Genomic DNA, 53641 nt, shown 5'->3' with positions numbered 1-53641 from the left:
GTGTGGTGTTTGCTGCGCTTTGTTCAAGTATTATATGAAGGTGCATTTTACAGAGCGCCACGATGCAGGTGGATCACAACACCATCTGTGGATTCCCACAGTTTACAAAACTTGATGCCTTTTTTAGAGTCCTGTGCCATTGGCAAAAGCCTAGCACAATCTGCATACCTCTGCTGCTTCCAGGGCCCCATAACGTTCACAGAGCCCTGTGTCTCATGCTAAGCCTGATGCTGTTCATAAAACCCTGGGCTGTTTGCCGAACTCAAGCCCTTACCTTCTTCAAGCCAACCCACTTAGGAAAATGCCTTTTGGTAAACCAGGAAAAATAGGAGACTTTTCATTTTATAGAACTATCTGCTTTGGGGTACAAAGGAAGAGTGCTGGGCCCAGATTAAAGACCTCAAGGCTGGTCTCAGCTCTGTCATAATCCTGCTGTAGGACTTTGGGCTGATCCTTTGTCCTCTCTGGGTCTCTGTCTTCCCATCTGTTAAATGGAGATCCTGACATCCAACCATCCACCTCAGGCCTGTCCTGAGGATCACTGTGAGATTGCCCAGAAGACGGCATGTGGGCGGGGTGAAAAGGGGAAGAGTGCCCAGAGGCTTCTTCCCGAAAACAGCTCCAAACTGCCACCTCGGCATCTTTGTTCCCACTTCCCTTCTGGCCTGGCAGCCAGGAAGGGGATATCTAAAAATGAGCCATGGGCCAGGCAGACAAGGGAGGGCCTCAACCAGAGCCTCGGCCTTCCCTGCACCCCGGATGCTGCCTTGGAGTCAGACCCTTGCTGTGCAGACACACTACCATGTATGGCTCATTAACTCTGCTCAAGGAAGGCAATGTCCTCCTTATTTCACCCATGAGGACACTGCCACTCAAAGAGGCCTCATGTCTTGCCTGAGGCTACATGTCAAGTATACGGCAGGGGCTGGGATCTGAGCCAAGGACAGCAAGGATGGATGCCTGGTCCTCAGAGGTCGGAGTTGGAAGGAATGTGGAGCTCATTTAATTCAACCTTTCCTTTTTTCGGATTGGTAGACTGAGGCCAGGAGAGTGTGCAGACCACAGGGGAGTCACTGTTTATCTCTCCCTAGATAAGCAGGCTTCAGTTTCTCTAGCTGGTTGATGAGAAACAGGCCCCATCCTGCCAAGCATTCAGTCTTTGTTGGCACAACTTCTCCATCAGGACACAGCTCATCTCCTAACTGCGAGGAGAGGAGCAGGTGTGCAGGCCAGGTGGGTGTCCAGGTTGCACAGCCACCTAACCTCAACATAGCCCCTGGCTCTTCCAGTGCCCCACCCTTGTATAGCCCCTGCCGTGCTCCCTGTAGCAGCTTAAACCCCACCCGGAGTTTTCTCCCTACCTCCAACCACTCCTTTCGGAAGCTGCCTCCCCCAACCCCCACCTCCAGGCTCTTTTGCCCCACAGCAGCCTTCCCCTGGTTCCAGCTCCCTCCATCTCCCAGCAGTTTCTCCCTCCAGCCTATGAGAATACACACTGTGTTGGAAACTGCATCCCTCCCTGAAAGTGACAGCTCTGTGCCCCAGAAAGAGCATGAGCTTGGGTGTCAGTTCAACCCTGACCCAGTACAAAGCTCTCTGAGGCTGTTTCTTCATCTGTGAAATAGAGATGAAACGCGATAACTGAAAAATCATGAGATCTCTAAATTTGGAGAGAAGACTTTATTTCTTTTCTTTCTTCCTTTCTTTTTTTCTTTTTCTTTTTTAGAGACAATGTCTCACTCTGTCCCCCAGGCTGAAGTGCAGTGATGCAATCATGGCTTACTGCAGTCTCCATCACCTGAGCTCCAGTGATTCTCCTGCCTCAGGCACCCCAGTAGCTGGGACTACAGGTGCATGCCACCAAGGCTGGTTAATTTTGTAAATTTTTGTAGAGACGGGGTCTCACTATGTTGCCTAGGCTGGTCTCAAGCAGTCCTCCCACCTCGGCCCCCTGAAGTGCTGGGATTATAGGTATGAGACTTTATTTCTTATAAAGAGTTACAGCCTACAAGGTGGCCATTCTGATGGGCTGAGGAGCTCAGTCTTTGGCAGAGTCCAGAGACAGACACTTCAAGGGAGGAGGGGTTGGACAGAAATTTAAGCTGAACATGTTGACCAAATACACACATTCAACAGGTTATAGGAGGAGCTATGAATATTCATGAGGTGGTCCTAATGTATGTATATTGAACAAACATGCATGTTACATACGACCCATGTTCACCTTGGGTTGGAGACTTAACATTCAAATGCATATATACATCAAAAGGTGAAGCAAGGACATGAAGGGCTCAAGTGCGGTGTCTATAAACTGGCCAGAACCCATCCATGGTCGGTGGTCTCTTATCAGAAAAAATTCCTGAAATCAGTCTCTAGTCCAATCAGAGCTATAGTTATGGCTGGTGGAATGGGGATCAGTTAGTTAGTGTCTGGCGGTGGAGGAGCTGCAAATTGTTTTACCATTGCTTATCTCAAGACCAAGGCTTATTTAGCTGCTAGAGAAAAAGAGAAATGTTGTGGCAGTGAGAACATAGTTTATTCTTTAGTGTATGGGTGTGGGACTTAACCCTTGCCTGGCATGACCCTAAGTCATGTTTATAGTTTGGCATCTTATTGCCACAAAGAGTCCATTCTGTCAGTCTTACGATCTCTGTTTTAACATTAATGCTGCTCAGGTGTAGGGTCTAAGCCACAAAAGGGAGGGAGATAAACGAGGTGTGTCTCTTGTCCCTTCATGGCCAAGAACTCAGTTTTTAAAGGTTTCTCTGGGGTCCCCTTGGCCAAGAGGTGGGTTGTCCATTCAGTGAATTGAGGGGCTTAGGATTTTAGTTTTAGTTGACACAAGAAACCTCCTGGCAGGACTGTCCTAAACCCTGTTATCTTGCCTGATCTTCTCCTAAGTATGTGGTACAGCTTCTTCCTCCTGGGAGACTGCCCCCAGCCTCGCCCAGTGACCTGGGGCTGGTCACTTGCCCTCTCTGATCCTTAGTGCCATTGTCTGCAAAATGCCTTCCCAGAGCTGTCATATGGCTTGGATGAGCTGATGGATAGATTAGTGCTTCCAAAATTCTGAGAGCTGAGCAGACATGAGCCATTATTAATACGGCAGTGATGGTGATGGTGATGACTCTTATAATTCTGGAAGCAGAGGATGAGGAGGAAGTAAATCATGACTTGTATGTGCCAGGTCAGCCTGACCGCACTGACAACCCAGGAGAATAAATCAATAGGAAGGCCCTCTGAGGTAGGAGGAAGCTCAGGAGCAAAATGGGGACTCTGCAGGTGGGCGGGGGGACCACTGTTCACAGCTGTCGGTCTGCAGGTGCTGCAGGGCCTTCAGCCCCCAGCCTTGGCTCTGCCACTGACATGCTGGTCAGGTCTCATTCCCTGCCTGGTCCTCAGTTTCCTTATTATAAAATGGTGGAGGGTGGGTGGTGCAGGTGCAGTGGCTCATGACTATAATCCCAGTGCTTTGGGAGACCGAGGCAGGAAGATTACTTGAGGACAGGAGTTCGACGCAAGCCTGGGAAACATAGTGAGACCCTGTCTCTACCAAAAATTTAAAAATTAGCCAGGTGTGGTGGCACATGCCTGTGGTCCCAGCTACTGGGGAGGCTGAAGTGGGGAGGATCCCTTGAGCCCAGGAGTTGGAGGCTGCAGTGAGCTATGATTGCACCACTGTACTCCAGCCTGGGCAGCAGAGCGAGACCCTGTCTCTTAAAAAAAAAAAAAAAAAAATTTAATGGTGTTTGGGGATGGGGGTGGTGGGGGTTGGGGGAAGAGTCTCATTCTGCTCTGCCCCTGTCTTTTGGAGTCTCATTCTGCTCATGGCCTACATGAGCTAATGGCTGTGCCACTGTTTTCCTAAAGTGTCAAGTGTGGGATTACAGTTATTAATGTGTCTCCTTGGAGAGAGGACACGGGAGAGGGGTGGTGCAGCAAAGGCTGGGAGGGGTGCCGAGGGTGGGAGTTAGGGATGGGGTGAGGGCGGGTGGCAAACACGGGATGGGAGCAAGCCCGTGCCAGGCCGTGGATAATTTGGAAGAAGGGCCCTGCTCCCTAAAGACTTTGCAACACTGCCCCCTGGGGGCTGGAGAGGAAGCCTGTGCCCTGACTTTTCTTCTGAGACTTCAGTCAGGGAGGGGACCTTGAAGGACCACTGTCCAGAGGCTGAACTGGGTGAGCCAGAAGAAACCCAGCTAGGGCAGTCATTGCCTGCCCACGTTCCCCACCTGTCCATTCCACTTCATGAGCCTCTCAAATCTGCAGCCCTGTCCTGGCCTAGCCCACCACTGCTCTTGTCTGGGCCATGCCCCGGCCTCTTTCCCACCTCCCGTCTCACACCAGCCCATCTTCCTGCAAGCCAGAGGGAACTTTCTAACCCTTAAATCCCACCACGCCCCTTTCTGTGTAAAACCCTGACCCAGCTCCCAGTAACCCAGGAGAGACCATCCTTCTCAGCCTGACACTGAGTGGCCCCTGTCTCTCTGTCCAATCACATCTTCTGCAGGTCACTATCCTCACTCGCATATGAGACATTACAGGGGTGTTTAGAGCAAAGAAGGCGCTGGGGTAGGACTTCTCGGGTGTGACTGCTGGCTTCCCTCCTTAGTAGCTGTGTTACTTAATTCTTAGTTTGCATTTTTTTTTTTTTTTCTTGAGATGGAGTCTTGCTCTGTCACCCAGGCTGGAGTGCAGTGACATGATCTCGGCTCACTGCAACCTCTGCCTCCTGGGTTCAAGCAATTCTCCTGCTTCAGTCTCCTGAGTAGCTGGGACTACGGCTGCGCACCACCACACCTGGCTAATTTTTGTATTTTTAGTAGAGACAAGGTTTCACCATGTTGGCCAGGCTGGTCTCGAACTCCTGACCTCAGATGATCTGCCCATCATGGCCTCCCAAAGTGCTGGGATTATAGGCATGAGCCACAGCGCCCAGCATGCAGTACTTTTGTAAATTGTAAAGTATATATAACATAAAATGTTAACATAAAATTCAGTGGCATGAAGTACATCTACATTGTTGTGCAACCATCCTCACCATCCATCTCCAGACCTCCTTCATCTTTCCAAATGAGACTCAGATTCATGTGTTCTTCATTCCACCTCTGTTTTCTCATCTGACGGATGGAACTAATCACTGAGTGTGCTTTGCACGTGCTTACAGGTGGGTAATAGGTACTCAGGCAATGTTACGATTGTTTTCTTCTCTTGAGGAAGCTGCTCTGGAAAGTCAGTGCAGCAGCACCGCATGGAGTGATCTCTAGAAACCCACAGCCTACCGCTGCCCGGCTTCATTTCTGTGGCTCGGGCAGATTTTCTGAGAGCTGCTGGGGAAGCATGCCGCCCATCTCATCTGGGAAGATGAGTCACTTCCTCTGCTGATGGGTTATGAGCCTAGGGATGGGGAAGGCAGGAAGCAGAACACAAGCAGCTGCTTCTCAGCTGGGCGGGGCCTCCGCAGTGGCTCACATAAGAACCACGTGGCCAGGTGGATTCTCTCTGGTGTCTGGACCAGGGTAGGACACCCTAACTTGCCTGTGTGCCAACTCTCTCAGGAGGGGCTGGAGCAGGCTAACTTGCTTCCATCAGTGTTGCTTATTCAGAGTAGATCAGTTTGCGTTTTGCTTGATTCTCTCCTTTTCACATCATGCTCCCAACACATCATCCGCCCCCCATTCTGCGCACACTTCCAAGATTCACTCACTCCAACTGTTCCTGGCATGCGCGTCTAAAGTCATCTCACCTTCTAAGTGGCACTGTCCTTATTTAAATGCATGTCCTTTTTTTGTCCCCTACGTGGAACTAGGGGAGAGACCAGGCCTCACGCCTCCCTGATGGATCCTGGTTTCTGGCCTGCTCTCTGGCCAGGGGAGCAAGTGGATCTCTCCAGTAAACAAGCTGAATGGTGGTGTCAGAATCAGAGCTGGGTCCAGACAGGACGCTTAGAGGGCCGCAGAATCTCCTCCTAAGAGTCCTTCAGCTGGAGACTCTAGTCTCTTCAGTTAAAGACATCAACCATCCTCCAGAAAGAGCCAGCGGTGGCAAGCAGCTTAAGCAAACCAGTCAAGTCTTTGGAGTAGCTTAGGCTGGAACTCGGCCAACATTAGTTGTGTGGCATGGGGCAGATACTTCATTTTTCTAAGCCTCAGTTTCTTCTTCAAAATAGATGCAATGATTATGACTAACACTCATTATTTGCCAAGCACTGTTCTAAGCACTTGTATCAGCTCAGTTAATGCTCCAAACAACCCATTATAATCCCCAGTTTACAGATGAGGAAACTGAGGTACAGAGAGACCTGCCAAGGTCACACAGTTGGTAAGAGGCAGATCAGGATCTTAACCTAGACAATCTGGCCCCAGAGTCCAAGCCCCTAACCACGGCACTTAACCATCTCAAAGGGCAAATTTGAGGACTCAGTCATCATCCACTGGTCCCTAAGCCATGAAGTCGAATACAGAATGAGCCAAGTACTAAGCTGCTGCCTTTGACTGACCCTGGGCGTTTTACTTTCCTTGTCAAATCTCAGGTTTCCCTCCTACAACAGGAGGGGTTTGAACCCCAGCTCCGGCTCAGCAAAGAGCTCACCATTTGCCTGGAAACCTGCCCCTCCCTGGTCCCTGTTCTGAGCCCCTCACGTCTCCTCAGAGTCAGCCCCCATCCCCGCAGCCTGTGTGGCAACTCTGCCTTCATATTTCTCTGTCTCTCTTACTCCCTCTTCTCCCTAAATTCAAAGCCCACTCCTTGTTCCTGTAGAACCCTTGCACAGCCTCCTTAATCTTCTGTGACTCCCATCTCCCTAGTTCTAATCCATCCTCCACATTCTACTGGAGACATCTTTCCAAATGCTAATCTTTTTTTTTTTTTTAGACAGGATCTTGCTCTGTCATTCAGGCTGGAGTGCAGTGGTGCCATCCTAGCTCACTGTAGCCTCAAACAAGCAATCCTCCCACCTCAAGCTTTCCAAGTAGCCGGGACCACAGGCATGCACCACCATGCACAGCTAATTTTTTTAATTTTTATTTTTGTAGAGACAGAGTCTTGCTATGTTGCCCAGGCTGGTCTCAGACTCCTGGGCTCAAGTGATCCTCCCACCATGGCCTCCCAAAGTGCTGGGATTACAGGTGTGAGACACCTTGCCCAGCTCCCAACCCTAATCTTATTGTGCCCAGCCATTCTCCTCAGAGCAAAGCCTATTTCTTAGACTAACATTTGCTGCTCATCACCACACACCTATAACCTACCTTTCACACTTTCATCCCTGGCACCTGCATATGCACAGTTCCCTCAGCTCAAATGCCCTTCCTGCCTTTTACCACTGGATAAGCACAGATCCATCCTTCACCTGATACGGACGACCTCCTATCCCTCCCAGCACCACCCAAGTGTTCCCTGCTTCCTCCTGAAAGAATACACACGTGCCCACAGTCATACCCTAGTTCTCCACGTGTCCTTGGCTGACCAGCATCAAGCAGGCTGGCCATTCCCTCGGGGAGCTTCCCATCAACCAATTCCTCTGCCTGCAGCCATCCTCCTGTTCACTCATCTGAGCTGCTCCAATGCTCCAATGCAAATGGAGTTTTTCTTCCCCTTCTCAGACACTGGACTAAGAATGGGGGCAACCCAGGGTCACCTGTCACAGGACTGGCATAATCCCAAAGAGAAGCTGAGTGCGAGAGTCTCAGGCTTTGCAGGGTGAGAAGCCTCAGAGGGGAAGGCATCCAGGGGGTGGAATCTCTGTGGCTGTAGTGGCGATTGCACTGAGGCACTTGATGATTTGCAAAGCGCTCTCACATACAGTAGCTCACTAAACCACACTCGAGCCAATATTGCCATTATTATTACCCCCATTCACAAAGAGGAAACAGAGGCAGAGAGAAGTGAAGTCATGCGCACCCAAGGACACACAGGTGGTACGTGGAGTTGAGATTTGAGACCAGGTGCGTTTGGCCCCCAAAGCTGATGCCCTTGCGCTGGGGCCACACTGCCCCCTGGTGGCAGCGAGGATGGTAGCGATGATGAGTATGCCGGAGGCCCAGCATCGCGGACGCATTCTGGACTCTCCTACCCTGAGCTCCACGGCCTCCTCTGCATGGTCGGGAAGGTGGCCCAGGTTCTCTCTGGACATATTTGTAACCTCCCTTTGGCACTTTCCTTTTCCAGCCTCTCGCGTCTGTCGGAGCCTCCCACACCTGGGGGAGTGAGGGCGGTAGGGGCCAGACGCAGAGACAGAGCTCCACCGTTCCCAGTGTTTCCAGGGCAGAGCAGCGCCAGGACAGGGAGCAGGCAGCCAGCCTCTGGTTTAGGGGGAACTTCAAGGGTTGGGCTATTTTTTTTGTTCTGAGCTTAAAAGTATTCCTGAAATACACAGGCTCCTCCTGGAGACATTTCCATGCCTCTCCGATTTCTGTGGAGGGAGACAGTGGATGGACTGTGAGTGTCTGGACTTCCCCATGGTCCCAGGAGAGGGACAGTGGCTTGTGCAACCTGGATGAAATGTTTATGACGTCTGCTTGTGACTCTTACCTCTTCTCAACCTGCACCACACCAGCTCAGAGCTTGCACTTAAGAAATACCTGATGATGAAGCCGGGCACGGTGGCTCACGCCAACACTTTGGGAGGCCGAGGTGAGTGTATCATGAGGTCAGGAGTTCAAGATCAGCCTAGTCAAGATGGTAAAACCCCGTCTCTACTAAAAATACAAAAAAAAAAAAAAAAAAAAGAGCCAGGCATGGTGGCAGGTGCCTGTAATTCCAGCTACTCGGGATTCTGAGGCAGAGAATTGCTTGAACCTGGGAGGCGGAGGTTGCAGTGAGCAGAGATCGCGCTACTGCACCCCAGCCTGGGCGACAGAGCAAGACTCCATCTTAAATAAATAAATAGAAAAAGAAAAAAGAAATACCTGATGATCAATCCTCCATTTTGCAGAAGAGAAAACAGGTTCTCAGAGAGCTAAATGCCAGGCTTGAATCCAAATTAGTCTGGCACCAAGATCAGAGCATTTAACCACTATACTGCCTCCCAGTCCCATTCAATGGGGAACAAGCACTTCTACAGTCTCAGTATCTTCACAAAATTCCCCCACCACTCCAGTCTTAAGTGAGGATAGGCCCTCCCCCTCCAGCACCAAATCTGCACACTGACCTTTACTGCACTGTTTCTACTCTCTTGTCTCCCACTCCCACTGGGAGCCCAGACACTGGCTTCAGAAGCTCTCCTCCTCCTCCTCTATTGACCATCCTCTTCCTCTCCCATTCCTTCATCCTCTCACTCTCTACTGGCTGCTTCCTACCCACAAATTGTGGGAAATATGCTCAAATATCTCCAATTTTTAAAGTACAACAAAAGTCCCCCTGACTTCTTGCTATGGTCTGAATGTTTGTGACCCCTCAAAATCCATATGTTAAATCTTGGCCAGGTGTGGTGGCTCACACCTGTAACCCCAGCGTTTTAGGAGGCCATGGTGGGAGAATTGCTTGAGGCCCAGAATTCAAGACCAGCCTGTGCAACATAGTGAGACCCTGTCTCTACAAACATGGAAAACACTAGCCAGGCATAGTGGCATGTGCCTGTAATCCCAGCTATATGGGAGGCTGAGGTGGGAAGATCACTTAACCCCAGGAGTTTGAGGCAATGAGCTATGATGGTGCTACTGCACTCCAGCCAGTGCAACAGAGTGAGAACTTGTATCTAAAAAATTTAAAAAAAAAAATGAATGCATGAATGAATACATAAATTAAAATTTGAAAGGTCAGGCATGGTCTCAGCTCCCAGATACTTGGGCGGCTGAGGCAGGAGGATTGTTTGAGGCCAGGGGTTCAAGACAAGCCCGGGCAACATAGCAAGATCCTGTCTCTACAAAAAAAAATTTCTTTTTTTTAATAAAACAAACCTAACCTCTAGGGTGATGGTGTTTAATGGTGGGGCCTTTGGGAAGTGATTAGGCTGTAAGGGTAAAGCCCTCTTGAATGAGATTACATCCCTTATAAAAAAGGCCTGAGAGAGCTTGTTGGTCCCTTCCACCATGTGAGGACACAGCTAGAAAGTGCCATCTATGAAGCAGAGAGCAGCCTTCACCAGACACTGGATCCACTGGTACCTTGATCTTGGACTTCCTAGCCTCCAGAACTGTGAGCAATAAATTTCTGTTGTTTACAAATGACCCAGTTTAAGGTATTTTGTTATAAAAGCTTGAACTGCCTAGGACACATCTCATCAGCCTCCAACCATCCAAATCTCTTTTCAGCCAAACATCTTGAAGATGTTATCTATTCTCTCTCCATTTACTCACTCCCAACCTTCCACGCTCGCTGTTCCACTGGCCTGTTCACACCTAGGGCACCAGTGATCCCCTCATCACTGGACCCCACAGACACTTTTCATCCGGTTCTTGTCCTCTGGGGCACATCAGCAACATTTGATGCTGCTGACCACAGCTGCCGTAGGGAGCTTCTGTGATATTACATTCTCCTGGTTTTGCTTCACGCTCTCTGGCTGTTGTTTCTCAGTATCTTTTACAGACATTTCTTGTTCTGCCTCAGTCTCATGTTGTTTCCCCCCCACCCCATGGTTCTGTCCTTCTCACACTACACTCTCTCCCTAGGTGATCTTGTTCACTATCATAAGTATATGCCTCCCAAGTCTTTGCCTGCATCCACTCTCTCTCCTGAGCTCCAGACATCAGTCAACATCACCACCATCTGTCTCATCACCCAAGCCAGAATACTGGGCATCATCTTGGACCTTTCCATAATCAGTTGTCAAATTCTGACTATTCTACCTCTTGAAGATTCTCCAACTTTTTTTTCCTCACTCTGTTGCCCGGGCTGGAATGCAGTGGCTTGATCTTGGCTTACTGCAACCTCTGCCTCCCAGGTTCAAGAGATTCTTCTGCCTCAGCCTCCCAAGTAGTTGGGATTATAGGAATGTGCCACCACCCCTGGCTAATTTTTATGTTTTTAGTAGAGATGGGCTTTCACCATGTTGGCCAGGCTGATCTCGAACTCCTGACCTCAAGTGATCCACCTGCCTCAGCCTCCCAAAGTGGGAATACAGATGTGAGGCACCATGCCCAGCCAGATTCTCTAAGCTTTGATAGTTAAGAGGAATGGCTTTGGAGATGGATTGGACTCTACACTAACTCACTATTTGTCCAGCAGAATGACCAAAGCAGGCTTAGTTACTTAACCCTCTGAGCTCCCTCATCCATAAAACAAGGGTAATGGAAATTGCTCCTTGGATTAAATGAAATGAAGTATGTGACTACCAGGGCACAGCCATTAGTACAAGTAAGCTCTCAATAAACGGCAGCCATCATCTCCTATCATTGTTGTTAATACTCCTCTCTATTCCTCTCCTCACCACCAAGCTTCCTGGCTGGTTGCCCTGCCTCTGGTCTCTCTCTCCCACTCTAAGACATTCTCCATGCCACAGTGGGTATGAGCTTTCTCAAACATGTAGCTGACTATATTAGTCCTCTGTCTGAGGCCTGGTTCTGGCTTTCCAATGTCCTCATGCTGAGGGTTTAGTCCTTGGCTTCAAGACTGTCCTCCCTCTGGCCCCTGCCAACCTCTTTAGCCTCATCTTTGGAGACTCCCAGTCTCTCCTTCTATATTGCAGCCCAAACCACCTTCTCTCTCCCCTCTAACACACCTCCTGCTTTTTCTACACTTCATGACTTTGTTTACCGCCTCCTTTGTGGCCTGAACTCTATTCATCTGCTTGAAATTTTTGATCCATTTAAGAGATGTCTTCCGTGATGAAAGTCGCTTTGTTTCCTCCTCTGGGCCCTTCAGCTCTGTGGTAGCACAGATCACAGTGGATATGATGGACAAGGTTTTGACTGGCTACCCCACTAGACTGTGTCAATTCCCTGTGACCACGCACCCAGTGCAAAGCCAGCCTTATTCAATGTGTAATGAAGAATGAACCTCAGTTATCCTAATCTTTAAAATGGCAGCATTGGCAGCCAGTCCTGGTCAATCCAGAGGAGAGAAAGAGCACTGGAGGCTGGAGGAAGATTAAGTCACAGAAGGCTCCCTGGAGGAGGTTGGGCTTAGAATTATAAGACCTCCGTATTAGTCCGTTTTCACACTGCTGATAAAGACATACTCAAGATTGGGCTTCTTCTGAGCCCTCCAGACTGTTCCAACCTGTGCCTGTTACCCAGTTCCAAAGTCGCTTCCACAGTTTTGGGTATCTTTTCAGCAATGCCACACTCTATTGGTACCAATTTACTGTATTAGTCCTTTTTCACGATGCTGACAAAGACATACCTGAGACTGGGCAATTTATAAAAGGAAGAGGTTTATTGGACTTACAGTTCCACTTGGCTGGGGAAGTCACACAATCATGGCAGAAGGCAAGGAAGAGCAAGTCTCATATTACATGGATGGTGGCAGGCAAAGAGAGAATGAGGAAGACGCAAAAGTGGAAACCCCTGATAAAATCATCAGATCTCATGAGACTTGTTCACTACCAAGAGAACAGTATGGGGGAAACTGCCTCCATGATTCAATTACCTCCCACTGGGTCCCTCCCAAAAAACGTGGGAATTATGGGAGTACAATTCAAGATGAGATTTGGGTGGGGACACAGAGCCAAACCATATCGGCCTCTAAGAACGGTCAAGAGTGAGCAAGAGAGAGCAAGAGAGTGAGGATTTGGGAGACTGAGTGGCTCTCTGTTCTGTCATGCTTGTTCCTTCAGCTTCAATACACTTGAAGGGTCCCACCAACCAATAGCACAGCATTTTACATTTTACACGGAAAATTTTCACAAACTTTTTCATTTGTGTCATTGGTTGGTGCAGAGGCTGGAGTGGGGGTTAGGAAATCTGAGACTTCCCATCCTGCCTTGTCTTTGGATTGCTGTGTGACTTTAGGCAATCCCTTTCACCTCTGAGCCTGTTTCCTCATCTGCCACATGTGGATACCAATGGTTGCTCCACACGTGGGCAAGTCCCCATAGACCATAAAGTTCTGTGTCCCACTGAGCACTATTAATCTTGTTGTTCTAATTATCAGCAAAGCTCATGGTAGCTGCTAACCAGCCACCTGGGGGTCCCCAGAAAATATTATTCGGGGTCTCAGTAAAAGGGAACCTCTGGGGGTCAAGGCCCCAGCAGGCCAGGAAGGGGTAGAGCTTGGGGGTTTAATGGAAATAGGCTCAGCTCCAACTTGGTTCTTCCCACTGAGGCAGCACTGGCTTGGGGAGAGGAAGGATCAGCTGGCATGGCCTGGGTTGGGCAGATGAGCTGGGCCGACTTGCAGAGGTCTTGGGCATGAAGGCTGAAAGTGAAGTGCCCAAAGTGCCATAGCCAAGGAGGGGCTAGGCTCTGGGAGGACAGCGTTTGGGGAGGTGGGCAGTTAGGGACCCTCATCCCGCTAGGAGAGGGGCTCTAAGAGAAGGGATCTGAGCCAAACTCTTTGTGCTCTGATTTAGAGCATTCCTGGCAGGCAGGCTATGCTGCTGGTTTGCCATCTGTGTGACTGTGGCCGGGTCAGAACCCCCTCTGGGCCTCCCCCTGCCTATCAGCAGCAATACAGGAGCTGGACTAGGAGCTCTCTATAGAGCCCAGGGTTGTCTGATTCTGCAGCAGCACTGGACAGAAAGCCCTGAGGTTGGCAGGACAGTCATGGTCCAGTCTGCCTGTGGAAAACTGGGAAACCAGGTGCCCAGATGCCACTGATATGTTGGTTTTGTAGAAGAGGGGTCAGAACACATTCCAGGCCCCAGGGAACCCCTAGTCTGGTGAGGGAAGCAGATGTGAACATGGATAGCTCCCAGCATTGTCTGGGCTGCCAGACAGGCAAGCTTCAGGGACCCTCCCACAGAGGACACCTGGGAGCCCTGAACAGGGAGCAGGCATCTGGCTTCTGGTGTGGCTCTGCCAGTAGCTCTCTGTGTAGCCTTGACCAAGGTCAGCTCCCCTCTCAGCTTTAAAAAATGTATTTTTAAATTATTTTTATTTTTTATAGAAACGGGGTCTCGCTATGTTGGCCAGGCTGGTCTTGAACTCTTGACCTCAGGTGATCCATCTGCCTCAGCCTTCCAAAGTGTTGGGATTACAGGCATGAGCCACCGCACCCAGCCCAGGTCTGCTTTATCTTAATAGGGAGTGAATTCATTTTCAACTTGGGTTCCATTCAGGAAATAACTCCTTCTATCAAAGGCACATACAATGTCTCTGCCCCCTGAGAGTGACCAACAGAGGAGTTTCACAGGACATGGGACTTTCAGTGCTGAAACCAGGACAGTTCTGGGCAAATCAATATGGTTGGTCACTGTATGATATGACAAAGAGAAAGGATACAAAGACAGGTCCCAGGGCACCCAGGCTAGACAGAGACAGACAGAGCAAGCCCCTGTACAGGCAAACAGAAGAGGAAGCTATTTCTGGGGTAAGCAGACAGCATTTTGAAATGCTTCTTGGAGGAAGCAGCTAAAGAGAAAGGTATCACAGAAAAGGAATTCTCACGTGAATGGAAATGGAGAGACTGAAACAAAGGGCACTGATTCAGACATAACATTCCGACCCAGATAGAGTGAGATGAGAATGGAGCGGGGTGTAGAAGAGGAATGGAATCCAGAGCACGACAGAAGCCATTGTTCTGGCTATCCCCAAAGAAGTTTTCCCAGAAGTTCCCTAGAGCTCATGAGCTAGGAGACTTTATCGGTGGCCCCTGACAATCCTCCAGGCTCAGAGGAACACAGTGTCAAGGGAACCTTAGAATAAATGACATAGTTTTCACTCCAGAGTTTAGCTTTACTCACTGTCAACCAGTGATTCTGCTGTCTTCACAAGGTCCCAAGATAAAGAACGCCATTCAGGAATCGTGCAGGCATAGCTAGACCGGATGGGCTTATGTCAAATGACTACAGTCAAGATCCTGGTGCTTAGAGTGGGCAAAACCTGGTAAGTGTATTCATCAACATTACCATACCTAGAAGATTACTTCACCTGTGCTAGTGGGAACTGGGCTAAAAACCAGACATCCTTAAAGAAGCTACTTGAACTAATAAAAGAGCTACTTGATTTTTTAATTGGCATTTGAACACAAGCAGATGCCTCTCAGATTTTTTCTCTCCAATAGGTTAAATTTGCCCACCAACACTGCAATCTTATTTTTTAATTTTTGTAAGATAAGATCTTGCTCTGCTGCCCAGCTTGGAGTGCAGTGGTGTGATCATGGCTCACTGCAGCCTCAAACTCCTAGGCTTACCTTAGCATCTGGAGTAGTTATGATTACAGGTGCATGTCACAATTCCTGACTAACTTTTTTGACTTTTTATAGAAAAGGGGTCTTTCTATGTTGCCTGGCTGGTCTCAAACTCCTGGCCTCAAGTGATCCTCTGGCCTTAGCCTCTAAAAGTGTTGGAATTACAGGTGTGAGCCACTGTGCCTGGCTACAATCTTATTCATGTGATTCATTTATGTCATTATTATTATTTTTAGAAGCAATGAATCTAGGGTTAGAAGGTCACTTAAAGGTTTTTAATCTAGCTGCTATCCAAGTACTACATCTCTGTAGCATTCCAGACAAAGACCTCAGCTTTGCAACCTCTAGTTACATGGACTACACTAATTATTAAGCCTGTTTTTGTATTATGGAGTTGTTCTTTCTTTTTCTTTTTCTTTTTTCTTTTGAGACAGGGTCTCACTCTGTTGCCCAGGCTGGAGTGCAGTGGTGCAATCTCAGCTCACCACAACCTCCACCTCCAGAGTTCAAGGTATTCTCCTGCCTCAGCCTCCTAAATAGCTGGGACTACAGGCATGTGCCACCACGCCTGGCTAATTTTTGTATTTTTAGTAGAGACAGGGTTTTACCATGTTGTCCAGGCTAGTTTTAAACTCCTGACCTCAGATGATCTGCCTGCCTTGGCCTCCCAAAGTGCTGAGATTACAGGCATGAGCCACCGCACCCAGCCTTCATTATGGGGTCGTTCTAATGGTAAGAAACTTCTTCCATATGTGGGATTGATCTCTGGGCCCCTGAAGCTGCTAACAGTGGCCCCAGTTCTTTGTAAGTGTTGCTCCTTCTCTTTGACGGTTCTTAGGTGTTTGTATCCACCTCTCTTCCCCCCAAAACAGGACCAGCTCTTTCTGCCATTGTTGTTAGACATCTTACCACTCTGAGAATCTTAATTGTGCAACACAATTCCTGACACAAAGACAGTGTTGGGACTGAGATCCATGGTTGGAAAGGAAAAAGATACATGTTCTAGTGAATGTTTCCTTGATTGCTCTGGTTTCCAGATGTTCCCAGTGTGTGTCTACAGACATCCAGCTCTGACCCACTGTGGAGGCCACAGCCTGTAATGGATCAGAGGACTCCTTGCCTGTCTTCTGCCTGGTCAGCATCCCCTCTCTGCCAGAGTCCCTCTTCCCCCAACCCCCGTCTTTGTGGTTTTCTTTCTTCTTTCCTTTTTTCTTTTCTTTCTCCCTTCTTTTCTCCCTTCCTTCTTTCTCCTTTCCTTTCCTTTCCTTTCCTTTCTCTCTCTCTCTCTCTTTCTTTCTTTCTTTTTTCTTTTTTGTTGGAGTTTCACTTTTGTTGCCCAGGCTGGAGTGCAATGGCACAATCTCGGCTCACTGCAAACTCTGCCTCCCGGGTTCAAGCAATCCTCCCACCTCAGCCTCTGGAGTAGCTGGGATTACAGGCATCTACCACCACGCCTGGCTAATTTTTATATTTTTAGTACAGGTGGGATTTTACAATGTTGGCCAGGCTGGTATTGAACTCCTGGCCTCAAAAGATCTGCCTGCCTTGGCCTCCCAAAGTTCTGGGATTACAGGTGTGAGCCACCATGCCTGGCCTTGATTTTCTTTTTAATCTATCTGCTTATCCTGGTGGGTAATGCCCTGATTCTGGTGGTTGTGATGGCAGAGCCCAGCCTCCACAAGCCCGTGTACTTCTTCCTGATAAACCTCTCAGCCCTAGACATCCTCTCCACTACAGTCACCGTCCCCAAGATGCTGCCCCTGTTCTTGCTTGGGGACAGCTTCCTCAGCTTCCCTGCCTGCTTCCTGCAGATGTACCTGTTCCACAGGTTCTCCTGCTCAGAAGCCTTCATCCTGGTGGTCATGGCCTATGACTGCTATGTGGCTATCTGCCGCCCACTGCACTACCCTGTCCTCATGACCCTTCAGACCAACCCTGTCTTGGCAACCAGTGCCTGGCTCACTGCCCTCCTCCTGCCCATTCCAGCAGTGGTACAGACCTCCCAGATGGCATTTGACAGCATTGCCCACATCTACCACTGCTTCTGTGATCATCTGGCCGTGGTCCAGACCTCCTGCTCTGACACCAACCCCCAGACCCTCATGGGCTTCTGCATCGCCATGGTGGTGTCCTTCCTCCCCCTTCTCCTGGTGCTTCTCTCCTATGCCCACATCTTGACCTTGGTGTTTCGCATCAACTCCCAAGAAGGACGCTCCAAAGCCTTCTCCACCTGCAGCTCCCACCTCCTGGTGGTGGGCACCTACTACTCATCCATTGCCATAGCCTATGTGGCCTACAGGGCTGACCTGCCCCTCGACTTCCACCTCATGGGCAATGTGGTACATGCCATTCTCCTCTTCTTCTTCTTCTTCTTTTTTTTTTTTAAATACGTCCTTCCCTCCCTGTATATGCCTTGCCATTCTCACACCTGTTCTCCACTCTGTCATCTGCATGCTGAGGGACAGGGATGTCAAAGCAGCCATCACCAAGATCATATGTCCCCAGGAGCCAGGGTGTTCTAGGGGCCCTAGATCCCTAGATCCAACTAATTCAGCTCCCAGGATACCAATGACAGCACCTAGCTCAGAAGAACAACTCAATAAATATTTTTAAATGAATTGTAGCAATCTAATTTGGTTTCGTTTAGTTGAGCAGACAGCTACAATCTGGTTCTCAAATACTGGATCAGGACGTTTTCCCAATAGTACTATAGAATAATTGCAGACTTCACTATTTTCTTTTCTTTTTTTCTTTCTTTCCTTTTTTTTTTTTTTTTTTTTTTTTTTTGAGACAGAGTCTCACTCTGTCGCCCAGGCTGGAGTGTAGCAGCACGATCTCAGCTCACTGCAAACTCTGCCTCTTGGGTTCAAGTGATTCTCCTGCCTCAGCCTCCTGAGTAGCTGGGATTACAGGCACCCGCCACTACACCCAGTTAATTTTTGTATTTTTAATTGAGATGGGGTTTCATCACGTTGGCCAGGCTGGTCTTGAACTCCTGACCTCAGGTGATCTGCCCACCTTGGCCTCCCAAAGTGTTGGGATTACATGCGTGAGCCACCACGCCTGGCTGACTTCACAATTTTCATCCGTCATTAATGTAATGAATAAAACTTTATCATTCAGTCATTCATAAAAATTCTTATTGGGTGCTAGAGACAGAAATGAACCAGACACAAATTGCTTCCCTGGAGGCATCTATAGTTGAGTGTAGGAGTCAGACCCAGAGAGAAAAAAGCATCTGGTGATAGGACAAAGAGAAGCAAAAGGGGTTGAAGGAGCTCAGAAGTTAGCATTTAATTCAATGTTAAAATTTTCTCCTGTAAGTTCTTATATTTTTGGCATTGAGTATCATTTATTTGTTAGCAAGTACTCATTTATCAGCAACACAGGCAGTGGAGGGTTGGGGAGCTTGGAAAGATTGGGTAAGAAAACCACTAGCTGCTCCAACCAGGGAGTGGTAACACTGTCCGTGTTCCTGCCCAGTTGGAAGGATTCATCTTTAGTTTGGATGACCATCAAGATGGGATGCTTATGACCAGGTGCGGTGGCTCACGCTTGTAATCTCAGCACTTTGGGAGGCCGAGGTGGGCAGATCACTTGAGGTCAGGAGTTTGAGACTAGCCTGGCCAACATGGTGAAACCCCATCTCTTGTAAAAATACAAAAATTAGCTGGGCGTGATGGCAGGCACCTGTAATCCCAGCTACTCAGGAGGCTGAGACAGGAGAATCACTTGAACCTGGGAGGTGGAGGTTGCAGTGAACTGAGATTGTGCCACCGCACTCCAGCCTGGGCAACATGAGTGAAACTCCATCTCAAAAAAAAAAAAAAAAAAAAAAAAAAATGGGCTGCTTCCTGCTAAGGAAGGACCACTACTACTCCTGCTGCCCTCCTCCCCTCCACCTTGCCTAGTTCACAAGACAGGAGGAAAGAGAGAAAGCAAAAAGTTGGAAAGAAACAAAAGTAAGATAAATAGCCAGACAACCTTGGCACCACAACCTGGCCCTAGGAGTTAAAAAAGTAATAATAATAACATCAACCCCTGACCTAAACTACTTGTGTTATCTTTAAATTCCAGACATTGTATGAAAAAGCATTGCAAAACTGTCTGTTCTGTTAGCTAATGCATATAGCCCCCAGTCACATTCCCCACGCTTGCTCGATTTATCACGACCTTTTCATGTGGGCCCCTTAGAGTTGTAAGCCCTTAAAAAGGCCAAGAATTTCTTTTTCAAGGAGCTCAGCTCTTAAGACGCAAGTCTGCTGATGCTCCCTGCCGCATAAACCTCTTCCTTCTTTAATCCAGTATCTAAGGAGTTTTGTCTGCGGCTCGTCCTGCTACACTGCTAAAGGAGTTTAAATCTCACTTCTCCTTAGAAATCACACAAGGATCAGAGCAAGGATGGACAGAGCTGCAGTGTGTCCCAATCAGGCAGAAAGGAACACCATTACCAGGAGAGCACACAGCAGGAAGCTGGCACTTTGTGGTGCATATTGTAGGGAAGTAAATCTGCAAGAAAGCCTCGGCACTTAGCTGGACACTGAATAAGTGGATAAGAAAAGATAATTTTTCACAAACTCCATTAATAAGGGTATTCATATGAGGAAATGACATCCTGCAGACCCATGAGCAACAAGCCCATAACATCTGTAGAACCAGACTCTGTGAGAGATGAGGAATACAGGCGAGTCTAAGATCAAAGACTTTCTTAGTTAGAGCCACGGATTCTTGGTAGTTCTTAGTCAGAGGAAATTGCAATTATCATTATTATTATTATTATTATTATTATTAGAGACATGGTCTCACTCTATCACCCAGGCTTGAGTACAGGGGTGTGATTATAGCTCATTGTAACCTCAAACTCCTGGGCTCAACTGACCTTCCCATCTCAGCCTCCCACATAGCTGGAACCACAGGCATGCACCACCATGACAGGCTAATTTTTTTATTTTTATTTTTGTAGAGATGGGGTCTCACTATGTTGCCCAGGCTGGTCTTGAACTCATGGCCTCAAGCCATCCTTCCACCTTGGCCTCCCAAAGTGCTAGGATTCCAGGCGCCTGGCTGTAAATTGCAATTAGTATTTCCTTTAGGTTTTGTGGTATGGTTTTATGTTTATGTCAATAGTATAATAAACTACATATAATTCTCGGTTCAGAGTATGGGTTCAATTACTCCCCAGCTAAACTTCAAATTAGCTTTTTAATATACCCGTTAAGGAATTAACCCCGGTATCATAAACAGATTTCTGCATTAAGTGGAAACATCTGACTGTCACTCTTAATAGTTTGATGCCCATGGTAGGACAGACCAAATAACCAGTCTCTTCATTTCCTTCCAGAACACTCTTAGCCAGAATTACATCTGTTAGGATATGCTATATAACATGTTAGTGGTGGAGATGAGGAATAAATAAATACCAAATATATATTAATTGGAAAATGTGGAAGAGGCCGAGATGGGTGGACCACCTGAGCTGAGGAGTTTGAGAGGAGCCTAAGCACATGGTGAAACCCTGTCTCTATAAAAAATACAAAAATTAGCCAGTCATGGCAGCACGTGCCTGTAGTCCCAGCTACTCAGGAGGCTGAGGTAGGAGAATTGCTTGAGCCCTGGAGGCAGAGGTTGCAGCGAGCCGAGATCATGCCACTGCACTCCAACCTGGGGGACAGAGTGAGACCCTGAAGAAAGAAAGAAAGAAAGAAGGAAAGGAAGAAAGAGAGAGAGAAAAGCAAGAAAGCAAGAAAGCAAGAAAGCAAGAAAGGAAGGAAGGAAGGAAGGAAGGGAGAGAGAAAGAAAGAGAAAGAAAGAAAGAAAATGTGGAAAGCCAATTATACTTAGTTAAAAATTTTCCTGTCCTTTTTTTTTGAGATGGAGTTTCTCTTGCCCAGGCTGGAATGCAGTGGTGCAATCTCAAATCACTGCAACTTCCACCTCCCAGATTCAAGCAATTCTCCTGCCTCAGCCTCCCTAGTAGCTGGGATTATAGGCATGCACCACCACTCCTGGCTAATTTTTGTATTTTTAGTAGAGACAGGGTTTCACCATGTTGGCCAGGCTGGTCTCGAACTCCTGACCTCAGGTGATCCACCCGCCTCAGCCTCCCAAAGTGCTGGGATTACAGGTGTGAGCCACCGAGCCCGACCAAATTTTTCTTTTCTTTTTTTAAAATTATTATCATACTTTAAGTTTTAGGGTACATGTGCACAATGTGCAGGTTAGTTACACATGTATACATGTGCCATGCTGGTGTGCTGCACCCATTAACTCATCATTTAGCATTAGGTATATCTCCTAATGCTATCCCTCCCCCCTACCCCCACCCCACAACAGTCCCCAGAGTGTGATGTTCCCCTTCCTGTGTCCATGTGTTCTCATTGTTCAATTCCCATCTATGAGTGAGAACATGCGGTGTTTGGTTTTTTGTCCTTGCGATAGTTTGCTGAGAATGATGATTTCCAATTTCATCCATGTCCCTACAAAGGACATGAACTCATCATCTTTTATGGCTGCATAGTATTCCATGGTGTATATATGCCACATTTTCTTAATCCAGTCTATCATTGTTGGACATTTGGGTTGGTTCCAAGTCTTTGCTATTGTGAATAGTGCCGCAATAAACATACATGTATATGTGTCTTTATAGCAGCATGATTTGTAGTCCTTTGGGTATATACCCAGTAATGGGATGGCTGAGTCAAATGGTATTTCTAGTTCTAGATCCCTGAGGAATCACCACACTGACTTCCACAATGGTTGAACTAGTTTACAGTCCCACCAACAGTATAAAAGTGTTCCTATTTCTCCACATCCTTTCCAGTACCTGTTGTTTCCTGACTTTTTAATGATCACCATTCTAACTGGTGTGAGATGGTATCTCATTGTGGTTTTGATTTGCATTTCTCTGATGGCCAGTGATGATAAGCATTTTTTCATGTCTTTTGGCTGCATAAATGTCTTCTTTTGAGAAGTGTCTGTTCATATCCTTTGCCCGCTTTTTGATGGGGTTGTTTGTTTGTTTCTTGTAAATTTGTTGGAGTTCATTGTAGATTCTGGATGTTAGCCCTTTGTCAGATGAGTAGGTTGCAAAAATTTTCTCCCGTTCTGCAGGTTGCCTGTTCACTCTGATGGCAGTTTCTTTTGCTGTGCAGAAGCTCTTTAGTTTAATTAGATCCCATTTGTCAATTTTGGCTTTTGTTGCCATTGCTTTTGTTGTTTTAGACATGAAGTCCTTGCCCATGCCTATGTCCTGAATGGTAATGCCTAGGTTTTCTTCTAGGGTTTTTATGGTTTTATGTCTAACGTTGAAGTATTTAATCCATCTTGAATTAATTTTTGTATAAGATGTAAGGAAGGGATCCAGTTTCAGCTTTCTACATATGGCTAGCCAGTTTTCTCAGCACCATTTATTAAATAGGGAATCCTTTCCCCATTGCTTGTTTTTCTCAGGTTTGTCAAAGATCAGATAGTTGTAGATATGTGGCGTTATTTCTGAGGGCTCTGTTCTGTTCCATTGATCTATATCTCTGTTTTGGTACCAGTACCATGCTGTTTTGGTTACTGTAGCCTTGTAGTATAGTTTGAAGTCAGGTAGCATGATGCCTCCAGCTTTGTTCTTTTGGCTTAGGATTGACTTGGCGATGCGGGCTCTTTTTTGGTTCCATATGAACTTTAAAGTAGTTTTTTCCAATTCTGTGAAGAAAGTCATTGTTAGCTTGATCGGGATGGCATTGAATCTATAAATTACCTTGGGCAGTATGGCCATTTTCATGATATTGATTCTTCCTACCCATGAGCATGTAATGTTCTTCCATTTGTTTGTATCCTCTTTTATTTCATTGAGCAGTGGTTTGTAGTTCTCCTTGAAGAGGTCCTTCATGTCCCTTGTAAGTTGGATTCCTAAGTATTTTATTCTCTTTGAAGCAATTGTGAATGGGAGTTCACTCATGATTTGGCTCTCTGTCTGTTATTGGTGTATAAGAATGCTTGTGATATTTGTACATTGATTTTGTATCCTGAGACTTTGCTGAAGTTGCTTATCAGCTTAAGGAGATTTTGGGCTGAGACGATGGGGTTTTCTAGATATACAATCATGTCATCTGCAAACAATTTGACTTCTTCTTTTCCTAATTGAATACCCTTTATTTCCTTCTCCTGCCTAATTGCCCTGGCCAGAACTTCCAACACTATGTTGAATAGGAGTGGTGAGAGAGGGCATCCCTGTCTTGTGCCAGTTTTCAAAGGGAATGCTTCCAGGTTTTGCCCATTCAGTATGATATTGGCTGTGGGTTTGTCATAGATAGCTCTTATTATTTTGAGATACGTCCAATCAATACCTAATTTATTGAGAGTTTTTAGCATGAAGGGTTGTTGAATTTTGTCAAAGGCCTTTTCTGCATCTATTGAGATAATCATGTGGTTTTTGTCTTTGGTTCTGTTTATATGCTGGATTACATTTATTGATTTGCGTGTATTGAACCAGCCTTGCATCCCAGGGATGAAGCCCACTTGATCGTGGTGGATAAGCTTTTTGATGTGCTGCTGGATTTGGTTTGCCAGTATTTTATTGAGGATTTTTGCATCAATGTTCATCAAGGATATTGGTCTAAAATTCTCTTTTTTGGTTGTGTCTCTGCCCAGCTTTGGTATCGGGATGATGCTGGCCTCATAAAATGAGTTAGAGAGGATTCCTTCTTTTTCTATTGATTGGAATAGTTTCAGAAGGAATGGTACCAGCTCCCCCTTGTACCTCTGGTAGAATTCGGCTGTGAATCCATCTGGTCCTGGACTCCTTTTGGTTGGTAAGCTATTGATTATTGCCACAATTTCAGATCCTGTTATTGGTCTATTCAGAGATTCAACTTCTTCCTGGTTTAGTCTTGGGAGGGTGTATGTGTCAAGGAATTTATCCATTTCTTCTAGATTTTCTAGTTTCTTTGCGTAGAGGTGTTCATAGTATTCTCTGATGGTAGTTTGTATTTCTGTGGGATCAGTGGTGATATCCCCTTTATCATTTGTTTATTGCATCTATTTGATTCTTCTCTCTCTTTTTCTTTATTAGTCTTGCTAGCGGTCTATCAATTTTGTTGATCCTTTCAAAAAACTAGCTCCTGGATTCATTAATTTTTGGAAGGGTTTTTTGTGTCTCTATTTCCTTCAGTTCTGCTCTGATCTTAGTTATTTCCTGCCTTCTGCTAGCTTTTGAATGTGTTTTCTCTTGCTTTTCTAGTTCTTTTAATTGTGATGTTAGGATGTCAATTTTAGATCTTTCCTGCTTTCTCTTGTGGGCATTCAGTGCTATAAATTTCCCTCTACTCAGTGGTTTGAATGTGTCCCAGAGATTCTGGTATGTTGTGTCTTTGTTCTCGTTGGTTTCAAAGAACATCTTTATTTCTGCCTTCATTTCATTATGTACCCAGTAGTCATTCAGGAGCAGGTTGTTCAGTTTCCATGTAGTTGAGCAGTTTTGAGTGAGTTTCTTAATCCTGAGTTCTAGTTTGATTGCACTGTGGTCTGAGAGACAGTTTGTTATAATTTCTGTTCTTTTACATTTGCTGAGGAGTGCTTTACTTCCAAGTATGTGGTCAATTTTGGAATAGGTGTGGTGTGGTGCTGAAAAAAATGTATATTCTGTTGATTTGGGGTGGAGAGTTCTGTAGATGTCTATTAGGTCCGCTTGTTGCAGAGCTGAGTTCAATTGGTGGATATCCTTTTTAACTTTCTGTCTTGTTGATCTGTCTAATGTTGACAGTGGGGTGTTAAAGTCTCCCATTATTATTGTGTGGGAGTCTAAGTCTCTTTGTAGGTCTCTAAGGACTTGCTTTATGAATCTGGGTGCGCCTGTATTGGGTGCATATATATTTAGGATAGTTAGCTCTTCTTGTTGAATTGATCCCTTTACCATTATATAATGGCCTTCTTTGTCTCTTCTGATCTTTGTTGGTTTAAAGTCTGTTTTATCAGAGACTAGGATTGCAACCCCTGCTTTTTTTTTGTTTTCCATTTGCTTGGTAGGTCTTCCTCCATCCCTTTATTTTCAGCCTATGTGTGTCTCTGCACGTGAGATGGGTCTCCTGAGTACTGCATACTGATGGGTCTTGACCCTTTATCCAATTTGCCAGTTATTGGAGAATTTAGCCCATTTACATTTAAAATTAATATTGTTATGTGTGAATTTGATCCTGTCATTATGATGTTAGCTGGTTATTTTGCTTCTTTGTTGATGCAGTTTCTTCCTAGCATCGAGGGTCTTTACAATTTGGCATGTTTTTGCAGTGGCTGGTACTGGTTGTTCCTTTCCATGTTTAGTGCTTTGTTCAGGAGCTTTTCTAGGGCAGGCCTGGTGGTGACAAAATCTCTCAGCATTTGCTTGTCTGTAAAGTATTTTATTTCTCCTTCACTTATGAAGCTCAGTTTGGCTGGATATGAAATTCTGGGTTGAAAATTCTTTTCTTTAAGAATGTTGAATATTGGCACCACTCTCTTCTGGCTTGTAGAGTTTCTGCCGAGAGATCCACTGTTAGTCTGATGGGCTTCCCTTTGTGGGTAATGCGACCCTTCTCTCTGGCTGCCCTTAACATTTTTTCCTTCATTTCAACTTTGGTGAATCTGACAGTTATGTGTCTTGGAGTTGCTCTTCTTGAGGAGTATCTTTGTGGCATTCTCTGTATTTCCTGTGTCTGAATGTTGACCTGCCTTGCTAGATTGGGGAAGTTCTCCTGGATAATATCCTGCAGAGTGTTTTCCAACTTGGTTCCATTCTCGCCGTCACTTTCAGGTACACCAATCAGACGCAGATTTGGTCTTTTCACATAGTCCCATATTTCTTGGAGGCTTTGTTCATTTCTTTTTATTCGTTTTTCTCTAAACTTCCCTTCTCACTTCATTTCATTCATTTCATCTTCCATCACTGATACTCTTTCTTCCAGTTGATCGCATCGGCTCCTGAGGCTTCTGCATTCTTTATGTAGTTCTCGAGCCTTGGCTTTCAGCTCCATCAGCTCCTTTAAGCACTTCTCTGTATTGATTATTCTAGTTATACATTCGTCTAAATTTTTTTCAAAGTTTTCAACTTTTTTGCCTTTGGTTTGAATTTCCTCCTGTAGCTCGGAGTAGTTTGATCGTCTGAAGCCTTCTTCTCTCAACTCGTCAAAGTCATTCTCTGTCCAGCTTTGTTCCGTTGCTGGTGAGGAACTGCATTCCTCAGATGGAAATGCAGAAATCACCCGTCTTCTGTGTCGTTCACACTGGGAGCTGTAGACCAGAGCTGTTCCTATTTGGCCATCTTGGCTCCTCCTCCAAATTTTCCTTTTCAATTACATATGTGTTCTTGGATGTAATTTTATATGTCCATGCACAATAAGATCCTGTACAAGGGAGCTTATGCCTCATGAGAATGACAGGGTGAAATGTTGGCCATATCATAGTGTTTCACAGGGAGCAGAATGGCTTTCACTCCCATCATCACTGGGAGACATTTGAGAACCTTTTGGTTAGAATGAGGAGTCCCAGAATATCAAGGCTGGAAAAAACAGATCATCTGGTTTTACCCTTCCCATTTTACAGTTATGAAAACTGAGGCTCATAACACTTTCCCAATGTCACACAGCAAGTCAATGCCAGAGCCAAGACTCAAACACAGATCTCTTGTCCTATAAAACAGTAGTCCTCCCAGAATATTACAATGACTAGGAGTAAACTTGGGCAAAACTGTAATCTTAGGTTTAATGACAGACTGTCTCAGACTTCAGAATTGTCTCTCTGTCTTGCTTGATAAGGTTGCCAAACTTCCTTTGCCATATTCTTTACTATGACCAAGAAGTACTCATTGAAACCCCCTCAAAATACTTGGCCATTAGGCAGTTATACATTGTCAGTTTCCCAATACGAAACACAGCCAGTTGCAAGGTTAGCTTTTTCTCCCAAAACAGAAAGAATGGGTTGAGGAACAAAATGGAACATTTGTTATGTATGCCTTGTCTGTGTATAATTAAATCTGTCCATATGTCAACAATGCTCCCAAGAAGAGATGATTTGAAATGTAAAACCCTTCTTTTACCCAGATAGTGATATTGTCTCTCCTATCGTAGCAACAAGTACCTGAAATAATTCAGTTGATTCCTCAATAGCACTGAGAACAGCTAAAATAAAAAACCCATTAGTCAACCAACAAGTTACTGCATCCCCTGTATACAAGTACTGAATAGCTCAAAAAGAAATGGCCAGCACTGAGGAAATGATTCTTCCTGATGTTTCTTCCATGTGGAGGGAATTCAGTTCATGGAATGCTTTTGACCTTTTCTTGTCCCATTGGCCACTGTATCCTGGGACATTTAGGATGACTTAATCTAAGTCTGCTTGGGAAGACTAATCTGAATATGCTTAGCATGACTTCTCTCTTCTCTCTCGCCTCTGCCCTTACATGCTCCTCTACTCCTCCATTTGGGCATTTTATAGAGGCTTTTTCTCATGCAGGGATATTTGGGGTGGTTCTACCATGCCTAGGGCTGGGCAGGAATCTCTCTAATTTTGGAGTTTCGTTTTAAGAAGTCCCATGCTCTCGGATATATGCCATGTCCTTCAACCTAGTGATATTACATGCCCTCTGCTTTTGTTCAGACCCACAATTCATTCAGAACTGAAGTGGGGAAAAGAGATACAGTAATTGGGCCCCCTTAATGACCCTCAACTGTTAACTTGACAACTAGTCACTGAATATACTTGATTCCAAAACCACACAGCCTGCCTGATTTGAAATGTCACTGGATTAGCTGAAAATGAACCAGCCTTCTTGGTCTTGGGCTAACCAAACCTAGGAGTCAAGACTTCACTGACCCGAGATAATATGATGATTGTACTAGCCATTAGGGTTTTCAAGTAGTTACCAGTCTAGAAAAGGTCATTTTTTAAAATTATATTTTAAGTTTTAGGGTACATGTGCACAATGTGCAGGTTTGTTACATATGTATACATGTGCCATGTTGGTGTGCTGCACCCATTAACTCCTCATTTAACATTAGGTATATCTCCTAATACTATCCCTTCCCCCTCCCCCCACCCCATAACAGGCCCTGGTGTGTGATGTTCCCCTTCCTGGGCCCATGTGTTCTCGTTGTTCAATTCCCACCTAGGAGTGAAAACATGCGGTGTTTGGTTTTTTGTCCTTGCGATAGTTTGCTGAGAATGATGGTTTCCAGCTTCATCCATATCCCTACAAAGGACATGAACTCATCATTTTTTATGGCTGCATAGTATTCCATGGTGTATATGTACCATATTTTCTTAATCCAGTCTATCATTGTTGGACATTTGGGTTGGTTCCAAGTCTTTGCTATTGTGAATAGTGCCGCAATAAACATACATGTGCATGTGTCTTTATAGCAGCATGATTTATAATCCTTTGGGTATATACCCAGTAATGGGATGGCTGGGTCAAATGATATTTCTAGTTCTAGATCCCTGAGGAATCGCCACACTGACTTCCACAATGGTTGAACTGGTTTACAGTCCCACCAACAGTGTAAAAGTGTTCCTATTTCTCCACATCCTCTCCAGTACCTGTTGTTTCCTGACTTTTTAATGATCACCATTCTAACTGGTGTGAGATGGTATCTCATTGTGGTTTTGATTTGCATTTCTCTGATGGCCAGTGATGATGAGCATTTTTTCATGTCTTTTGGCTGCATAAATGTCTTCTTTTGAGAAGTGTCTGTTCATATCCTTTGCCCGCTTTTTGATGGGGTTGTTTGTTTTTTTCTTGTAAATTTGTTGGAGTTCATTGTAGATTCTAGTTATTAGCCCTTTGTCAGATGAGTAGATTGCAAAACGTTTCTCCCATTTTGTAGGTTGCCTGTTCACTCTGATGGTAGTTCCTTTTGCTGTGCAGAAGCTCTTTAGTTTAATTAGATCCCATTTGTCAATTTTGGCTTTTGTTGCCATTGCTTTTGGTCTTTTAGACATGAAGTCCTTGCCCATGCCTATGTCCTGAATGGTATTGCCTAGGTTTTCTTCTAGGGTTTTTATGGTTTTAGGTCTAACATTTAAGTCTTGAATCCATCTTGAATTAATTTTTGTATAAGGTGTAAGGAAGGGATCCAGTTTCAGCTTTCTACATATGGCTAGCCAGTTTTCCCGGCACCATTTATTAAATAGGGAATCCTTTCCCCATTGCTTGTTTTTCTCAGGTTTGTCAAAGATCAGATAGTTTTAGATATGCGGCATTATTTCTGAGGGCTCTGTTCTTTTCCATTGGCCTATATCTCTGTTTTGGTACCAGTACCATGCTGTTTTGGTTACTGTAGCCTTATAGTATAGTTTGAAGTCAGGTAGCGTGATGCCTCCAGCTTTGTTCTTTTGGCTTAGGATTGACTTGGCGATGCGGGCTCTTTTTTGGTTCCATATGAACTTTAAAGTAGTTTTTTCCAATTCTGTGAAGAAAGTCATTGTTAGCTTGATGGGGATGGCAATGAATCTGTAAATTACCTTGGGCAATATGGCCATTTTCACGATATTGATTCTTCCTACCCATGAGCATGTAATGTTCTTCCATTTGTTTGTATCCTCTTTTATTTCATTGAGCAGTGGTTTGTAGTTCTCCTTGAAGAGGTCCTTCATGTCCGTTGTAAGTTGGATTCCTAAGTATTTTATTCTCTTTGAAGCAATTGTGAATGGGAGTTCACTCATGATTTGGCTCTCTGTTTGTCTGTTATTGGTGTATAAGAATGCTTGTGATTTTTGCACATTGATTTTGTATCCTGAGACTTTGCTGAAGTTGCTTATCAGCTTAAGGAGATTTTGGGCTGAGACGATGGGGTTTTCTAGATATACAATCATGTCATCTGCAAACAGGGACAATTTGACTTCCTCTTTTCCTAATTGAATACCCTTTATTTTCTTCTCCTGCCTGATTGCCCTGGCCAGAACTTCCAACACTATGTTGAATAGGAGTGGTGAGAGAGGGCATCCCTGTCTTGTGCCAGTTTTCAAAGGGAATGCTTCCAGGTTTTGCCCATTCAGTATGATATTGGCTGTGGGTTTGTCATAGATAGCTCTTATTATTTTGAGATACATCCAATCAATACCTAATTTATTGAGAGTTTTTAGCATGAAGTGTTGTTGAATTTTGTCAAAGGCCTTTTCTGCATCTATTGAGATAATTGTGTGGTTTTTGTCTTTGGTTCTGTTTATATGCTGTATTACGTTTATTGATTTGCATATGTTGAACCAGCCTTGCATCCCAGGGATGAAGCCCACTTGATCATGGTGGATAAGCTTTTTGATGTGCTGCTGGATTCGGTTTGCCAGTATTTTATTGAGGATTTTTGCATCAATGTTCATCAGGGATATTGGTCTAAAATTCTCTTTTTTTGTTGTGTCTCTGCCAGGCTTTGGTATCAGGATGATGCTGGCCTCATAAAATGAGTTAGGGAGGATTCCCTCTTTTTCTATTGATTGGAATAGTTTCAGAAGCAATGGTACCAGCTCCCCCTTGTACCTCTGGTAGAATTCGGCTGTGAATCCATCTGGTCCTGGACTTTTTTTGGTTGGTAAGCTATTAATGATTGCCTCAATTTCAGAGCCTGTTATTGGTCTATTCAGAGATTCAACTTCTTCCTGGTTTAGTCTTGGGAGGGTGTATGTGTTGAGGAATTTATCCCTTTCTTCTAGATTTTCTAGCTTATTTGCTTAGAGGTGTTTATAGTATTCTCTGATGGTAGTTTGTATTTCTGTGGGATCAGTGGTGATATCCCCTTTATCATTGTTTATTGCATCTATTTGATTCTTCTCTCTTTTCTTCTTATTAGTCTTGCTAGTGGTCTAGCAATTTTGTTGATCTTTTCAAAAAACTAGCTCCTGGATTCATTGATTTTTTGAAGGGTTTTTTGTGTCTCTATTTCCTTCAGTTCTGCTCTGATCTTAGTTATTTCTTGCCTTCTGCTAGCTTTTGAATGTGTTTGCTCTTGCTTCTCTAGTTCTTTTAATTGTGATGTTAGGGTGTCAATTTTAGATCTTTCCTGCTTTCTCTTGTGAGCATTTAGTGCTATAAATTTCCTTCTACGCACTGCTTTGAATGTGTCCCAGAGATTCTGGTATGTTGTGTCTTTGTTCTCATTGGTTTCAAAGAACATCTTTATTTCTGCCTTCATTTCGTTATGTACCCAGTAGTCATTCAGGAGCAGGTTGTTCAGTTTCCATGTAGTTGAGCAGTTTTGAGTGAGTTTCTTAATCCTGAGTTCTAGTTTGATTGCACTGTGGTCTGAGAGACAGTTTGTTATAATTTCTGTTCTTTTACATTTGCTGAGGAGTGCTTTACTTCCAAGTATGTGGTCAATTTTGGAATAGGTGTGGTGTGGTGCTGAAAAGAATGTATATTCTGTTGATTTGGGGTGGAGAGTTCTGTAGATGTCTATTAGGTCCACTTGGTGCAGAGCTGAGTTCAATTCCTGGATATCCTTGTTGACTTTCTGTCTCATTGATCTGTCTAATGTTGATTGTGGGATGTTAAAGTCTCCCATTATTATTGTGTGGGAGTCTAAGTCTCTTTGTAGGTCTCTAAGGACTTGCTTTATGAGTCTGGGTGCTCCTGTATTGGGTGCATATATATTTAGGATAGTTAGTTCTTGTTGAATTGATCCCTTTACCATTATGTAATGGCCTTCTTTGTCTCTTTTGATCTTTGTTGATTTAAAGTCTGTTTTATCAGAGACTAGGATTGCAACCCCTGCCTTTTTTTGTTTTCCATTTTCTTGGTAGATCTTCCTCCATTCCTTTATTTTCAGCCTATGTGTGTCTCTGCACGTGAGATGGGTTTCCTAAATACAGCACACTTATGGGTCTTGACTCTTTATCCAATTTGCCAGTCTGTGTCTTTTAATTGGAGCATTTGGCCCATTTACATTTATGGTTAATATTGTTATGTGTGAATTTGATCCTGTCATTATGATGTTAGCTGGTTATTTTGCTCGTTAGTTGATGCAGTTTCTTCCTAGCCTCGATGGTCTTTACAATTTGGCATGTTTTTGCAGTGGCTGGTACTGGTTGTTCCTTCCCATGATTAGTGCTTCCTTCAGGAGCTCTTTTAGGGCAGGCCTGGTGGTGACAAAATCTCTCAGCATTTGCTTGTCTGTAAAGTATTTTATTTCTCCTTCACTTATGAAGCTTAGTTTGGCTGGATATGAAATTCTGGGTTGAAAATTCTTTTCTTTAAGAATTTTTAACATTCTTTAATTTTTTTAATTTTAACATTCTTTAAGAATGTTGAATATTGGCCCCCACTCTCTTCTGGCTTGTAGAGTTTCTGCCAAGAGAGCCACTGTTAGTCTGATGGGCTTCCCTTTGTGGGTAACCCAACCTTTTTCTCTGGCTGCCCTTAACATTTTTTCCTTAATTTCAACCTTGGTGAATCTGACAATTATGTGTCTTGGGGTTGCTCTTCTCGAGGAGTATCTTTGTGGCATTCTCTGTATTTCCTGAGTTTGAATGTTGGCCTGCCTTGCTAGGTTGGGTAAGACCTCCTGGATAATATCCTGAAGAGTGTTTTCTAACTTGGTTTCATTCTCCCCGTCACTTTCATGTACACCAATCAGACGTAGATTTGGTCTTTTCACATAGTCCCATATTTCTTGGAGGCTTTGTTCATTTCTTTTTGCTCTTTTTTCTCTAAACTTCTCTTCTCACTTCATTTCATTAATTTGATCTTCCATTGCTTATGCCCTTTCTTCCAGTTGATCGAGTCGTCTACTGAAGCTTCTGCATTCGTCACATAGTTCTCATGCCATGGTTTTCAGCTCCATCAGGTCCTTTAAGGACTTCTCTGCATTGTTTATTCTAGTTAGCCATTCATCTAATCTTTTTTCAAGGTTTTTAACTTCTTTGCCATGAGTTCGAACTTCCTCCTTTAGCTCGGAGTAGTTTGATCGTCTGAAGCCTTCTTCTCTCAACTCATCAAAGTCATTCTCCATCCAGCTTTGTTCCATTGCTGGCGAGGAGCTGCATTCCTCTGGAGAAGGAGAGGTGCTCTGATTTTTAGAATTTTCTGTTTTTCTGCTCTGTTTTTTCCCCATATTTGTGGTTTTATCTACGTTTGGTCTTTGATGATGGTGATGTACAGATGGGGTTTTGGTGTGGATGTCCTTTCTATTCGTTAGTTTTCCTTCTAACAGTCAGGACCCTCAGCTGCAGGTCTGTTGGAGTTTGCTGGAGGTCCACTCCAGACCCTGTTTGCCTGGGTATCAGCAGCAGAGGCTGCAGAACAGTGGATATTGGTGAACAGCAAATGTTGCTGCCTGATTGTTCCTCTGGAAGTTTTGTCTCAGAGGAGTACCTGGCCGTATGAGGTGTCAGTCTGCCGGGTGCCTCCCAGTTAGGCTACTCGGGGGTCAGGGACCCACTTGAGGAGGCAGTCTGTCCGTTCTCAGATCTCAGGCTGCGTGCTGGGAGAACCACTACTCTCTTCAAAGCTGTCAGACAGGGACATTTAAGTCTGCAGAGGTTTCTGCTGCCTTTTGTTTGGCTATGCCCTGCCCCCAGGGGTGGAGTCTACAGAGGCAGGCAGGCCTCCTTGAGCTGTGGTAGGCTCCACCCAGTTCAAGCTTCCCAGCTGCTTTGTTTACCTAGTCAAGCCTCGGCAATGGTGGGCAACCCTCCCTCAGCCTCGCTGCTGCCTTGCAGTTTGATCTCAGACTGCTGTGCTAGCAATGAGCAAGGCTCCGTGGGCGTAGGACCCTCCGAGCCAGGCCCGGGATATAATCTCCTGGTGTGCCATTTGTGAAGACCATTGGAAAAGCGCAGTATTAGGGTGGGAGTGACTCGATTTTCCAGGTGCCATCTGTCACCCATTTCCTTGCCTAGGAAAGGGAATTCCCTGACCTCTTGTGCTTCCTGGGTGAGGTTATGCCTCGCCCTGCTTCAGCTCACGCTTGGTGCACTGCACCCACTGTCCTGCACCCACTGTCTGACAATCCCCAGTGAGATGAACCCGGTACCTCAGTTGGAAATGCAGAAATCATTTGTCTTCTGCGTTGCTCACGCTGGGAGCTGTAGACTGGAGCTGTTCCTATTCAACCATCTTGGCTCCCGACCCGAAAAGGTCATATTTTGAAACTTCAAGTCCTTAAAACCATAATCTAAAAAGGCTAACATAGAATTTGCGTTGCCCACCTCTAGAAGTATAATTTGGTAGAGGGGACAGGTGGACCATCAGGAATAATGCTGATTTTTCAGAGCTGTTCTTGGTCTACAGTGGAGAACTCCCAAGATTACTTTTACTTAGTGTCAACCCCCTTAACTAAACCCTTGCTCCTTCCATACCTGTTATCCTTTCCTTAGTGACTGAGCCTCAGGCCCTGATGCAGAATAGACTAATGTGCATAGGGGAACAAGATAATGGGGGAGCAGATCCCTGTCTTTCCTAATCTGCCATTGCATATTGCCACTTCCACTGCAAATGCTGGGATTTCAACATTAAACATTGGGCTGGCTTCATAATTAAAGGCACTGCCACCTTTATCAAGTGCGAAAATGTGGAGGATAGGGTAGGATGTGTTTCAGAGGAGGCTGGAGAGTCAAGCATCCTCAGCTCCTCTGGCTCTTCCCATATATCCTCACCCAATTGCCACAGTCTCACTCTTTGTGAATCAGAGCAACACTGACCATAAAACAGACTGTATTTGGGTATTTGCAGTATTGATTAAGCTGCAGTTTTTACAATGCATGTGATGAATTTCTAATTTGGGCATTAGCAATCATACAGGTTGTAGGTTTGCATGACAGCTATATACTTTCTTATGTACTTCTAGCTGTATTCCCTGCCTCTTTTTTTTCTTTTCTTTTCTTTTTTTCTTTTTTTTATTTGAGACGGATTTTCATTCTCCAAGCTGAGATCGTGCAATGGTACAATCTCAGCTCACTGCAACCTCTGCCTCTTAGGTTCAAGTGATTCTCCTGCCTCAGCCTCCTCAGTAGCTGGGATTACAGGCACACACCACCATGCCCAGCTAATTTTGTATTTTTAGTAGAGACAGGGTTTTACTATGTTGGCCAGGCTGGTCTCGAACTCCTGACCTCGGGTAATCCACCTGACTTGGCCTCCCAAAGTGCTGGAATTACAGGAGTGAGCAACCCAACCCGGCCCCCTCCCTGCCTTTTAAATGTACTTCACTTAAGCCTGTAAAAAGTAAACTAACTCAGTTTGATCCTTAAGTTTTTTTATTCTTTTGAAATTGTTCAGTGGTGGGTTCTGGTGGATTAGGTTATTCAGATTAAACTTCCCAGTGAAAAGAATGAAAAATTCTAGATTGCATATTTAAATTTATCAATTACATTATAGAGTTGATAAGATACTATGGAATAACAAGGGCAAAATTGGAAGGAATACAGACAGGCGAAGAAAAGAAGCGGAATTTTCTCTGAGGGAATTTTGTGAGACAAAGTAACAAACATTTCTAACCTTGAAAATTCAGATTTTTACTTGTTTGCCTCATAGGATGGGGAAGTGGGAGGGGACAGAAATCAAAGACCAAAGATGCTTAAGGTGGAGAATTTAATGAAGAGTTACTTCACCACAATAACCTTGAACTTCAATGGGCTACATCCTTTAATCAGTGAGCCAGAATTATGATAGACCTTCTGAAGATCTGGATCCCAGGATCATATCTCCTGGGTATTCTAAGGAACCTCATAACTTACCTTTGCTTAAGGTAGTCCTGGAGTGTCCTCAAGTGCCTGATAAAAACAAACATAAATCCTGCTAGAAGAAATTTGATTCATCCCTAGATTTAAATTATTTTTCTGCTAGAAGAAATTTGATTCATCCCTAGATTTAAATTATTTTTCTGCTAGAAGAAATTTGATTCATCCCTAGATTTAAATTATTTTTCTGCTAGAAGAAATTTGATTCATCCCTAGATTTGAATTATTTTTCTTGTTTCTTTCTTTCCTTTCCTTTTCTTTCTTTCTTTTTCTTTCTTTCTTTCTTTCTTTCTCTTTCTTCCTTCCTTCCTTCTTTCTTTCTTTCTCTCTTTCTCTCTTTCTTTCTTCTCTCTTTCTTCCTTTCTTTCTACCTCTCTTTTTTTTTTTCAGGGTGTCCCTCTGTTGCCCAGGCTGGAGTGCAGTGCTGTGATCTTGGCTCACTGCAACCTCCACCTTCCTGGGTTCAAGAGATCCTTCCACTGCAGCCTCCTGAGGAACAGCTGGGACTACAGGTGCATGTCACCATGCCCAGCTTATTTATTTATTTTTTTGTAGAGACAGGGTTTCACCATGTTGTCCAGGCTGATCTCAAACTACTGGGCTCAAAGGATCCACCAGGCCCACAAGGAAATAAATAAAAACACCAGAGTGAGATTAGGCAGAAAAACATAAATGAGTATTGGAATAAACAGTCACATACAAAACTATTCTTATTATGTTTAAATAGATAAAAGATGATTAAAAATATTTGAATAAAACAAGAAAATATAAAAAGTGACCTAAAACTTTTGAAAAAAGAATGAAATGGAACTTTTAGAAATAACTAATAAAATAGCTGAGACTCAAAACTCAATGAACAACTTTAATAGTAAGTTTGATACAATTGAAAAAAGAGTTAGTGAACTGGAAGACAGGTCAAAATGAAGCTTGGAAAGACAAAAACTATAAAAAGCACAAAAGAGAGAGTATGAACCTAAGACTCAAGTAAAAAGGTCTGATATATGTTAATCCTATTCCCAGGAAGAGAGAAATAAGTGGTGTATTAGGGTTCTCCAGAGGGACAGAACTAATAGGATATATGTATATATGAAGGGGAGTTTATTAAGGAGTATTGACTCACATGATCACAAGGTGAAGTCCCATGATAGGCCATCTGCAAGCTAAGGGAGAAAGAAGCCAGCAGTGGCTCAGCCTGAGTCCAAAGGCCTCAAAAACAGGGAAGCCGGCAGTGCAGCCTTCAGTCTGTGGCCAAAGGCCTGAGAACCCCCACCAAACCATTGGTGTAAGTCCAAGAGTCCAAAGGCTGAAGAACTTGGCGTCTGATGTCCAAGGGCAGAAGGAACAGAAGGAAACACTCAGCATAGGAGAAAGATGAAAGCCGGAAGACTCAGAAACCAGCTTATCCCACCCACCTTCTGCCCGCTTTGTTCTAGCCAGTTGGCAGCCCATTGGATGGTACCCACCCGCATTGAGGGTGGGTCTTCCTCTCCCAGTACACTGACTCAAATGTCAATCTCCTCTGGCAACACCCTCACAGACACACCCAGAAACAATACTTACTAGCTATTTAGGCATCTTTCAATCCAATCAAGTTGACGCCTAATATTAACCATCACAAATGGGTGGAGATATTATTTGAAGAGCAAATGGCTAAGAATGTTCATAAGTATAAAGACACCAAACAACAGATTTAAGGAGCTCAAAAAATAAAACCCAAGCAAGATAAATAAAAAGAAATATATTACCTAGGTACATAATAATGACATAGTAGAAAACAAACAAACAAAACTAAGAGAAATCTTAGAAGCAGCCAGATAAAAAAAGACTGCTCAATAGTGACACTGGAAGCCAGAGCCTTTGGAATTATTTCTTCCAGAAATAATTATAAAATGCTGAAAAAAATAATAACTGCCAGAATTCTAGCCCAGTGAAAATATCTTTCAAGCCCAGGCTGGAGTACAGTGGTGCAATCTCAACTCATTGCAACCTCCACCTCCCAGGCTTAAGCAATCTTACCACCTCAGTCTGGCTAATTTTTGTATTATTTGTAGAGATGGGGTTTTGCCATATTGCCCAGGCTGGTCTCGAGCTCCTGGGATCAAGTGATTCACCCCCTTGGCCTCCCAAAGTGCTGGGATTACAGGCATGAGCCACTGTACCCAGCCAGTTCAATGTATTTTTAAATTACCCTTGGTACAGTATATTGAAACCAGGTTTAAATTATTTTTTTTTTAAGATTTCCCTTGGGATTTTCTCTTTGACCCATGAATTATTTAGGAAAATGTTGTTTAATTTTCAGTGTTTGAAGGCTCTCTTGTTATGTTTCTGTTATTGATTTTTAGTTTAATTCCGTTGTGGTCAGAGAACACATTCTGTATGACTGCAATTCTTTTATATTTGTTGAGATTTGTTTTATGGCTCATGGTATGGCTTATCTTCATATATGTTCTGTGGGCACTTAAAAAATGTGTTTTTTTTTTTTTTTTTGAAATGGAGTCTCACTCTGTTGCCCAGGCTGGAGTGCAGTGGCACGATCTCAGCTCACTGCAACCTCCACCTCCAAGGTTCAAGTGATTCTTCTGTCTCAGCCTCCTGAGTAGCTGGGACTACAGGTGCATGCCACCATGCCTGGCTAATTTTTTGTATTTTAGTAGAGATGGGGTTTCACCATATTGATCTGGCTGGTCTCGAACTCCTGACCTCAGGCAATCTGCCCGCCTCGGCCTCCCAAAGTGCTGGGATTACAGCCACCACACCTGGCCTGAAAAAAATGTGTACTCTTTTCTTGTTGAGTGGAGCATTCTGTAAATGTCACAGTTGACCCTTTCGGTGATGTGGAGTTCTATATTTGTACTCATTTTCTGTCTAGTTGTCCTATCAATTGCTGAGAGAAGAGTGTTGAAGTATGTAACTATAATTATGGATCTGTCTTTTCCTTTCAGTTTTATCAGTTTTTGCAGTTCTGTTGTTTGGTGCATACACATTTAGGATTGCTTTGTGTTCTTAGTAGATTGGCCCTTTTATCACTATATAATTTCCCTCTCTGTCTCTGATTATTTCTTTGCTCTGAAGCCTACTTTATCCAATGTTGGTATAGCCACTCTTTTTTTTTCTTTCTGTCTTTTTTAAGGAGATGGGGTCTCATTCTGTTGCTTAGGCTAGAGTGCAGTGATGCAATCATGGCTCCCTTCAGCCTCAAACTCCTGGGCTCAAGATCCTCCCATCTCAGCCTCCCCTGTAGCTAGGACTACAGGTGTGCACTACCATACCTGGCTTTGTGTGTGTGTGTGTGTGTGTGTGTGTGTGTGTGTGTGTGGAGACAAGGTCTCACTATGTTACCCAGGCTGATCTCAAACTCCTGACCTCCAGAAATCCTCCCACTTTGGCCTCCCAAACCACTAGGATTACAGGTGTGAGCCACCATGCCTGGCCTCCTGTTTTCTTCTAGTTAATGTTTGTATTATTATACATCTTTCTCTATCCTTTTACTTTCAACCAACTTTATTATCATAGTTGAAGTGGGTTTCTTGTAGGTGGCATATAGTTAGGTCATTTAAAAAATCCATTCTGCCAATCTGTGTCTTTTAATTGGTCTATTTAGACTATTCACATTTAATGTAATTGTTGATATGGTAGGCCTTAAGTCTGCCATTTTATGTTTTGTTTTCTGTTTATTCTTTTTTTCAATTCTTTGTTTTCTTTATCCTGTCTTCTTGTGAGTTACCTGAACATTTTTTAAGCATTCCATTTTGATTTATCTATAATGTTTTTGAGTGTTATCTCTGCATGTAGCATTTTTAGTGGTTGCTCCAAGTATTACATTTTATATATATATATAACTTATCACAATTTATTGCTGTTGACATTTTATCAGTTTGAGTGAAGTAGAGAAACTGTTGACTAAAGAAAAAAAATCAAGCCTTTAAAGTTAGTTTTATTCAGAAGTCTTACTGAGGACTGTAGAATGAGGACTACAGCCTGAGAGGTGTTGTTCAGAGAGATTCTGTTAGGCTGGTCTGAAAGTGTTTTAGCTCAGAGTGTATATACAGAAAGTGGGGGATTCAGTACATGTAAAATCACATCAAAGTTTGGGGGCAAGAGTACATCTGGTTATAGATTACCAAAGTACATCTGGTTGTAGATTATAGATGCATAATCACTAACCCTGTTAGATGTTATCTTATGTGTAGGAAAAGGCAAGGACTAGGGTCATTGATATGGTTTGGCTCTGTCCCCACTGAAATCTCATCTTGAATTGTAGTTCCCATATTCCCCATATGTTGTGGGAGGGACCCGGTGGCAGGTAATTGAATCATGGGGGCAGTTACCCCCATGCTGTTATTGTGATAGTGAGTGAGTGCTCACGAGATCTGATGGTTTAATAAGGGGTTTTTCCCACTTTGTTTGGCACTTCTCCTTCCTGCTGCCCTGTGAAGAATGTGCCTGTCTTCCCTTTTGCCTTCTGCCATGATTGTAAGTATCCTAAGGCCTTCCAGCCACAGGGAACTGTGAGTCAATTAAACCTCTTTTCTTTTATAAATTACCCAGTCTTGGGTATTTCTTCATAGCAGCATGAAAACAGACTACTGCAGTCATTTGTCTTTTAAGGAATGTAGTTACTCAGGCAAGAGACATGAGGGGCCATGTGCTCTATCCCGTCTTGTTTTCAAAGCATCTCTCTGGAGAGCTGCACTTGTCATAGAGTCAGGGCTTTGTGAAATTATGCAGGCAAGCAGAAATGGGCAAACATGGCTTCTTATGTTTGTTACTTTGTCTCACAAAATCTTACCTAAATTCCTTTTCCTTTACACTCCTTCTTTTATAATATAATCGTCCTAAATCTTTCCTCTATATACACTTAAGACCGTATCAGCCGTGTTTATAATTTTTGCTTCTATTGTCAAACATAACTTGGAAAGCTCAAGAGGAGAATAAAAATCTATCTACCAATATCTTTACTATTTTCATTTTTCTTTCTTCCTTCCTGATGTCCCAAGAGCCCTTCTTTTATCATTTCCTTTTTGCTTAGAGAATTTTCTTTAGCCATTCTTTTAGAATAGGTCTTCAGGCAACAAATTCTCTTAGTTTTCTCTCTTCTGAGAATATCTTAACTTCTTCTATATTACCAAAGAATGTTCTTGCTGGATAAAGGACTCTTGGTTATACAGTTCTTTTCTTTTAGAACTTCAAAAATGTTCCACTTCTTTCTAGCCCCCATAGTTTCTGATGATAAACCTACTGTCATTTAAATTGTTTTTTCCCTACAGGTAAGGTGTCATTTCCCTCTTGCGCTTTCAAGATTTCTTCTTTGTCTTTAGTTTTCTGAAGTTTGACTGTGATGTGTGTTAGGGTGGATTTCCTTGGGGTTCTCTATTTGGGTAGTTTCTTAAAGCTGTAGGTTTATGTTCTTTACCCAACTCAGGAAGTCTTTAGCCATGATTTATGTAGGTTTTTTTTAGTTCTACCTATTTCTCCTATTCTTCTGTAATTTCGATGACACTAGATCTTTTGCCATCCTTCCACAGGTCTCCAAAGCTTTATTATTTCAGTCTGTTTATCACTGTTCAGACTGGTGATTTCTTTTATTCTATCTTTCTCTTTATTGATTCTTCCTCTGTTTATTCTTCTGTTGAGCCCATCCATTGAATTTTTTATTTTGTTTATTATAATTTTCAGTTCTAAAATTTCTATTTGGTTCTTTTTTACATCTTCTATTTCTTCATTGAAATTTTCTATTTTTTGGCTGGACATGGTGGCTCACGCCTGTAATACCAGGACTTTGGGAGGCTGAGGTGGGCAGATCACTTGAGGTCAGGAGTTCAAGGCCAGCCTGGCCAACATGGTGAAACCCCATCTCTACTAAAACAAAAATTAGCTGGGTGTGATGGCACATGCCTGTAGTCCCAGCTACTTGGGAGGCTGAGGCAGGAGAATCGCTTGGACTCGAAAGGCAGAGGTTGCCATGAGTCAAGATTGCACCACTGCACTCCAGTCTGGGTGACAGAGTGAGACTCTGCCTCAAAAAAAAAAATTCTATTTTTTAATTTGTTTCCAGTGCCTTTGTTGTTGCTCATTGAGGTATTTTTATAATGACTGCCTTAAAATCTTCGTCAGATAATTCTCTGACGCAATGGTGAAGGGGCTGTAGGGGAGCTTGAAGTACCTAATATCAGCCTGGAACTGGTGGAAGTTTAGGCTCCCCATTTTGCTTTTGCTGGTGGAGGTGGAAGTCAAGCCACAGTTTTCTCTGTGGTATTTGGCAAGTATACAAAAGTTGTTTCCTAAAAGTTTCCTGGCTCGCTAATTGCCCCTGTTTTGGCCTTTTGGGTTTAAACAGACTACCCTTTCATTGGCTTTTTTTTATTTGTTTGAACCTGTTGACATTTCCAGGTTGCTAGCTTCTTCACCTCTAAGTCTGAGATTTATGAAGCAAAAGGAAAATTCCTGGAACCCAGTACCATGTTGTTCTTTGTGTTCCAAGGTCCTAAGCCATTCTGCCTTCTTCTTTCCCCCTTTCATAGTCTTCTTTTGTTTGATTTATACATAATATTCAGGATTTTAGGTTGTACTTAGCAGGAAGAATAGAGAAAAGTACATAGACCCCATCTTCATGAAAGCAGAAGTCTACATTGCTTAATTTTATCTTTTCTGTTTTTAAAGTCTTTTTGAAGTTCATCACTATGAACATCTCTTCTGGATCAATTACTGACAAATTTTTAAAAACTCTGAACACTTCCAGAAAGAAAAAGCAGATCATCTACAAAGAAATAAGATTCAGACTGATACCAGATTTCCTAATAGGAGCACTGGATACGAAAACACATAGAAGCAATAATCTTAAAGTACTGAAGAAAAATAACTTTAATTTACAGTTTTATATCCAGCGAAATGTTCATTAATAATATAAAGGCTAAATAGATTGTATATTTGCACCATTTTATAATGTATACTATACATTATAAAACAAACTCAACAATATTATAAACACAATACTAAAAAAAAAACAGACACAGAAGGGTAAATATCATATGTAGAAGTCACTGTTGGTAATCCATGTATCTGCTATGAATATTAGCTGCTAACAGCTTGCAGCTATGTTATTCTCTAGAGAGTTGCCTTCAACTAATTTTTCCTGCCAGGAAAAATGTCTTGTAGTTTACACCTTTTCCCCAGGGATAACCTATAGTGATGAGGTGATATAAAAGGTATCCCTCCACTCCAAGGTAGAACAATGCTATAGTGCCTTTCACACTCCAGAGCACCTGTGGAATGAGGTTCAATTTCAGTTGAAACTCATATTTGCCTAACTTCTCCTGCACTACCCTGCTTCTCTCACTCCCTTACAGGTCTCACCTGGGAATACTCCCTCAATAAATCACTTGCACAAGAATCCCTTTCTCTGGCTCTGCTTCTGGGAAGCCCAGCCCAAGAAAGTTGGTGCCAGGAGTAGTTCTTGAAGACAGATTCTGAGGATGAGATTCTGTAAGTGGATCGCTCACTGTCTGAATGGCAATGAGGACCCTGTCACTGATGGTAAACAAGAGATTGCAGTCTATGCTACAGGAATGTGATTGCTAAGACTTTTATCTGCTGCAAGCTGGCTGGGACCTAGATAAAGCAGCTGCAACAGCTTGTGCATCATCTCTAGTGTTTTAGAGGTATGGCAGAAGTAAAAACTTTAAGAACTGTGGGATTGGAGGATGTTGCTAAAAGGACAAGATGTATTGAAGGGTAGAGAGAAAACAACAGACTCAGATCTATTAATCCCCAGTGCAAAGTGTGAGAGTCAGAGGCTCTCCTTGACAACATCCTCTGCAGAGGGCAGACAAGCTGAAGACTAAGCAAAGGGCTTAATCACAAAAGTGTTAGAACTTTGGAGAAACCTCAATTCTCAGAGCATCCACAGCAAAAGAGGCATGAAACAACCAAGTGGAGAGGATGACTTGGCCAGGCACATGCACGGGTAACCAGCAAAGCAGGGGCACCAAAAATACTTCTTAAGATAATTTGACCTTTGATATTTCAAAGCACCTTTCACTTAGTCCATCACAGGAAATACCAGAATTTGGCTGGACTCTCTTACACTTATTTTACAGAGTAGGGTTCTTGTTTTATTTGAAATTATATAATGGATCCTAAGTAATGCAATGTGGTACATATGACCAAAAAGACACTGTTTTCTAGCACATAGGACTTGCCCCAGAAGGTCGTCCCCATTTTACAGAAGGAAAACTCAGACTCAGAGAGGCTAACTTACCTAAGGTGACATAGCTAAAATGTATTATAACTGATATTCAAACCCAGGGCTTTCTAATTCTGGACCCTATGCCCTTAATCTCTATGGAATACTATAGCGCACAGGCCTGGGACTGAATCCCTGGGTCTGAATTGCAGCCCTGATATGACACATCTGTGTTAGTATTGGCACATCATTTCATCTCTCTGGGCCTTAGTTTTCTCCTCTTGGCTGTCTATCTCCCCTGGCTCTTCTGAGGACCAGATGGAATAAGGTAGTTAAAAGCTGCCCCATTGGTTGTAAAGTTCTGGAACCCATGAGGGCTGTTAATGATGTTTTTCTCATTATTGGCAAATTCCAGGGGCAAGTCTCCTCCCAACATCTGCTCCACAAGGGCCCAAAAAGTTAGTCCTGGGTGCCTGGGGGCACAGTGCCCAAAGGAGCACCATCTTGAGGGAGAGGCTCCAGCAGGCCTAGCTGAAGGGAGGGGCCAGAGGGTTTAATGGGACACAGCTCAGCACCTACCTGGCTCTTCCCTCTGGGGCCAGATTTGGAGACACAAAGGGGATGGGCTTGGCAGATGAGTGAACTGGGGGTAAAGTGCCCAGAGCTCAGCAAAGACTAGGATAGGAAGACACGGGTAAAGAGGTGGGGGAATGTGGAGCGTGGGCCGGGGATCCAGAAAGACAGATGGGATGTACACATAGGCAAGTGCCCAGGATCCAGGTGCATGCCTGGGCTGTGAGGCCTTTGGCCAGATATCCTGGCAAGTCTGGGCAATGGATGCAGTCACAGATGGGATTCAAATCTTCTTGGCCAAGGCCTTCCCACAGGGAGAAAAGGCTGATGACAGCAGGAACCACTGGAAACACTAGAAAACTTTGAGCTCTTTCATTTTCCGGGCTCTTTGTAAGCATATCTAAGCATTCTCTACATAAAGAAAACCTTATGAGATCACAGATCAGGGGCAAAAGGCTCAGAGAGGGGAAAGTGACTTGCTCAATGTCACACAGCTGGAGTTAGGAGCAGGGGTTGACTCCCGAGTCTGCACACGTAACCACTAAGGTGCACATGACATAATGAAGGTCAAGAACCTGGCTCTGCTGCAGTGCTCCCTCAGTGCAAGAGCCCTCACCCTTAGGGGTGTGGGTCATGTGACATCTGTCTCTGAACCCCCACTCTGCAAAATGCAGAGGGACACTCAGAAAATAGCTCATTGATTTGGAAATCTCTCAGAGATGATTTCCTGAAACCCCTCACTGTACAGACGAGAAAATCGACACTCAGAGACCCACAGTCACAGCAAGAGTGTTAGAGCTGGCCCAGGAGGCAGGACTGTGGGTTGCCAGGCTCCAGGAGCAGCCTCTGCTCTCACTCACCAACTGTGACCTTGAAGGAGGGCCTGGCCTTCTCTGACCTCAGTTTCTTCATTAGTTGAAGGGGCATAAGCACTTCCTGGCAGAGCTGTCTGATGGGGAGAGATGATGTACAGAAAGTGCAGGATGGACATTCAGGTGGTTGGTTTTTCTGACCCCTCTTCCCCACCAGCACGGTAAAAACCCAACAGGAAAGATCTGCTCGGGCAAGTTCTGTGCCCTGGGAAAATGTCTTTTGGCCCTAAGCACAGGGCTGTATTACTTAGATGTAGTATATAATTCAAAATAAAACAAGAACCCTAACCTATAAAATAAGCATTGAGACGGTCCAGCCAAATTCTGATATTTCCTATGATGGACTAGTTGAATGATGTTTTGAAATATCAAATGTCACATTCTCTCAGGAAGTATTTTTGGTGGCTCTGCTTTGCTGGTGACTCAAGCCTGATATGACCCTTGGATAGTCCTGGCAGTGAAAAGCCTCGGACCACCTCTCCGCTGGGGTGTCAGCAAAGCAGTGAACAGAGGAATGGGGAGGAGAAAGGGCAGCTGGACTGGATGGCCTCTTAGGGCCCCTCTGGCTATGACCTTCTTAGTTTCTGTCACTCAAACCCCCCAACTCAGCCTAACGTGGGGACAGTCAGCCCATGACTCACACTCTGACTGCAGCAATGTCCAGGGAAGTGCAGTTTGCTTCGTTTTGGGTGCATTGAAAACCTGTCTATTGGATCTGTTGGGATGGGGCTCTAGTTAACTGAGCATTAACCCTTTAGAATGATGATAGTCCATGTTCAACTCCTGTACTGCTCATGGGGGTGACCTCTGAGATTCTTTATCAGGGAGCTCTTATACAGGAGGGTCATCTGTCCCATGTTCATTTTAGACAAAGCATTTTCCAGTCACCACTTCAAAATCTAGGAGCCAGGCTTCACAATCAATCATAGAGCAACGAGCAACCCAGGACTGTCTTTTTTTTTTTGGAGACAGAGTCTCGCTGTGTTACCAGGCTGGAGTGCAGTTGTACAATCTTGGCTCACTGCAACCTCCACCTCCCGGGTTCAAGTGATTCTTCTGCCTCAACCTCCTGAGTAGCTGGGATTACAGGTATGCGCTACTATGTACACCCGGCTAATTTTTGTATTTTTAGTAGAGACGAGGTTTCGCAATATTGCCCAGCCTGCTATTGAACTCCTGGCCTCGAGTGATCCCGTCCACCTCGGCCTCCCAAAGTGCTGGGATTACGGGCATGAGTGACTGTGCTTGGCCCTGACAGGTAGTTTTGTGATCCTCACTTTCCTCCCACCCTTCACCCTCAAGTGGGCTCTGGTGTCTGTTGTTTCCCTCTTTGTGTCCATGTGTACTCAATGTTTAGCTCCCACTTAAAGTGAAAACATGCAGTATTTGGTTTTCTGTTCTGCATTAGTTCACTTAGAATAATGGCCTCCAGCTCCATCCATGTTGCTGCAAAGGACGTTATCTCATTCCTTTTCATGGCTGCATAGTATTCCATGGTGTATATGTACATTTTCTTTATCCAGTCTACCGTTGATGGGCATTTGGATTGATTTCATGTCTTTGCAATTGTGAATAGTGCTGTGATGAACACATATGTGCATGTGCCTTTATGGTAGAGTGATTATTCCTTTGGATATATACCCAATAATGGAATTGCTGGGTCTAATGTTAGTTCTGTTTTTAATTCTCTGAGAAATCACCAAACTGCTTCCCACAGTGGCTGAACTAATTTACATTCCCACCAGCAGTGTATAAGCATTCCCTTTTCTCCACAACCTTGCCAGCATGTGTTATTTTTTGACTTTTTAATAATAGCCATTCTGACTGGTGTGAGATGGTATCTCATTGTGGTTTTAGTTTACATTTCTCTAATGATTAGTGACATAACCCTTATTTTTTAAGTTAATATGTACATTTTAGGAAACTTAAAAACACAAGAAGTAAAGAACAAAGTCACCTACAATCACAAGCAGTTTACAGTTTCTGGGTCCTCTGTGAATATAGGTATAACATCCAGTTTTATGAAATTGAGATTATACAGTATGAATTGTGATTTCTTTACACATCACAAATGCTTTTGTTCTAGAAAAGAATGTAGATGTAGTTCCAAGAAAATCAAAGAAGAACTGCTCATGGAATCACTGGAGTTCAAAGAGCAGCAATGCGGATGTGGACCTGAAGCTGGCAGGACCGCCCATCAGAGGCTTCTCTTGAAGTAGGCTAAGCCAGTATTTCCCTCAGCTCCAATGCACCAGTCCAGGGCTTGACCCAAGCACATATGTAGTGAGCACATGTCAAAGTTTTCAGAACAATCCCTGAAAACGTTGAGACAGGCTTCTCTTGTCTTTGGACAGCTACAGCTTTCAGTTATCTGGGTCCCTTCTAGCAACAATGGCCCTCATGACTGCTCCTTTTGGCTTTGAGGAGGTGGAGCCAACGGCAGAGTGGGCAGACAGTGACTAAACAGAACACCTGCTGGGCTGCAGCAACCGGGAGGAAGGAAGACAAAAGCGACCCGGAATGTGCCTGGAGTCTCTGCTTCGGAACAATAATGGAAAGGTCTACCTTTGGTTTAGGCTCTATCAGGAGTGAGTTCTCCAAGAGAAGGAATTTGCCCCTCCTGTCACAAAAGCCTGAGAGGCCCCCACACAGAGAGAGAGGGGACCTAGAGAGCTCAGCAGAGTACACGATTTATTATTATTATTTTTGAGCGGAGTCTCGCTGTCTTGTCCAGGCTAGAGTGCAGTGGCGTGATCTCAGCTCTCTGCAACCTCTGCCTCTTGGGTTCAAGTGATTCTCCTGCCTCAGCCTCCCAAGTAGCTGGGACTATAGGCGTGCACCACCACGGTTTATAGGCATGAGCCACCATGGCCAGCAGAGTACATGATTTTTTTTTTTTTTTTTTTTGAGACAGAGTCTCGCTCTGTTGGTGATCTCAGCTCACTGCAAGCTCCGCCTCCCGGGTTCACGCCATTCTCGTGCCTCAGCCTCCCGAGTAGCTGAGACTACAGGTGCCCACCACCACGCCCGGCTAATTTTTTTGTATTTTTAGTAGAGACGGGGTTTCACTACGTTAGCCAGGACGATCTCCTGACCTCGTGATCCACCCACCTTGGCCTCCCAAAGTGCTGGGATTACAGGCGTGAGCCACCACCCTTATGATTTTTTTTTTTATATTATACTTTAAGTTTTAGGGTACATGTGCACCATGTGCAGGTTAGTTACATATGTATACATGTGCCATGCTGGTGTGCTGCACCCATTAACTCCTCATTTAGCATTAGGTATATCTCCTAATGCTATTCCTCCCCCCTCCCCCCACCCCACAACAGTCCCCAGAGTGTGATGTTCCCCTTCCTGTGTCCATGTGTTCTCATTGTTCAATTCCCATCTATGAGTGAGAACATGCGGTGTTTGGTTTTTTGTCCTTGCGATAGTTTACTGAGAATGATGATTTCCAATTTCATCCATGTCCCTACAAAGGACATGAACTCATCATTTTTTATGGCTGCATAGTATTCCATGGTGTATATGTGCCACATTTTCTTAATCCAGTCTATCATTGTTGGACATTTGGGTTGGTTCCAAGTCTTTGCTATTGTGAATAATGCCACAATAAACATACGTGTGCATGTGTCTTTATAGCAGCATGATTTATAGTCCTTTGGGTATATACCCAGTAATGGGATGGCTGGGTCAAATGGTATTTCTAGTTCTAGATCCCTGAGGAATCACTACACTGACTTCCACAATGGTTAAACTAGTTTACAGTCCCACCAACAGTGTAAAAGTGTTCCTATTTCTCCACATCCTCTCCAGCACCTGTTGTTTCCTGACTTTTTAATGATCACCATTCTAACTGGTGTGAGATGGTATCTCATTGTGGTTTTGATTTGCATTTCTCTCATGGCCAGTGCCAAAATCTCCTTAAGCTGATAAGCAACTTCAGCAAAGTCTCAGGATACAAAATCAATGTACAAAAATCACAAGCATTCTTATACACCAATAACAGACAGAGAGCCAAATCATGAGTGAACTCCCATTCACAATTGCTTCAAAGAGAATAAAATACTTAGGAATCCAACTTACAAGGGACATGAAGGACCTCTTCAAGGAGAACTACAAACCACTGCTCAATGAAATAAAAGAGGATACAAACAAATGGAAGAACATTCCTTATGATTTTTAAAGTCATAATTATAACAATTTTTAAAGTCAGTATTATAAAATAAGGCATTTTTGGTGAATTCTAGCCTCCATTCCTGCTCCTTCCACCTATTACATTCCCTTTAAAGAAACCATTTTTATTCATTAAAACATGTTTCTTTCTATTTTTAATAGAAGATATTTTCACATATGTTTACACATATATATAATTTATAAATATCACTATGTGATACATAAATATGACTATAGAGTTATATTTCCACTCTTTCTGAATGAATAGTAGTCTACTATAGTCTACTACTATACAAGGTGTTGTGCACCTTGATGTTTAAAATGTAATCAGCAGTTTATAAAGATAAAATTTTTGTTTAAGGTGGGAAAAATTACAATGTATTTGTACATTGGTGGGAATGATTCAGTAGAGAGCAAAAATTGGTGATGGAGGAGAGAGGGGAGAATTGAAGTGACTGGCTTTATTTTTATTTTTTGAGACAGGGTCTCCTTCTATTGCCCAGGCTGGAGGGCAGTGGCACAATCATGGCTCACTGCAGCCTTGACCTCCTGGGCTCAAGCGATCCTCCCACCTCAGCCTCCTGTGTAGCTGGGACTACAGGCATACACCAACATGCCCAGCTAATTTTTTATTTTTAGGAATGGGATTTTGCATGTTGCCCAGGATGTGACTGACTTTACATAAGGGCATGAGGAGTTCATCTGTGGTCACAGGTAGGAAAGCGCAGTGTGTGGGTGCAGAGGCTGGTAGGTGGGTGGTTGTGGGATGACAGTCTGTGGGAGTTATCACATGATTGCTGGAGTGGCGATGGGAAGAGGTATTGGTGGACTGAGGAGTGAAGAGAAGGTGTGAAAAAGTCATTGAGATGAGAAGATGAGAGAAAAGAACAGAGACATATAGGATGAGGGTCTGGCAGCATCAAAGTCCCACTTGAGTTAGGTTTGTTATCTGAGGAGGCTCCTCACACTAAACTCACATGAGGCACACTTACATCCAGAAAACACTGTCTTAAAATTGATCTCATTTTTATCTCAGAGTGCAGTGCTCATTCTGAGTCATAGTGTGTCTGACTAATGGTCCTAATTTTACTGATTCTCTCCAGTAGAGGTTTGGGTTTTTTTTAACCAAACATTGGGATGCTTACATAAACAAATGTGTTTTACATGTGGCAATGATCTGAATTTTTTAAACCTAATCATTTATCTGTCCTCAAAAGTGGCTGCCTAAACCTCTTGGCAAGAAAATTAAAACTGTCAGCTAAATGACATAGCTGTCATTCACATAGTAAGTACATATATCATGAACCTACTATGTGCTATATTTTATATATCGATGTAGCTGGCAGAGGGAGAAAGAATAAAGATAAAAAGATAAATTCTAAGATATCAAAAGCTAGTTTAAAATATTTCTAAAATCAAATAAAACATTGAGCTCAAAACCTGACTTCAATTATCACATGTAGTAAGAATACTTAATGTAGTCATTTTGCAGTCATGAGACAATGATTCCATTACAAGAATAATATTTATTGAAATGCCGTTTCTTCTGCATTAATTTAATATATATATATATTTGAGACAGAGTGTCACTCTTTCACCCAGGCTGGAGTGCAGTGACACGATCTTGGCTCACTACAACCTCCGCCTCCCAGGTTCAAGCAATTCTTCTGCCTCAGCCTCCCAAGCAGCTGGGACTACAGGCGCAGGCCTCCATGCCTGGCTAATTTTTGTATTTTTAGTAAAGATGGGGTTTCACCATATTGATCAGGCTGGTCTCAAACTCCTGACCTCAGGCAATCTACCCGCCTTGGCCTCCCAAACTGCTGGGATTACAGGTGTGATCCACCGCGCTTGGCCAATTTAATATATTCTTAATGGTAAATAAAATAAAATACTTACACTAAATTCTTATTTTGTGCTTTCTGTTTATATTTCAAATAGCATGATTCAATTTAATTCCTTTTATCCTCCTTTTATTTCCTGAATGATCTACATAACTTTGTCTAATTTCAACTTTGAGGGCTTCATTTTTTTGTAAACTTGCTTAAATTTTTTTTTTTGGTTCTAAGCAATATTTGTTTTAAATAACCTGTCCACTTTTTCTGTGCTATCTTTAAAATAATAAAACCCCTATCACTGAATGCTACTTCCACATATATGTGGAAATTAAACAAGAGACTTCTAAATAACTAATGGGTAAAAGAAGAAATAATAAGGGAAATTAGAAAATAATTTGAGATGAATGAAAATGAACACACAACATGCCCAAATTTATGGAATACAGCTAAAGCAGTACAGAGAGGGAAATTTATAGCTGTAAACACCTATATTAAAAAGAAAACAAATCTCAAGTCAATACCCTGTGTATCTTTAGAAATTAAAAAAGAAAAGCAAACTCAAACAAGAAGTGGGCATAAAATAACAAAGATTAGAACAGAAATAAATGAAATAGAGAATAGAAAAATAAAGAAAATCAACAAAACCAAAGTTGGTTCCTTGACTATATCAATAAAACTGTTAAAACTTTAACCTACCAATATAAAAAGAGATAAGACTCCCATTACTAAAATCAGAAGTGAAAGAGGGGACATTACTATAGACCATATGGAAATAAATAAGAAATGTTAAAGGAACAGATCACCACTCAATACCAGAAACAAAAGGCTGAATGTATCACTAGCATAAGCACAGGATGCTATGGTTTATGATACAGTCTGTTTTTGAGAAACACAGGGAGCTGATCTTACACAGGGCTGTGGAAAATGTGGAGATCTGGGGTTGGTGGACTTTCAAAGGTGGGAGTGTTTAGGAATTAGTTTGCCTTTAGCTATGGAAGTGTGGTTACTGAGTTAAACCAGTGCTGAGTGGCTGACTTTTAGATTCGCTGAATTTCAGAAGTGTGGGTACTGGCTCAAAGCTGTAATTAAACAATTAATTATGTTTCTTTGTTTGTTTTTTCAGGTTTTTTTGGAAACAGAGTCTCACTCTGTTGCCCAGGCTGGAGTGCAATGGTGTAATCTCAGCTCACTGCAACCTCCACCTCCTGAGTTCAAGCAATTTTCATGCCTCAGCCTCCTGAGTACCTGGGACCACGGGTGCACACCACCATGCCCAGCTAATTTTTTTTTTTTTTTTTTTTTTTTTTTTTTTTATTTTAGTAGAGACGAGGTTTCAGCTATGTTGCCCAGGCTGTTCTCGATCTCCTGAGCTCAGGCAGTCCACCCGTGTTGGCCTCCCAAAGTGCTGGGATTACAGGTGTGAACCACCACGCCCAGCCAGTTAAGCATGTTTTAAACAAGTTCTGATCATTGTTACCATGGCTATAGAAAAGCCAGTCATTTCCTAGCAGGATGAGGACAGTTTTATTCTCAGAGGTAATAAAAGAAATCCTATTTTATCCCATAATGTTATAAAAGTAAGTCTTAGAATGTTGGCTTTTTATACAAAGAAATCTCAGCCAACAGTTTTACTCTCTCCTATTTTGGTTCATTCTCTTTAGTAAAACAAAATAGGAAATCCAAAAGGATTCTAAATTTTAGTTTTTGTTTGTTTTCTCCTACTTATTGCAATTCTCTTAACTGTTGCACTCCATATGGGTTATTTCAGCCCAAGTGCCCAAGTCTTTTAGTCACTTTCATACATAACATCTCAAAAGCCTTAAGTCATTCTTATGCTGCCAAAAGACGGCTTTTAAAGGCTTATTAGGGATCTCATCACATCTAAGAAATGGAAAACAGAACAAAAGAATCCACCTAACCACCTGGTGATTTTGCAGGATTCTTTGCCTTTAACTTAAGAGAGCTTAGTCTTCTCCCCCAGAAACATCTTTAGCACTTACCTTTATGGCACCAAAGCGAAGATCCACATAAACAAATTTATCCCAAACCAAAATTCTTCTCTTTAGCAAGTAGTGAGTAGATCC

At 43.6% G+C, this 53641-nt stretch overlaps 1 protein-coding gene and 1 long non-coding RNA gene across 2 annotated transcripts; both read left to right on the top strand.

Moving 5' to 3' along the window:
- Positions 1-8564: 8564 nt before the first annotated feature.
- Positions 8565-43822, top strand: LOC129048715 (uncharacterized). Its single transcript, XR_008511292.1, has 4 exons — positions 8565-8631; positions 14811-14921; positions 16263-16359; positions 43260-43822. It is a non-coding gene; the product is annotated as an uncharacterized LOC129048715 (long non-coding RNA).
- LOC100437189 (olfactory receptor 2AT4-like) lies at positions 16797-17843 on the top strand. The gene has a single exon (XM_054524831.1). The coding sequence runs from the start codon at positions 16884-16886 to the stop codon at positions 17745-17747; it is 864 nt and encodes a 287-aa protein (XP_054380806.1). The 5' UTR covers positions 16797-16883; the 3' UTR covers positions 17748-17843.
- Positions 43823-53641: the final 9819 nt, after the last annotated feature.

The sequence above is a fragment of the Pongo abelii genome, chromosome 9, assembly GCF_028885655.2.
Source record: "Pongo abelii isolate AG06213 chromosome 9, NHGRI_mPonAbe1-v2.0_pri, whole genome shotgun sequence".
NCBI classification, from domain to species: Eukaryota; Metazoa; Chordata; class Mammalia; order Primates; family Hominidae; genus Pongo; species Pongo abelii.
Note: the sequence above shows the minus strand (reverse complement) of the source record. Positions and strands in the feature narration are given on the sequence as shown.

Coding starts and splice junctions, on each gene's coding strand:
- LOC100437189 (XM_054524831.1), top strand. CDS start 16,884: ATGGCAGAGCCCAGCCTCCACAAGCCCGTGTACTTCTTCCTGATAAAC.